General features: G+C 40.6%; 2 pseudogenes; both read left to right on the forward strand.

Moving 5' to 3' along the window:
- Window positions 1–3,583: 3,583 nt before the first annotated feature.
- Window positions 3,584–4,667, forward strand: LOC147638478 (NAC domain-containing protein 96 pseudogene; annotated as a pseudogene).
- A 27,555-nt stretch (window positions 4,668–32,222) lies between these two features.
- Window positions 32,223–33,031, forward strand: LOC147638479 (NAC domain-containing protein 96 pseudogene; annotated as a pseudogene).
- Window positions 33,032–72,089: the final 39,058 nt, after the last annotated feature.

The raw sequence follows: 72,089 nt of genomic DNA on the forward strand, positions 1-72,089 counted from the left end.
TGGGTGGTTCTTCTTACTTTATTTTACTAATTACAATTATAGTAGAAAGATATAGGTATATTTTCTCAAGGATATGGCTAACAATTTTGGTAAATGAGACACACAAGATTGATAGGGGTGGAGAATTCAATTCAAGAGAATATACATCCGGATTAAGCATCAACTACATTACTATACTCTAGTGTTATAGACGCAAGAACTAGATACTGGTTAAATTGTCTCAAAAATATGCTCAAAGTAAAACGGTTGGGTCAAGGTAATTAACATTGTAATGCACATTCTTAGTAGCATTTACACAAGCAGTTAAGGGGATTAGGCCTACTATGGTAAGAAATTTTCACTTGCATATTGTAGGATTTTTTGAGTATTTATGTTATGCATGTGCCTGACTTAAAAAAAAGACAGTGGAATCCAAAAAGCTACAAGTGTATCTTTCTAGGGTATAGTGGTTTTCCCTCTATAATCTCAAGATAAGGAATATCATGGTGAGCCAAGATGTGGTGTTCTTTGAACAACCCCATCACATGGAGGAGGATAGAGGAGGAGGCTCCATCCACTTTATCAATAGTGAGGAGATCATTTACCAACAAACACAACGTCCAAGTGATGTTGATATCCACAAGCTTTCTCTCAAGCAAAAGGGCTATCCACACCCGGTTCCACAAAAATCTGAAAATGAAGAAGACAGACCTATTGAACCACAAAAGGCATAACAAATGTCAAATTGGGTCTAGCAACTCTTGAATGGCAAGAAATCCTTGACCATTATAGATGAGCCAACCAATTTATACTGTGGTCACAAAAGGCAAAACAAATGTCAAAGTGGGTTTAGCAACTCTTGAATGGCAAGAAATCCTTGACCATTATAGATGAACCAGCCAATTTATACTCTGGTCAAAGAGGATAAAGGAGAAAAGAGGGCTCAAGCTAACATTTTCAAATAAACACTCATGGTTGAAACTACGAAATTTCACGATCGTGAGTTTGGAGGAGATACAAGCAGACCCAAATTGGATGGGAGCCATGTAGGCAAAGTATCACTCCATCATTAACAATCCTACTTAGGACCTTATGGAGCATCTACAGAAATACAGGGTCATACATAAAGCAAGTGTATAAGGCTAAGTATAGATCTGATGGATCATTAGAGAGTACAAGGCATAACTCAAGGTGAAGTGTCTCATGAAGATAGTTTACATCCAAATTTGGGTCTATTTTTCAACCAAAGCTTACCTTAGTAATAATTAAAACTACTACAATGAATGTCATACACATTGCCAATACAAACTCAACACCTGGCCAAAGCCAAAATAGGGCCTAAATTAAAGCTATAACAGATGAAAATACTCTACGAATCTTCCATTTACCAATACTCAACCGAGCGATAATGTTGCAACGTTCCATCATCATCACCTATGCTCACTAAGACATTCCAATGTATTAGTTATAACAATCTATTAAAGTTACATTGATAAATCCAAATACAAATGCTTGAACAAATATAAATACACCAATCACACTAGCGTCACACTAGCATTAGTAGTATTAACATGGATATCATCCACAATACTAATCTCAGACTAATCTAACATGGTGCAGTAAGAATAGAGATCAATAAAATTAGGTCACAAATATTAACAATGGAAGATTTCACCCACGATACTTGCTAATTAGCATGGTAAAACAATTTAGCTAGGCATGCCTAACTAAACTAAATATGTATCCATTACAGATATTAGATGAGCCTTCCATCATGATAACACACGTGTCAGGAACAACTCATTGCATCCCTCTTGCTTGGGTTGTAACTGACATCAGTTGCATGTTTATTGATATGAACTGATACGGTGGAGAAATACTCAAAAGAATAACTCAGGCATCCATAGAGCACCCTCTAACTTTGAATATCTAATCATGATCATCATCAAGTGAGTAAAATGGTCTACAACTAAATCTATTCTAGGGTTGTCAAAACTAGTACATAAGAGCACTATTATTATGAATATTCTCACTATCTATACTATCCCATACTATAGTAGTGATAACTTCAAAATTTTCCCAAAATATGTTTGCATTTATGAGATCTTCTGTGCATGATTAGCCATCAAGGTTCACACAAGACCATAATCATGCGCTTACCTTACTGTCTGGAAGAAAACATATAAAGTTATAGCATGATGGGCTTCAAGTATTATCAATACTAACAAAGTGAGTTTTAATTTGATGGTACCACCCACAATTGAGAGATTTATGTTCGATTGTGCAACTCTTTGCATAACCTATTAAGTTTATTTTTAAAATAGGGGCCACAAATCTTGGCATGCTTACTCAATGCGCACCTCCTCCTAAGGGTTCTAATTGAGGAACTAAAACTTCGCATCCATCTACATCACTAGCCACCCTTTAATGGGGCCAACTAATACATAAGTGCGACAATTACATGATTAGGGTTAAGTAGGAGTTCTTTTTAGAAATAAAATAAGTAAAATAGACGGGCTAGTTCTCAATGTAGTAATATGATTATGGTGTAAGGGTGCAAGTTGTAATGTATGTGTGTAGAGTTCTTTTTAGAAATAAGATAGCTAAAATAGACCCTACTTGTCAATGTAGTAATATGATTATGGTGTAAGGATGCATGTTGTAATGTATGTGCATGCCTTGCATGTGCCCTCATGTGTTTGAGAGATATTCATGTGAGTATTTACCTCATTATTGCATGTGTAATGAGCTTCAGATGGGAATTATAGAATAAGGCCATAGCAATGTCTCAAGGTAACTTGTCATGTTAAACCATATAAACAAGAAATATATGAAGTCAAAAATGTAAGGCACAATTGCATTGGCCTTGTGATAAGGGATTTTTATGGCTACTTATTGGCCATGTATCTTGGATGATATGCATAGCGTGAGCAATTGCACATATAATGCTATTAAAGAGGGAGAGCTTCAAATGGGAGATACAAAATAAGGCTATCAAAATGTTAAAAGGTAACATGTGAGATTGAACCATCTCTATATTTATTATATAAAGGAAGAGTTTCACGAAGCTGCCACATGACAAGAATTTGGAGGTTCCGGATGCAATTTTGGAAGTTCGAGGAGAGGTAGGCTCCTATTACTCTAGGAATTTGAAAAAGATCAAGCTGGGAATTGGGGGAGCATAGGTCATCCCACTAGTAAACCATAAAAACATCTCCTAGCACTCGTTTTGTGAAGGGATTTTTGTGGTTATTTTTGGGCCTTGGGTCCTTGTAATGATGTATTGAAAATTACATTTTTCTCTAAAAAAAGAGGAAATTGGAATGGCAATATTGCTCTTGTTGGAGTAAAATATTCTCTCAAGGTACTAAAAAGGTGTACCTATTTTTTAGTAGTGTCACGTGGATTATGTTACAATTACTTCGATTCAATAGCTTAATCGTTACTCCTCTCAAAACGAGGAGATCATGTTAGGAGAAAGTGCCAAAGAAAGCCATGCTTGCGTCTCACGCTGCTTGGTGGTATGGCTTTTCTCTTAGCGTGTGTGCCAAGGGACCGACCACACTGCAGTGGAAAGCAAGCTGGCCTTGGCGGGGTAGGAGGAAGAGTTAGTTCTACGGATTCTACACGCTTGCTACACGCAATATGATCAAATCATCAACTCAAATAGAGTGTACAGCTATTATGTATAGTACTCCATCTTCCTCCATCGGCCATGGCTGCTGCCAATCTGAGGATGGTGCTCCCGCCTGGCTTTCGATTCCACCCCACAGACGAAGAGCTGGTTGCTTTCTACTTGCATAGAAAAGCTTCGGGACTCAAGATCCCTTCCAACATCATTGCAGAAATCGATCTCTACAAGCACGACCCCTGGGAGCTCCCCAATTTCTCATGCATCTCTGGTAGAGACTCTCAATGGTTCTTCTTCAACTTCTCTGATAAGAAGTACCCCAGGGGCTCCCGCACAAACAGAGCCTCCACATCTGGCTATTGGAAGGCCACCGGCAGAGATAGGAAAGTCGTTGCTAAAGCTGACATGGTGGGCATGAAGAAAACCCTGGTTTTTTACAAAGGCCGGGCGCCCAGTGGAGAAAGAACTGATTGGGTCATGCATGAATACCATCTGGTTACGGAGCCCGAATCATCAGATGCAAAGAATGCGCTCTGCAAGCACCCCATGGTGGTTTGCAGAGTGATGAAGAAGAAGAAAAGCAGATCATCAAGAGCTTCTCGCACATTAGATACTGAGAGTGAGGAGGTTTCTCCTGTAATGGAAGACGGGAGCGAGGCTTGCAAGCAAGATGATGATGACTTGGCTGCAACAAACGTGCACGAGGATAGTCTACGTGCCCACATCCAACAAGAAGAAGGATAAGTGCTAATTTCAAGCACAATTTTTATCCCCAGTTTTTGTATTGTTTTTAGGCATTGGAAAGGCTCTGTTTTTGAAGGTAGTCTAACACCAATACCAAGAGTGCGGTTGCCTCATCGTGGGAAGTCACGCCAAAGCTCCATCCTTGAAGGACTTACTTGGGTGTACTCTAGGCTAGATATTTTTTATCATTTTAAAGAAGTAATGTACATAATAAAAGCTAAGTGCATGGTGTTTTACCCATTTGTTGATAATGGTTCATGCCCTAATTCTATGTATGACATCATCCATGTCCATCATTATGCGAGGCTTCAAAAGAAACATGTTTGGATCATTCGAAACCCTCTCCGTATTCACACATCAATCTCGTTTTCTTGCAGTTTAAAACATTTGAAAGCGTACGAGTCACGTGCGGTAAAATTGCTCTTAAAAGAGCACAACCTAGTCTCAAATCCTCTCATTTATGCTAGGTTAATTTGATATTTTTAACATAAAGTTCAAGCTGAAACATACCCAACTTCTTTTACATGAACCACTGAGGTGCCACTTCACCTTGTGGAGATTATTTGATGAACACACATAACTCATAAGTTTTTCAATCTTCCACAAAATGTTATGGGCAAACATAGCTTTATTTAAAGTAGACCACAGGGCATCCTTCCATGCAAAAAGAGATCACTCTCTCCACCAAGGGGATATCACTTAATCAAATGTATGTATAACAGCTAAGAAGGGTTTTTTTCGGCATATACATAGTGGATATGTAGAAATCCTATGTATGTGGTAAATTAGGGTATTTATAAAAGGATATTTGCTCATCAAGGGAGTATAGAAACTCCAAACTTCTTGCATGCACATAAATGGCATTTTGTGCTTTTACTAGGTGAAATCCACCATTTCCAGCCACTTGATCATTTTATACTTTTATACTAGGTGAATCCACCATGCTTTCCACCCACTAGCATCATGTTTATGCAAAAGGACGCTAAGAGAAAGATTACAACTCCTCTTTTATGCATGGTTATTGTAACACAAAATTTTTAATCTAAGGAGTCAAGTGGCTCACTATGACCATTCCTTGGCATAACATAGAATACAAATTATATCTTCATATGATTCACACTTTTTAGCATAATGCAATGATAATAGGAAGGCCATGGTATTAAAAATAGATATGAGGAAGGGCATGGTATATATAGGATGTTATCATTAACCTTGTTTTATATGTTTGAGCAACTTTTAGACCAACCCAATACTAGGGGGAAAAATGGCATTATAGTGTGTTTTTTTCCATGAACTATAGTGTGTTTTTACTTGCCAAAGTTCAAGAAAAGCCACTAAGAACCTCTATAACCCCTTATTGAAATTCTTTTTATATGTATTACTTATAAAATCAAATTTTATCATACATTTTTGCAATGAAAACATGTTGAATCAAGGAATTATCTTTATTTTGATTGGTTGAGAAAAAACAAATTCTCTAAAGCACCATAGTGCATCTTGTGAGATAACGTGGAGTCTATTGCTTTGCATCACTAGTTACCATGTTGTATTTGAAATATAGGACATAGTAGAAGGAGAAAGCATAGGTCAATATTGTGCATTTAGGAGAATTAAGTGCATATCAAAGAGGTTATGAATTAAGGACATTATGTGCATGGGATTGGAAGGTGCTAAGGTGGTGGCCTTGCATATTGCTTGCATATAGTGCCACTAAGAAGTGAATGGCCTCCAAGGAGGAGGGGATTGATTGTGAGTTGAGGATTCTGATAAAGCATGGGATCCAAGAATATGAGATAGACATGAGGATACTTAACAACAAGAGACCTATGTGGGTTGTTTACTTATCTTGTAAGAGCTAAGAGAAATTGTGGGCTACCATTTTTTGAGGTATATGTGTACTGTGTGTGTACACTTCAACACAGATCTCTCCAACTTAAGTGCTTTATTCAACTCTCTTTGTTGAAGAAAGTTTTCTTTGACATTTACTTGATACCCCTTTTCTTGGGGAGTTACGATTATTACTATAGGTGAGTCATGGGGTAGCAAACTTTGTGCATGGTTGTGGCCATAGCCACCGTAAGAGTTGGGTAGCCTGTATGGCTTGATGGATTTTGCATTAGCGGATGAGAATTTGGCATGAGGTGTTAAGAAACATGGATACTATGTGCATGTGCATGGCTATGGTGATTAGTACTAATCCTACATTAATTCGGTACTAATCCTACAGTAATCTAAGGTGGGTGATGCCTAAGCATAAACATGATGATTAATTGCTAATCTAATAAGCTTAGAATCAAGCACAATTAGGTTACAGTATTGAGACTTGTACTCATAAAGATGCTTGAGAGCTTGCTTCATTTTTCATTGCTTTAAATGACCCCTTTTTTATATGGGTGAGGTTCAACTTTGATTTACTAGCTCATATAGGATAATTTAGCTTTGCTCATGTGGCTTTTTGCTGGATAATGCCTTTGGCTTACTCAACTCACTCCCTACCTCTTCCTTGTGCGCAATGGCACCACACTTCTCAACACCCCCCCTTGGTGCCATTTTCTTAGGCTACTGCAAGGTGGTCAGTTGCGAGGTTTACAAATACTTCACACCCCCTTAATGTAGGTGGTAGATGGATTGACATTTGGGTTTGGACATGGAACATCTCCCCTCCTGGGTGCTTGATTAACTAATCTCAGGTGGTCAGGAGTGTTTACATTTGCATCACTTTCCCTAGGTGCTCTCTGGCTACTCTTAGGTGGTAAAGTGTGCTTACACACACATAGATTTTTTTACTCATTTGGTGGCTTACAACATATGAATTCATTTGATAGCTCCTTTGGTGTCGACTTGATGCTTCTTGTTGCCTAATGCTTTGTACTTGATCTCCTTATCTACCTTTGATGCATTATGTGTGGATGCCATACTTTGGAATGTGGTCATCTCATGCATTTGTGAATTTAGACATGCTTAGGATGATGTTTTGTGCAACCATGCTATGCTTTGTGAGGAGATTTGCCTAGATGTGTGTCCCTTCCTGTCGATGAACTTCCCATTAATGCTTAATGCCATGTGAGAGGGTCTTACCATGAGCTTATAACAAGTCTTTATGGCAAATTCTATACTCTCTTATAAATCTTAGTGATATGATGCAAAAGAAGAATAAGGATGCTTGATGTGGATGATGAATAATGCATAGTTTTTTGTTTTGATGCGAAAAATGTCAAAATAGTGAAGAATTTAGTGTGGGATATCTGAAAGTGATGAAAATTGTGCAATTCAAGAGGGTGAGTGTGATTTTGAATGTAAAAGATGATTCCCCAAAAGTAATACAACCCTAATTTTATGATTTTAACTTTGATTGGGATCAATTTGACTAAGAACATCTTAATTATAGTGATTAAGTGAGAAAATTGATGATTAACATGGCTGAAATTTGGAGGTTTCAATTGAGCTTGTGGAAAGCAATATATGATGGGTATTTTGCATAAATTTCTTGCCCTTGATGAGAGCAGGTGACACACCAAAGATCTCCAACTCAAATCAGCCCTAAAAGCTTAGATAAGCTGCTCCAGATCAGGTAGATAGTTTTCTATTGATTATGGCTCAACTAGAGAATGATTTGAGCTAATATTTGAGTTGTGGGTTCCTTCAATGGTGATTAATAATAGAAAACTATTATTCTTAGGTTAAATAACCCTCTTAGGTTATTTAACCTAAGAGGGTTTGACTCAATTGTATGTGGTCGGGGAGAATGGAGGAAAAAACCATTCGACATAAATCGGTAGAAAATGGGTAGTTGCATGGGAGATTCACTGATTCCTATGAGTTGTGGAGGCACCTAGGGTTGAGAAATGCTCTCCTAAAATGATTTGGATAATGGTGGGAAGGATTGAGAGAATGGAGCTGAGCAAGTTAGGGTCACAAGAAGGGAAAGAGGATAAGCTTCAGATTAGTGACTGAGATGTTGATTAGTGAAGTCTTTAGACTAATCTGGATTGAAGTTAGCAATGTGGGGATAGGGGAGGCTCTAATACCATGTTAAGAATCATGGGTACTAAATGCATGTGCATGAATATGGTCATTAATACTGATCTTATATTAATATGAATGATTAAGCTAATCTAAGGCGGGTGACACGTAAGCATAAACATGATGATTAACTTCTAAACTAATTAATCTTAGACTCAAGCACAATTAGGTTACAAGGTTGAGACTTATACTCATAAAGATACTTGAGAGATTCCTTCATTTTTCATTGGTTGAAATGACCCATTTTTATATGGGCGAGTTACAACTTTGCTTTGCTAGCTCATATGGGATAATTCAGCTTTGCTTATGTGGCTGCTGGACAATGTCTTTGGCTTACTCAACTCACTCCCTGCCTCTTCCTTGTGCACAATGGCACCACACTTCTCAACATGAGGCAGTGTGGATCATTGTGCGGTTGTGGTTGAAGAGGAGGCCATGGAAGGTTCTTTTTTATTTTAGGAAGGTTCAAGCGATGGGTTATACTGGGCAACTTGCGCCTATGGTCCCCCAATCCAAAAATGTACTTGGACAATGGATGTTATGTCTGTCACATGAGATCCAATGCAAGTGCATGAAATGAATAGTGCCTATGTATCTATAACTTGTTGAGCTCATTGTGGATATACTGCAAGTGATGTGCATGTGCAGTGGATGCAAAGTAAAAGGTGGCAAGTGTAGACGCTTCTTACGGTGAAAACTACATGTTTTCTTCTTTGACAATTATTTGGTTGCTTTCTTTGACTCCTACACATGGTTTTAGGTAGGAAATTGGTTATTAATGTGTAATGAGGCTTGTCACAATAAGGCAAGTGAGACGTTGGCTTGTCCATGAGAATAGAAGAATTTAGGACACCCCATATACATTGGTAAACCATGAACAATGAATGATGGGTGGCTTGTCGGACATGGCTAAATGGATCCGAGTACTTTTAAGCCTCTTTTTAAAGTGTTGGTGGCTATTCAGTGCTCCTTAAGCCTCTTTTTGAATATATAATGGGTATTCAGCATGCTTGCTTGAAGCATGGTGATGTCGACGCACAGAAAGAAGGGAATCATTTCACAGCTTCCACGGCTTGGGGGTGAAATTTTAGATTACCAAACAATGCCGACCTTGGGCATATGGTGTTTCCTTGAACCTTTGGGCATGTTTATGTTACTTGATTAGCATAGATGTAGGAAAGTTTTATGCCTTGGGGAGAGAGATGCAGAGTATGGTTGATTGAATTATCGCTTTGTGTGAAGATCTCTATGTGGGTGCATGGATTCGCTGGCTTCATAGACCACAATTAGGATTCCCATTTCATTGGGCAAGATGGAAGATTATCTAATGGGAAACTTTATGAAGTCTAGGCACACCATCTGTAGAGATGGAAGCCTAATAGCCCTTGTGAGCGTGCAGATGTAAGAATTGTGATTCATGGATAGAAAGAGGGTTGGACTAAGCAAGGGTGAGACTCAATGAAGAAGACAAGACAAGACAACTCGATTGAATGCAACCATGCAAACTGTGGGCATAAGGCATGGGGCATGGATGCTACATAAAAAATGGGATCAGATGTTAAAGTGGCCTAATAAGGTGAGATTGAGACCATTGGGTGTAATCGAAGGAAGGCATGGGTGCATGGATGGGTGTTGAATGGGTGCATTGGGTGTAATTGAAGGAAGGCATGGGTGCATGGATGGGTACATTGATGGGTGTTGGATGGGTGCATTGGGTGTAATCGAAGGAAGGGATGGATGCATGGATGGGTGTTGGTGGATGGACCACAAGGTAGGAAGTGCCTTGTTGATAAGGTGTAATTGAGACCATTGGGTGCGATCGAAGGGAGGCATGGGTACATGGATGGGTGCTCGATGGATCACAAGGTAGGAAGGACTATCTAGGTCTGTATATCTAAGTGCCAATGGCGAAACGATGTAAGGAGGATTGAAATTGGATTGAATGCACACTAGAATTGTGTAAAAGGGGCCTTTCTGCAATTTTGGAAGCTCTTGCTTTGGCACCCAGCTCAACCTGAAGCAAAGCCATCCCCCCCACCTGGACTTGGATTCTTCTTCAGAACAAAGTGTAACACATGTGTTTTCATGATCACTACAAAGGTTTGCTTGAGCTTCTTCATGCAGCCCAAGATTCGAGCTTTCTGCAAGCATAGACGTTCTTGCTTGAGGAGAGAAATTGCCAGGCACACAAGGCGCACAGGCACAAGGTCAAAGGCGACTGTGATGTGAAGGAGGCACAGGGCATTGGTGCCACGCATGCGATAAGAGGAGGAGCTGCGAATACAGATGGGTTGTCCCCTACGAGCATGCAAAGCAAAGGGGGAGATGGGTTATCCCTAGCACGGCAGCATAACTTGCATAGGGGCAGGCAGCAGCAGTGGCATTTTTGGGGTTTTTTGTTTTTTGTTTTTAATTAATTGATTGATTAAATATTTTTTGATTAGAAAAATAAAATAAAGGGGATTTTTTGGTTAAAATTTTTAAAAAAGGGGAAGGGTGGGATTTTTTTAGAAAAATAAAAACAAAAGGGGGGGAGGAATTTAAAAGGAGGGCGGTGAGTGAAAACTAAAGGAAGGGGGGGTAATTAAGGGAGGGGGGTGGGTGAAAACTAAAGGAAGGGGGGATAATTAAGGGAGGGTGGGTGAAAACTAAAGGAAGGGGGGATAATTAAGGGAGGGGGTGGGTGAAAACTAAAGGGGGAAAAATTAAAGGAGGAAGGGCGCGGGGGGTGGGGGGGGAATTTAAAAGGGGGGGGATTAGGTGAAAGCTAAAGAAAGGGAGGGAAATTCAAAGGGGGGTGTGTTACTCTGAGTGGTTTGAAGTGCATGAGTGTGTGTGCATGAATAAAGCTAGAATGTGCACACATGGGAGATGTGTACATGTGTGCATGTGCAAAGGTATACACGAGCAATGAGGTGTACACATGCATGGGATACACGTGCGCACGAGGGTGTGAAGGTGTGTAATGTACATGGGAGATGTGTACGTGTGCATGTGCAAAGGTATACACGAGCAATGAGGTGTACACATGCATGGGATACACGTGCGCACGAGGGTGTGAAGGTGTGTAATGTGCAAGAATGCAAGGTGTGAGGTTACAAGTGAAAATGTGTATGTAAATGCGATGCGTGAGTGAGTGCACATATAGGTGAAAATGTATGTGCACATGTAGGGTGTGTGTGCGTGCATGAGGGGGTAGGGGTGGTGCATATGGGGTGTGGTGCACACACGAGTGTAAAGGTCTGTGCACGTGTGTAAATGCACAATGCAAATGTGTAAATAGGTGTGTGTGCTTGCATGTGTTATTGTTTGTGCACCTGCATGTGCACATTTACACACATACGGTGTGTAATGTGCACTTGCACGAGGTGTAATGTGCAAAGGTGTGTGCACGAGTGAGTGTGCTTGCATGTGTTATTGTTTGTGCACCTGCATGTGCACATTTACACACATACGGTGTGTAATGTGCACTTGCACGAGGTGTAATGTGCAAAGGTGTGCACGAGTGAGTGTGTGTGCACGTGTGTAAGTGTAAGTGTAAGTGTGTGTGCAAATGTAAATGTGTAAATTGATGCATGATAAGCAAATTAGTGTGCACATATAGGTGAGCAAGTGGATATACATGTGCAAAATGTGTGTGCATGTCATGCACATGTGGAAGGTTTGTGTATGTGCATGCAGGTGGGTGCATGTGCATGTGCAAGGGAGAGCATGCTAGGTGTGCAAAGATGCATGGTGTGTGCACTTACGAGTGAAAATGTTTGTGCACTTGCAATGGGGGTGGGGTGCACGAGTGGGTGTAAAGGTGTGTGCACATGCGTGTGCATGCATGAGGCAAATGTGTAAATGGGTGTGTGTGCATGCACATGCGACTATGTGTACATGTGCATATGCTAATATGCATGTGCACATGCAAGGTGAAATGTGCAAAGGTGTGTGCATGTTCATGGGTGTAAGTGCATATGCAAATGTGTAAATTGGTGCATTGATGGAGTAGATGGGTGTGTACATGTATATATCTGGGATGCATATGCATGTGTGGGGTGCATGTGCAGGTGAGCAAGTGTGTGCATGAGCGTGTGCATTGATTCACTTGTGAATATACGTGCAAACATACGTGTACACGTGCACATGCATGCGCTTGCAAATATGCATGTGTTAAATTGTTTTTTGAACTTTCTAGTTATGATTACTGCTTTGTGTGCCTTGGGAAGATAGGAGCAAGCTTAATCTTAGGACTCTTAGAACTCTAAATATTTGCTAGTTAGCACTCTTAAATGGTTGTTGTTCATGCAATCAGCATGCTGGTAGCTTTATCCATGTGATGGTGTGTGCTTGGACCCTCGCATGCCTATTGCATGCAATAGTCCTAGTGCTGCTCTCCAAGAGAAAGGCTATAAAGCTTCATTGATGTGAGGCTAGTACTTTGACAAATATCCACCCGAGATGATGAAACGGCAAGATGATCTCTCTCGGTCCTCCCCACTTTTCGTCTACTTTTTTGTCACAACTCCTGTTGTGTGGCTTTCTTGGCTCCAGCAAGACATAGATAGATCATTAGTTGCTTGTCACATAGCCTTTAATGGCATGTGTGAGTTTCCCGTAGCGACAACAGAGCTCGAATGGACATGGAGTCCACACGATGAAGCGCGTGTGATGAGTGTGTCCGAGGTTCAGGGGTGTAGCTCTCGGGTTAGAGTATTGTATAAGCAGTTGGGCTAGTGTGGGCAAACATGCCACTATATAAGCTCGGCAGTGTGGACACTTATCTACATTCCTCTATGGTTGGGTGGTGACCAAGAGCTCGGAGCCCTCTTGGTCTATGGTGGTGTCTATGGAGTTGTAACACTACTGCTCGAAAGCTGGGTAATGCATCATCATGTAGGTCCTTTGTCAAAACTTTCATTGGAATTGATGGTCTTCACGAAGCCTCTTACATTGTATTGACCCTCAAATTTTGCATTTTCACTTTGATTTGCTCATTGCACTTATACATAATCACTACACTTGTGTCGTGCACTTATTTTAGCTATCTTATTTGTTAAAAGAACTCTACACACATACACCCTTAGCGCCTATACATAGTAGGATCCTCCAAGATCTCTCCTGAATCTGCACTCAACTTGCCATTCTGATCCAATGGCACAGAAATAGGCTTACAGCCTGTCATACCATACTTGGACAACATGTCCCAAGCCATACTATCTCTGCAGTAATCCAATACCATGTGATGACCTAATCACCTCAATGCCCAAGAAATATCTAAGCTCCCCCAGATCCTTCATCTCAAACTTCTGTCTTAGCAAGATCTTTACATCAAAGATCTCTGCATCATGGTCCCCCGTAATGATCAAGTCATCTACATAGATGACAACAAGCACAACTCCTCTATCACCATGTCTCACATACAGCGAGAAATCTGCATTGGCTACATGAAAGCCAATAGTGACAAGATATTCAGAAATCTTGTCAGACCATGCTCTTGGTGCTTGCTTTAAGCCATACAAGGCTTTCTTCAACCTGCAAACATGCTCGGGGTGACCCACATCCTCATAACCAGGTGGCTGCAACATATACACCTCTTCATGCAAATCCCCATGCAAGAATGCATTCTTTACATCCATTTGATGTAAAGACCATTGCTTTGACGCAGCCGCTGCTATCACAACTCTCACCATTGCCATCTTGGCAACTGGGCTGAAAGTTTCCTCATAATCAATCCCATATGTCTGCGTATATCCTTTGGCTACCAATCTAGCCTTGTACCTGTTTATGCTTCCATCACTGTTATGTTTAACTTTGTACACCCACTTGCATCCAATGGCTTTCTTGCCTTCAGGCAATTGCACTAAATCCCAAGTCTCATTTCCATATAGTGCATCCATCTCCTCGTCCATAGCTTTCTCCCAACACACATTTCCAACAACCTCATCAATGCATGTGGGCTCAACAACCTGCACAACCTTTGCCATATATGCATAGTGATGTGCCACATAACCATCATAAGTAAACCTCTGCACAGGGTTCTTCACTCTACCAGATCTTCGTAGCTTTTCATTCATGGCTTCCATAGCCTTCTTTACACCAGGTGTTCTCATAGTAGCTGGGATCCCAAGCTCCTCATCAAGGCTCATATCTGAGCCACTAGACTCTCCATCAACATGAGAATGCCCTGCAGAAATGTCAGGCATACCAAGGAGCTCAACCACTTTCTCTTTTCCTTTACGTGATGTAGTAATCACATTTGCAGGGCTGGTATTATGACGCAGCCTGCCACTCCATGGTCTATCAACAGACCCACTAGATGAGGACTCTCCTGGTCCACTCAAAGACTGTGATTGCTGACCTGCATTCTGTGCAACCACACTTCCACTCAAATCAGCCCCAACAGCTTCTTTTGCAGCAGCATACCAGCTGCTCATCTCATCAAAGACAACATCCCTACTTACCCTCAACTCACGTGTAGCAGGGTTATAACACCTGTATCCCTTTTGCTCAAGGGAATATCCAATAAACACACATTTTTTAGCTTTCGGATCCAGCTTAGTTCTCAGCTCATCTGGCACATGCACATATGCAATGCATCCAAAGACTTTCAGATGATGAGACAAATCTGGTTTTCTGCCAGTAAACCTCTCCTCTGGAGTTACATCATGTATGGCTGCAGTTGGAGTCCTGTTCATGATGTATACTGCTGTAGAAACAGCCTCAGCCCAATAGCTATGCGGCATATTTTTCTCTTCCATCAATGCTCGCGCAATTTTAGCAATGTGTCTGTTTTTCTGCTCAGCAACTCCATTTTGCTGTGGAGTGTATCTGCATGTGAACTGTCTCCGAATACCATTCTTCTTCAAAAATTCAGAGAACTCATTGGAGAAGTACTCTCCCCCTCCATCTGACCTTAGGCACTTTACATATTTCTCTGTTTGCTTTTCAACCAAAACTCTGAAATTCTGAAAGTGAGTGAACACCTCACTCTTCTCCTTCATGAAATATACCCACACTTTCCTTGTGTGGTCATCAATGAAAGTCACATAATACCTGCAGCCTCCCATAGATATGGTCTTCGTAGGACCCCATACATCTGAATGCACAACATCTAGTGCATTTCTACTCACATATCTGTTACGTGGAAACACATGCTCTGTTTGCTTCCCAAATTGGCATGCTTCACATATTCTCTGCATACCTTCCACTTTAAATTTTGGCAGCCCTGTCACAATTCCTTTTGTCTGCATAGACTTCAATCTCTGCACATTTACATGTCCAATCCTTTTATGCCAAATGTTTGTGTCTGCAACAATTCCTGAACCATTTGCAAACATCGCAGCACTCATTTCAAACATGTCTACATTCAACGTAAACATTCTGCCCACTCTGTTGCCTTTTGCAACCAACCTGCACTTGTCTTTGAAGTCTTCGACATAACAACCATCAGGGTTAAACCGAACCTGCAAACCCTGCTCAATCATCTGGCCAACTGAAACCAGATTCTTTGTTATGTTCGGTACATGAAGTACATTTGCAAGGTACTTCACTTTGCCATCATGCATGGACAATGGCACATCTCCAACATGGGCAATTGGATGAGCAGTGTCATCCCCTGTTTCCACAAAACCTGGTCTTTTCGGGTTTTTCATCTCCTTGAACCACTCCCCATGACTCGTCATGTGGTTCGAAACGCCTGAATCCACATACCATACATTATCTTTTTGTGCTGCATCAACATTTTCAGACATGGCATTCACGACATGCTGCATAACAAACAACCTTTCATTATCCTCATTATTTTTGCTTGAGGATGCATAGTTGTTTTGCTGCACTTTCCCATTTTGCATGTCAGCCTGCTTTTTATAACATTCTGCCTCCTGCACATGTCCAGGCTTACCACAGTAATAGCATTCACGTGCATCATTATACTGCCTTTGCCAATTTCCACGGCCTCTTTGACTCCCCCTGCCTCTGAATTTGCCTCTTCCACCTGCATGTTGTTGTTGTTGTTGATTCTGGGACTGTTGTTGTTGCTGCTGCTGGCCATAATTCTGATTACCTGTTCGGCCACCTCCTTGATCGCGTCCACGGCCTCCTCTACCTCGTCCTCTTCCTGAACTCATGTAGAAGGCCTGTTGCTCTGAACTGTTTTTGCTTTGTGAAGATTGTTGGTCTTCACCCAAGCTCTTCTCTTCGATAATCAGCATAGACACCAAATCTGTAAAGTTGGGAATGTTTTCCCGAGTCTGAATAGACGTCTTGAACGACTTGTATTGTGGCCTGAGACCACGTAGACAGACCTCCACCTTATCATCATCATCTACTGACACACCAATAGATGCAAGGGATTCCACAATACCCTTTATCTTCAACGCATAGTCATTCACAGACATGCTCTTTTTCTCCACAGTATGAAGTTCATTCTTTAACTATATCTTACGTGCCTTGGTATTTGTTTCATAGAGCTTTACCAAGGTGTCCCACGCCTCCTTGGGGGACTTGGCATCCTGAATGTGCCCAATCATGGTGAAGTGTATACTAATGGAGAGCCAATACATAACCTTCCTGGCTCCTTGGTTCCAGTCTTTAAACTCTTTCACATCTGCAGCAGTCGGTATCTCCGGTGCCTCTTCATGCTCACCTTCTATGTAGTCCCAATAGCCTTTTCCCATCAGGAAATTTGTCAACCTGAACCTCCAAGCATGGAAGTTATTCTTATCCAGCTTCTCAGCCACAATCTGTGTTATGCCATCATTAGACATCTTGCCAAACACACAATTTTACCAGAAACTGCACTCTGGTTTTTCCTGCACAAATGCTGTATTTTCTGCAGCGGTACTGTAGTACTCTCAAATGTCACAACCAGTGACTTCAATGTGCATACATACACCCAATGGCAACTGTAGACCTCTTTGCAGCACCCACAGTGTCTGCATAGTCAATCTGTCTTCCTGCAGTTCTTAAAACAGAGTTCTGCAGAGAATCGATGACTTACCCGCACTGCTCGAAATCGCTTGCTTTCTGAAAACGGAGGTCCAGACGCATCCGAGACGTGTTTCCGGCCCGAAAATCGTAGTCCGATAGGACTGTATAGTTGCCCTATAGCTTTACTCCCGTGAAGAAAGCTCCTCAATCAGAGATCATTTGCCGGTGCCTCTCGTAGAGCTCCCGACAAGGGTCACCAACACAATGGGGAAGAGTAGTTGAAGCTCTTACCCTCATACCGCTTCCTGTGGTTCTCTTACTTGCAGCTCAGCCCTTAGCACGAACCAGGCTCTGATACCATGAAAAGATGTAGGGGGGAAGAGAGCTTGAGCTCTTGCAAGCACACACACACACTCACAAAACCCTGATAGAGAACACACAAGGTGAGAGGCTGAAAATCTTCTTCTTCTCTACTCAACACTCAACACTCCATATACAAGAATAAGAGTACACATAATATGAAAGGTACTCAACCAATACATACACGGGTTCTCTATAGTGTGAACCCGACTAAATGAGCTGGCGCTATAACTATGCCAGTGTCTAGAATGGCTGTCACACAGCCTGTCATCCCACTGGCCGCATATCACCCAAGATCTCACCAACCATGCCAATGCTGTAAGTGTGGGGTCTATCCCCCAGGCGGGTCATCAGTGGCCACCACCTCACTAGACGAGCTCGATATCTCAACACTAAAAATTATGGCATACTATTGTACATAGCTTCATGTGCTTCGGGGGATAGGACAAACAAATTTTTGTTAACTAGGTGTGGGTCCATTGGAAATTTGATTACTCGTACAAGATGCGTCGCTATCAAGGCCTCCGACTTGTCATCCCACAACTCATAGGTTTGCTCGTCTTTAGGTGCATAGAATAACCCTTTCACAATAAAACAACCTCATGCAATGGCATTCCCCCATCCGTCCTTTGTAGGTCTCTTGTAGAGCTCTTTCTCCTTTGTGCATTTCAAGATGTAGAAGTCTGCATTCTTTGGATTTCCTTTTTTAACTGTCACCGAAAAATTGTCTCCTACAAGGACATCACTAAGGTTATCATGGTGCCCTTCGTAGGTGGCCTCCTCAATATTTGCGATGTTAAAATCAATGTCAACATTGTTTTCTTCAGTGCCATCTACCAATGGTTCAAGGGCAATGTAGTCCTAGCTATGAATATGAGACTGATTGCCGCATCTACGCCATAAGTTTTCCATACAATTACTACAATAACATGATAATCAATGCACTCTCAATGCTGTTGGATCGTGCTGAGAGTGTGCAAAGACTGTCTGTAGGGATCTTGTGTTTGTTACAACCTTAACATTCCATGCCTCATCTCTATCTATATCACCCAACTTTATCTCCCAAAAGACTCTACTAACGTACTGAGCTTGTGATGCATACGTGGACTCGGCTCTAGTGGGTGAGCATTTCTTGCAAAAACTTTACGACATTAGCTGCACATTGGAGCTTAGCACCATTAGGCTTGAGTTGTTCATGAGTTAGTGATCTCTTCACTATAGCCCTTGCATAGTCATGCTCTCCCTTTACATGACTAGAGCCAAAGAAATTCCAAGTAATTTTTAACCCAATGATAGTAGTGTACCTAGAAACAAAGTATTGAATTGAGATGAAGCACCATCATACCAAACCCAATTATGTTGTAGGGGAATACCAAAGGGTAATTTACCCAACTATAATGTAGCATCAAACAATGTTGCGCAAAATGGATATCACGCTTCTTATCATCAGAGATATAAAAGTGTATCGTTTTGTGGATGTCACCTACAATGCGAAAGTATGTAACATGCACAAATATGGACACTTGGCTTGAATACCAGTGCATTGATTGTATCTCATTTTCCTCCTTAAAAGAGCAATTCTCAGCAAAGTCTACAACAGATATTATCACATCTTCAGGAAAATTGATAAACTTTTCGAGCCGATCGTTGAACATTTGATTCAGTGCCTTGCATGACAAGCATTCTTTGTATTGCTCAGCTTGCCACCTGTACACATTATGTTTGATAAACTTTTCGAGCCGATCGTTGAACATTTGATTCAATGCCTTGCATGACATTTCCTTGTGTATTAACTCTTTCCTCTTCTTTGTACTACCATCATTAGCGATTCCACATTCTATGTCTTGAAAGATCTTCACAGTGACAAGCCGACCAACATATGCAGATTCAGCTAGACAAACTACTATGTTTCGAGGACCACAAATAGTGCAACTCCCATCAGACATCAAAGCATGCAACATAGTACCTTCAACTTGTTGGAATTAGGGTTGCAGGAATGCACACACAACTTCAAGAAGATGAGGAAGCTTGAGCACAACACAGTAGTGTATTATGAGTGCCAAAAATGAAAGATAACAAGCCCTAGAAGATAATGGGCGTATATACAATGCACGGGGGAAAAAACCTCCTAGTGAGGGAAAAAGTGCCCCGGCGGTCCTAAGTGTGTTCACACACATCACTACTATAATATGGTAACAAATCCCCCCTGGAGTGATGCGGTGAACAAGAGCTAGCACTCATGTATAGGGAAGTGTCTAGCTATGTGGACGAATCCACAAAAGGGAGTAAGCCCAAAGCTTTGCGAAAAGCTTCGAACTTCTCACGAGGCAGAGCCTTTGTGAAAAGGTCTGCAAGGTTATCCTGTGTTGGCACATAAGCCAAACTGATCTCTCCTGCAGAGAGTCTCTCCCTGACATAATGGTAGTGCACCTCAATGTGCTTCGTACGAGCATGGAACACTGGGTTCCGCGCAACTGCCAATGCGCTCTGACTGTCAGTGAAGATGGTGGTGGCAGATGGCTGCCCAACACCCAAATCAGCCATAAGGCGTCTGAGCCACACACACTCAACCGTAGCTGTGAAAGCTGCCCTGTACTCAGCTTCACAACTAGAAGTGGCCACAGTAGGCTGCTTCTTGCTCAACCATGATATGCATGAGCTTCCAAGCATGAAGCAAAAACCACTCGTGGACACGCGTGTGTCATAACAACCAGCCCAGTCAGAATCTGAAAAAGCATGTAAATCTGGCGGCAATGATCCCCCCTTGGGATAAAACAACCCAAGATGCCGAGTACCACTCAAATAGCGAAAGATACGCTTCACTGCCTGCCAATGCTTAATGCCTGGGCTATGCATAAATCTGCTCACCTGTGAGACTGCAAACTGAATGTCTGGCCTCGTAATGCATACATAAATGAGGCAACCAACAGCTGTCTGATAGAGTGTGACATCAAAGTGATCTCCAGCATCATGAAGACTCAACTTCAAACCTGTCTCCATTGGAGTAGCAATAGGCTTGCAGTCTTCAAGGCCAAATCTCCGCAACAATGTTTCAATATACTTTGTCTGACACAAAGCAATACCTCCATCACACTGCTTAAATTGTATCCCCAAATAATGATGCAAATGCCCCAAATCTGACATCTCAAAAGAGGCATTCAAATCAGCCTTAAAATCAGCAATATGACTCTCATTTGGTCCTGTGAGCAGCATGTCATCGACATAGAGAGCAATGATTAGATGTACACCATCCACACGTTTAACATACAAAGTGCTTTCTGTTGGACTATTCTGAAACCCATGTGCAGTCAAATATGTATGTATTTTTTCATACCAAGCTCGTGGAGCTTGCTTTAAACCATATAAAGCCCTTTTTAACCTGCACACTTTGTTTTCCTGCCCTCTTTGAACAAAACCACGAGGCTGCGATACATACACCTCCTCATGCAAATCTCCATTTAAGAACGCAGTCTTTATGTCCAGCTGATGTACATTCCAACCATTATGAGCTGCTAATGCACAGATGCTACGAACAGTGGTCATACGACATGTGGGAGCAAAAGTCTCATCAAAATCAATGCCCTTCTCTTGAGCATAACCTTTTGCAACAAGCCTAGCCTTATGGCGATCCACTGTGCCATCAGGCTTACGCTTCAATTTGTAAACCCACTTAGTGCCAATGGCCTTCTTGCCAGGGGGCAAGTCACATAAAGACCATGTACCATTCTTCATAATAGCATCGTATTCTGCTTGCATAGCAGCCATCCAATTTTCTGAACTTTGTGCCTCATCAAATGAAACAGGCTCACTTTCATCGCACATACTAGAAACAGCCAATGCATAACAATCTGACGCATAAGAGGCACCATGAGAGCCAGAACGAGTGCGACTAGACAAAGGGGCATCCAACTTGCTGTCATGCAAAGTCTGCACCAGCCATCTAGGCATATTCCTAGAGCCCTCAATCTCTTGTCTCTCATCCTCAAGTGCATCATGCACATCTGCATCAGATATAGGCTGATCTGTGCCATCATTTAAAACCTGCATAGGCTGAAAAACTGCCTCATGAGGTATTGCACTTGACTGTGCACCACTGAAAAGAGGCAACAATGTATCATAGACATCACGTGAGCTGATATCTGTCTCCTTAGTACATGAAACCAAGGGCTGAACTGCATCTTCCACAAATACAACATCACGGCTAACCAAAATGCGCTTTGTCTGTGGATGATACAAACGATAGCCTTTGCTCTCAGCACTATATCCAACAAAAATACATTTGACAGCTTTGTCATCCAATTTTCTGCGATGTTGCACAGGCACTAATGCATATGCCAGGCAACCAAAAACACGTAAATGGCCAACAGATGGCTTGCGGCTATGCCAAGCCTCATATGGAGTGACAACCTGTAATGCTTTGGTGGGACACCTGTTTAGTACATAAGTGGCACACATGACAGCCTCAAGCCAAAAACTATGTGGTAGACTTTGACTCTTAACCATACATCTTGCCATTTCCATGAGAGACCTGTTTTTTCTCTCAGCCACACCATTTTGCTGTGGTGTATACGGCACTGTACATTGGTGTTTTATCCCACGCTCAGCCAGAAATGCATTAAATTCTGAAGACATATACTCCCCCCCTCGATCTGAACGGAGGGTGCCCATCTTACTTTCTGACACATTTTCAGCCATAACCAAAAACTGTTTGAAGCACAAAAACACTTCGGACTTTGCCTTCAAAGGATATACCCATGCATGCCTGGTAAAATCATCAATGAAAGTCACGAAGTAAAGGTAGTTTCCAAATGATGGAGTTTGCATGGGACCACAAACATCACTGTGAACAAGCTGCAATCTGCGTTCAGCTCTCACTGATCCATCTTTGGGAAAGGAAGCACGCTGCATTTTACCCAATATGCAGCCCTCACAAACATGCTTGACAGGTGCCTCAAGCTTAGGCAAAGAAGACACCATTTCAGATTTCTGCAGGCGCAGCAAACTTGCAAAATTCAGATGACCAAAACGTGCATGCCACAGTTTTGCATCTGAAATAGCCTGCGTATCCATAATAGCACATGCTGAATCCTCTACACATTTGCCATCCATATTGAGCTTATACAGCCCTCGACATAGTGAACCAGATGCTACAATGATGTCACCACAAGAGAGATCATGAACAGTACATCTGTCATCCACAAATTTTACAACCAAACCTGTTTTGGCAAATGCGGAGACTGACAGCAGATTCTTTTTGATCCCTGGCACATACAATGCATCAAAAAGTGTAAAGGTGTTGCCATTTGCAACATTCAGCACAATCTGTCCAACTCCTTCAACGGGATAAGAGGAGTTATTGGCACAAGTGACAGTATTCCCTGTGGGAGCAGACTCAAGGAAAGTGAATAAACTGCGCTGCGAGGTGATATGCTTAGTGGCACCACTGTCAAAGTACCATACATCTGAATCTACTGCAGACATACATGTGTCATGCAAAGATGGGTCATAACTGCACTGCGCATTGAATGCCCATTCTGTATCTAGCACAACATTAGCAGATTCATTGTTAGAAGGAGAGGCATCTGCAACAACAGCCATACCAGCCTCTTTCTTCTTAGCCTCTTTCGCAGCCAGCTTAGGACACGCTTTGATGACATGATCATTTCCCTTACAGTACTTGCAAAATGTCTTCTGTTTGTCACCCTTCTTCTCATCTTTGTCTTCCTTCTTTGGTTGCGCAGCATTTGCAGATTTCTGCTTACTAGAAGAAAAGCCAGCTTTACCTTTCCCGCTTCTCTGACTAGCAACGAAAGCTTGATCTGTGACACGCATAATATTCCTGTTTTGCCTTGACTGGTCTTCTTGCAGCAAAACAGAAACTAACTCCTCAAATGATAAGGCATTGGGATTGCCTTTCATCATCAAGCGAAGAGTGGAAGCAAAACCCTGATAAGAATCTGGTAGACCATTCAAAACAGTCTGCACAAGTGAACTGTCTGACAGGATTTCATCTGCAGAAATGAGCTGCTCTTTGAAATCCTTGATCTTTGTCAAAAAGCTATCCATAGAATCACCTTCGTTCATATGCTCACTCTCCAACTGTTTTCGGAGATAAGCAACACGAGCCTCATTTCTTGCCTGATACAATGTGGCAAGTACATCCCAAGCATCCTTAGAAGTCCTGCAGGAGCGAATATGTGGGATAATGGTACGTTTGACAGACAGCGCAATCAAGGCATGAGCCTGCGCATCTCTACCATCCCAACGAATCTGCTCTGCTGAAAGTGGTGGTTCTCGAACAGCTGCTACAGCACTTGTGCCTGCACCATCATCAACAGTACCTGTTTCTGATGTGTTTGCAGCATTCCCAGCCACAATAGGACGTGCATCAATACCCTGCACAATGTTCCATAACCCCTTTGCTACCAATACATGTCGCATCATATATGCCCACAATGGATAGTTGGTGCCATCCAACTTATCCTCAGCAGCCAACATGCGGAATACATCATTGTTGTCAGCCATGGCCAATGACTGTACTACTAGATGTAAATGCTGTCTGTAAGAGGTAAACCTGTATAAAATCGACCTGTGCTATATAGCACAGCCCAAAACAGACGAATGGGCACCTGTCCTGCAGATTTTAATCTTGACAGAAAATCTGCACAGTAGGACGATTTTGCCTGCGCAGTACTTGGAATGCAAAAACGGAGGGCGAAATGACTTCAGATCAAAATTCTGAAACGAACAAGCCCAACGGCATATACTAACCTGCAGACGCTCGTGAAACCTCGTCGCAATCAGAGGAGATGAAGCGGCAGGTGCCGGTGATGCTGCCCGGGAGGAGGAAGCCTGCTCTGATACCAATTGTTGGAATTAGGGTTGCAGGAATGCACACACAACTTCAAGAAGATGAGGAAGCTTGAGCACAACACAGTAGTGTATTATGAGTGCCAAAAATGAAAGATAACAAGCCCTAGAAGATAATGGGCGTATATACAATGCACGGGGGAAAAAACCTCCTAGTGAGGGAAAAAGTGCCCCGGCGGTCCTAAGTGTGTTCACACACATCACTACTATAATATGGTAACACAACTTTGGGACATAGGATGGACTCCCATATGCTTGTGATCCTCTTGTAGGACTTCTCTACAGCCTTGTACCCACCTGGCTGAGAACCCACATACAAATGACACAATCACATTGACATGCTTTGCCATGCAACCCAAAAATAGATCCTCTAATCTGGTTCAAGGCATCTTTTAAGAATGACATTTGAACATGCACCATGCAGCAACAAGTGTATCGATCCTTAAGCTTGTGTGCACAAAGTATGGCTTTAATTTCTTGAAAGCTCATTGATGAACTGGTGCCTGTGGATCCATCTCCTTAAACAACAAATATAGTTCAACCTACAATACAAAACCATCATAGCAAGTTAAACATTTGGTTTGAAACTGGTTTGTACTTGATAAAAGAAGGAAACAACGCACATACATGATGATATAATCACAGAACAGTAGAGAATTTGGTATTTGTTTGTACACTGGTTGATCTAATCTAGTATCTGAATCTATACTAAAGGAATATGTAATGTATAAAAGCACACTAAATCAGCACTGGTGTTGGAGAATGGGTTGTTGTTGTTACCTGAGATTGATCGAGAAGGTGTGTCGGATGCTTAACATAACATTTTCTACCAAGGCGCTTGCGACATACATCCTTTTTATTGGGTGAAACACGAGTATGGATTAACCAAAAATTGAAAACAAGCTCTTTCACCTCATCAGTAATTATGCCTACTGCATGGGCTTGTCGATGGCATGAAGATAATGGCAAAATACCATCAGCAAAGGTTTTAAAACACTCTCTAACTGCATAGAAATTATGCCTGTGTATGTTCAACTGCCTTAAAGCATCTACAATGTTAAGAGAGGATGTATTTGTGCTAACGCCATTCATAAGAATAATTGAAATAGGCATTTTAAGAAATAGCTCCTTAGAGATTCTAGGCACTTTTACTACTTCAAGTGTATTTCATATGCCCTCTATTAGACTTGTATGGTTCCATAGTGGAAAACTGTTAGAAATTTCCTTCATGGAGCAATGTCTGAGAACCTGAGATAATATATCAAACCTTGTCTTCTCGTCTAGACCCTTGGTCTGCTGATTAAAGTATTGAACAACGTGGTTGCATATTTTTTTGAAGCTTCTGTTCGTTTTTTGAAGCTTCTGTTCGTTTGCACCATGACTTGCATTACGCTCTTGTTCTTCTTGTAGCTTAGACTTCATCCTTGCATATTGTTCCTACTTCCTCTGTGCATGATAATCCTTGATTGCATTGGTAGAAAACTTTACACATGACTCACAACCCTCTACACAGCCCTCTACACAACCCTCTACACAGCCCAAACTTCTACATCTGCTTCTAAATGCTTGGGAATCTATGATGGGTGAAAGGTCCATACGTATGTGTGTGTGTCTGTGAAACAACAATAAGGGGGGCTACAATAGGCACAGAGAGCGAGTGAGAGAGAGAGAGAGAGAGAGAGAGAGAGAGAGAGAGAGAGAGAGAGAGAGAGAGAGAGGTAAACAACAAGGCGATAATGATGCAGGTTTAGGGTACAAAGGAGATGGAAAGAGACAGAGTGGGTAAGCAAAAGAGAGAGAGCTTGAGGAGAGAGCTTGAGAGAGAGAGAGAGAGAGAGAGAGAGAGAGAGAGAGAGAGAGAGATGTGGGAGAGGTGGTGAAATGAGTGCACCACGAGCTGCTTGTAATAACTATTTTTTATTTTTAGGCTTTTCAAATGTACAAAATGTGGGAGAAAATGAGGAAAATGACTTTTTCAAATGTCTATAAACCAGTTTAAAAGCCATGTCCAGTACATAGGTTTTAAGTCCACCTTACCATGCATCCACCCTTGTAAGTTTTGTGTGGTTCCCACATAAGACACCAAAGATGCAGTCATCCTTGGAGGGCGTTGGGTCAAGAACACCACATGTACAATCAACTCAGCTTACAACACAGCTACCCTCAAGATTCCCAAGGGTAAGGTAATGATGATCCTCTGGGATGGGGAGTGCACCGCATCCGATCCTCTGCCAGTACCAATTTCTTCCATAAAGAATCCTCTCTCACCCCCAACAACAACTGGTAACTCTTCCACCACCCCCAAACTACCACCAGAACTAAACCCACCAAGAATATGGATTGGACTTGTGGGGCTGAGAATGGTCTACAACGATGGCAAGCCCACATATATCCTATGGTCCACACCAATCTCATTCTTGGAGGCATGGAACACTCTTGGAAAACCCACACTTACACAAGACAACACTTACATTCAAATTTCACATGAAATGCATCTAATGATTGTTAGGTATTTCATTCCTAAAATATCTATAGGAAATAACTAGTTGGAGTGCAGATTTCATGTCATAGATGCACGGGCCAGATTATAATTGGAAAAAAGTGGATTGATGCCACTCATTGCCGAATCAATTGACGAGAATAAATGGCCACCATGATAGTTAATGGCAACAAAGCCACATTCCTCTTGTGTCCTTAAGAGGAAATCATACACACAACCTCACCCTCAACTGCCCGAGTTCCAAATTCCGCTCCCATCCTCATCAAAAACCGATAGTCTCACTTTACCACACTTCATGCCTCACCAAATCCGGTCAAAAGGGCATTGTCGACACTATCCAACCTTGACAAATCAAGCCTCGTCGTTTGGCCGAGAATCACCCTCAACTCTACATCCTCAACCACCCCCACCACAAACACCCTGGTCTCTTACCATTATCATGACAATCAATGGTGGGTGTTGTTATGGCTCACCCTAACCCCCCTCGAAACACATCTAACAAAGGATTACTAGTGAACCACAACTATCATGAGGATCTTTCGAATGGCCAAGCTCATAACGCTTGAGGTCTCCAAGCTCTATAACTCCTTGAGGTCTCCAAGCTCTATAACTCTTTGAGAAGCACTTCCACTTCATCTCCCCCACGAGCGTTGTCATACCGCCGCATTGCACTACACGTACCCACCGTCCCTCATCTCACCTCACATCACTCACACACACCAGCACTTCTTCTCAGCAGCCTGTGGTCTTCCATCACTAGTTTGACCCCTGAGACCCTCTCTTACATCTGTCGGCTGCTCTGTTTCAGGGCAGCAGCATTTGTTGTGTTGCATTTTCAACCCTACAGGTATTTCTTGGAGTTGTTGGTGTTCTGATTTGAGGATTGGTGGCATCTGATTTGAGGATTGGTGGCATCTGGTACCTGTGGTGGACACTTCTTCTGAGATTGTGCATTTTTTCTTCTGACATTGAGCCTAAGATTTTGTGATGGCTGCCCCAACTACACTTCATATGTTCTCTGAGTCTGCAAAGTTGGATGGCTCCAACTACACTGTGAAAGGTGAAGGTGAAATTAGCCTTGCGTGGAGTGGATCTCTAGGATTTGCTTGTTACACCTACCAATGCCACCCCTCCCACCCCAAGAACAACAAAGCCAATAATGATGGGTGCCTACCAACGTGCTCCAAGCGCAAGGCTTCCAATGAGTGAAGGCAACACACACATGTGGCTCCTAAAGCCCAAATCAAAAGCATCTCCTCTGCGACAACCTACACGTAGCTCAAAGCCTCGTTGACAAAAAACCAAGAAGCCTTGTCAACCACCACAGGCCCTCATCACTCGGCAAACGATGGGTGCCCAAATATCTCTTAGAAGCCCAAGGCTTCAATGACGGCAACTCCATCATTTAGATCCCACAGCATAACCCTCAACACTTGGCCCAAACCACACAAGCTAGGCCACTCCTTATCCCATCAACACAGATGATTTGTCAACCAAGGAGCAAGCAAATCCCCTCTTCATCAACTAAATCCTACGAACTTACCCACACACCAATCTCGGGCACTCAAAATCTTGATTCGCCCAGTCCTTTCAACCAAAAAAGCCTCATCCACAAGGCTCCACCCCACCTGGCAGTGCCACAAATGTCAGAGCTGATCCAACCACTCGAAGATAACCTCAAGAGTAAGCTCACAAATCTAGCCAAATGGGCTAATAGTAGAAAATCCTCTTTTGGGGTATTGACCAATAAACACATGTATGTCCTCACCTGCCTAAGGACCCCAATTTTGTTTTAAAAAGGATCTCTAGGTGATTAGGAGCACCGCACACCTTTTGCCATCGCCCATGCACAACACCTGCATGCACAACACCTGCAATTCTCGCTAGGCTCTATCATTTGCAAACACACCACACCAAGATTCATCATCAGGGATTTCACTGACGTAAACGAGAACATGTGAACATGTTAATAACATATGTTAATAACACAAAAAATCTTGTGATCACATGTTATATTCACAAAGCTTTCACAAGGGCCTAAAAAATTTATCTTTGTCGGGCATAAAAAATCTTCTTAGGCGGCCACTGACCTGCTATTATGTGAAGATGGTAACATGAGAACATGTGAATAGCTTATTCCCATGCGTAGCCAAGCTTTTAAGGGGTTCCCAAATGGCAAGTGACCTATTATTTTGTGAACGGTAACATGAGAACATGTGAATAACTTGTTCACATGTGTTATTATCACAAAAAATCTTGTGATCACGTGAATATTAAATCCCTATTCATCATCGACAACCATCCAGGTACATCTTATGATGGGGGAACCATGGAGGGCGCAAGCATGGTCAATGGTATGACCCATTGCTTGGAATTCTTAATCACCCCCGCTTCACTCAAATCATTGTGCTTCATGCCTAAATCAATCCTACCCATAACTTCCTATTATGCTATCTTACCTTTGGACCCCAATAATCCAAAGTAGCTTCTACTTCCGTACTCAAAAGCTACTACTCCTATGGATCCTCAACGGCAACTACCACTCTCATCAACCAAGGATTCTAGTCCCATGAGCTACAATGACAGAAGAAGACAAACCACTAAAAGAAAAAGAAAGAAACCGAACCACCATAAATCAACACCCACAGGAGCCAAGATGCCCATTAAGGTGTCTTGATGATGATGCTAGACCTACATGTACATCGCCATCGCAATACAGCATCTCAGAGCGCAAGCAGTTTCCATGTGAGTTACCTCCTTGTCCCTCCGGAATTCCTCCTCGCCATCACTTGCTTACTAATACCATTGTTTTACTAACCCCTCATTCACACCACCACCACCTACCACTTGGATACTGGTCATTAAGTATTACGTGCTAGTCTACTTATTCAAGGCACTCTAACTCCTCTCATGAGGATGTTAACGCTGCAAAGGCAACAAAAAATAAATAAATAACAAACAAAATAAAGAGTACCACTAGGCACATACAAGAAAGAAATTTCATAAGAGCCCATACGACTAGATAGATACTTAATCGCTAGTATTCCACTAACTTCTTTCCATATTACTACCCCCCCACGCCCTCTCATTTCTAGAGAGACAAGAGAACCAACCAAGTGTGATACTTCCCAGCGTGCCTCGACAACCTCTTACCGATCACAAGAATGCGATCGAGTTTAGGAAGAGGAGTAACCACATATGGTTAATACATTCCTACGACAACTATGTCCCCACACTTATGTAATGGGCACCCGCACTATATTGTAAATCCCATCCTTTGATGATGAGGGAAATGCCCTAAAGATGCTCCCAAGTCTTGAGCTTTGAAGGACAGATAAGAGGATCTCGGTCAGTTGGCCGAACCATAGAGAAAAGCCTTGTAACTATTTTTTGGGCACCTAAGGTTACTTACTCCTGGAAGACCTAGTGGGAAAAGGCTTGGAACTATAAAAGCCAATTTCTCTTGTTTGCAACTCATTCTCCCATTTGTGCAATAGAAGTGGAGTGTTCTCTCTCTCTCTCTCTCTCTCTCTCTCTCTCTCTCTCTCTTACAACTCTAATCTAGCATGTGTGGTGTGCTTAGGGTTAGGGTTTGGGAGTGATTTGTGCTAATCACTTGTTCTCTGTTGCTTCTTCTCTCCCTCTTGCTTGAGTGATGAGGCTATCATTTTGTGATCGTCTTTTGGAGAGATCCCACGGGATCTTCGCGAGAGAGGTTACACCACATGTTGGATTAGCAATCTTATGGCGGTAGAGCTCTTGAGCATGGCCCGAGCTCGACAAATCGGTAACTTTCCACAACACATTAGGGTGAGCTTAACAAAATTGGTTGGCTCATCTACAATGGTTAAGAATTTCTTGCCATACAAGAGTTGCTAGACCCACTTTCACATTTATTATGCCTTCTGAGGTTCAATAGGTCTGTCTTCTTCATTTTCAGATTTATGTGGAATGGGTGTGGGTAGCCCTTTTGCCTGAGAGACAAAGCTTGTGGATCAACATCACTTGGATGTTGTGTCTGTCGGTAAATGATCTCCTCACCTATTGATAAAGTGGATGGAGCCTCCTCCTCCATTTGATGGAGATGTTCAAAGAACACCACACCTTGGCTCACCATGATATTCCTTACCTTGAGATTATAGAGGGCAAACCTTTGACTCCATACTATACCCTAGAAAGATACACTTGTAGCCTTTTGGATTCCACTTGGTCTTGTTTTTAAGTCACGCAAATGCATAAAATACATACTCAAAAAATCCTACAATATGCAAGTGAAAATTTCTTAACATAGTATGCCTAATCCCCTTAACTTCTTGTGTAAATCCGATTGAGAATGTGCATTATAATGTTAATTACCTCGACCCACCAACCCTTTTACTTTGAGCATATTCTGAGACATCTTAACCATTATCTAGTTCTTGTGTCTATAACACCATTTTGCTCTAGAGTATAGTAATGTAGGTGAAGTGAATTCTCCACCCCTATCAATCTTGCGTCTCATTTACCAAAATCATTAGCCATATCCTTGAGAAATATACCCATATTTTTCTACTATAAATAAAGTAGGAAGAACCACCCAGAGCAATGGTTGTGGCATTTTTTCAGAAAGGTCGGCAAGGACTAGTTGAAGATGATACTTTACTCCGAAGTTAGTATTAGGAAAAATGTAGACTCAAAAAGGGCTTTATAAGAAAGTATTAAAAAAGAATGGTCTAGCCACCAATGAGTCAAGATCACTTACTTTATTGTTTTTTTGTTTAAGTTGAATAAACATGGCTTTAGTAGCCGTTCACAACTATCTCAACGGCCGTTTGGTTTTAATAAAGCGATCGAGTCTATCTGTGTTTGTGCATTGTTGTTTTCACACGATGCATTGTTGTTTTCGCACGATGCAGCTAACAGGACCCATTACCTAAGATAGTGGGACACGTAGAAATTTCAAGTAGTCTTTCCAAGGTTTAAAGCTCTCTCTTCAAAATTCCCGAGCAATCTAATTGACATCGACGCAATTCAACGTTTTGTGAACTTTATAAAGGACACTCAGACTTTAGTTTTTAACTTCGAAGAAGTTGAGGGCATTAGCTTTGCTTTGCTTTGCTTGTTGGTCACGTTTTTGGCGTGAGGCGGTAGACGCGTGCGCAACACGCTTGCCAGACGCGAATATAAGAGCTGTTGATCCTTTGATTGTCTACGCTAGCTATGGAAGTTCTCCCGCCTGGCTTTCGATTCCACCCCACAGACGAAGAGCTGGTTGCGTTCTACTTGCGTAGAAAAGCTTCGGGACTCCACATCCCTTCCAACGTCGTTGCAGAAATCGATCTTTACAAGCACGACCCCTGGGAGCTTCCCAATTTCTCATGCATTTCCAGCAGAGACTCCCAATGGTTCTTCTTCAACCTTTCTGATAAGAAGTACCCCAAAGGCTCCCGCACAAACAGAGCCACCCCATCTGGCTATTGGAAGGCCACCGGCAGAGATAGGAAAGTCGTCGTTAAAGCAGACATTGTGGGCTTTAAGAAAACCTTGGTTTTTTACAAAGGCCGAGCTCCCAGTGGAGATAGAACTGACTGGGTTATGCATGAATACCATCTGGTTAAGGAGCCCGAATCATCAGATGCAAAGAGTGAGCTCTGCAAGCACCCAGCTATGGTGCTTTGTAGAATCATGATGAAGAAGAAGAAGAAGAAGAAGAGAAGGAGTTCAAAAACTTCATCTACATCACACGATGAGAGCCAGCAAGATTATGACTCACCCACATCACACGTAGAACGGGTCACGAACAACTTGAACCACGAACAAAGTTCTAAGTAAGTAAATATTGTATATGTGTTCAGAACTATTTTCATTGAGCCTTAAGTCCTTTCCACCATGGGTTGAACAAGAAAGCTTTTCATAATAATTTTTAGAGGAATTGTAAACATAACTAAATCTTGAATTTTTAGAGGAGTAGTAGGGTGACTCTTGGTTCCAAATCTCCTCTAACTCTTTTAGAATTCCAAATTATTGCCACATGGCAACTTTGTAAAACTCTTCCTTTATATAATATATAGAAAAGTATTTGAAAAAGTTCTAGGCCAATCTAAACCTACAATTTTGGGCCACCTCTCTCTCTCTCTCTCTCTTTCTCTCTCTCTCTCTCTTTCTCTCTCTCTTTCTCTCTCTCTCTTTCTCTTTCTCTCTCTCTCTCACGCTCCTCATCCTCTGGGCAACCTCTCTCTCTCTCTGTGTGCCCCTCTCTCTCTTCCTTGTCCTTCTCCTCCTCTCTCACTTATATGCACGTAATTATGTACAAGTTTGATCTAAATTACCCTTCGATTGTTGTATTTAAGTTATCCATTTGATCTATATTTTACTAACTAACATATTTTACACTATAATGCCTACTTTTTGGTTACATATTTGTTAACTAGATCTAGGCAAGGTAGTGTTTTACTATGGCAAGTATTATGTACCACATGTATCCAAAGTGATTTCTTGAATGTTAAAAATATATCCTTCTTCTTCACATGTACCAATTTTCTTTTGTGTTCACCAACTATCCATAGTGATCATATCCACTATACTTTGACTATTTGGAGGGTTAAATTGAGAGAAAATGAGTAGTGTTAATGGTGCATCCCTTGAAAGACTATTTAGATATCCTTCATGTGAAAAAACAAGTACAAGATTTACCTACTACACCATATTACAGCTTTATAATTCCATATGTCTTGTTATTCGCTCCATGTGAATCTTGAGTTACAAGTAAGCATCATGATCTCCCCATGTTGTGAAGGCAACCGCACTTATAGGTCACTAAGATTTTAGTAGCATCATGGGCACATCTCACCTTCATTCTAGGGGAGACCATATCAAAAACTTAAAAAAAGGAAAAATGTGTTAGCTATAATAGTAGAGAGTTTGGAAAAGTGCAACATGCTAGAAAAAAATAGTTTTCCTATTAAGGAAATCATACACATTAACTAATTTTAAATCTAAAATTTTCAGAAGTTCACAAGATTGCCATTATTTTCAGAGCCAACCAAAAGTATAATGTATTTTTTTCAATCTCGAGTGACCATGAAAAAATACACTAATTTAGGATGTGTTTTTCTAGTAGTGAAGTGCACTGGTCGTCATTGTGTCTTTAGTGGTCTTGGTTGGCTCCTAAGCTCCTCACCACATCCGAGCTCAATGAGAAACCTTCCAAAGGGCATAGATCCAAAGTCTATAGCATGAATTTCAAAATTTCAAAGGGATTCATTTTTTAAAGCAAATTTTCACTATTTTTGGTGGGGAATCTGGTTTTAGTGCTAGCCAGCGTGAATGGTTCTCTTTATCAATTTTATATCATTTACTAGTTTTATAACTAAAAATGTAAAAGTTTCATCGATTTTCTTAAAGACAACGTCAAGTTTGAATTGGTTTTTGAGTTTCAATTAGTGCCCTACCTTGATTGGGATACTTGCCTACATATCATCAACTTATGCCATTCTTTCTTTTACCTCCACTAACTATTAACTACAAATAGTTGTCAACATATATGCCTAAACCTCTCCGTATTCTTTTAACCATGTAGTCAAGGTCTTACATGTAGTCAAGATATGGTTTGAGGAAGAAGAGGTTTGATGACCTAGGGTGTATTAAAAAAATGGTGGGAGAAGCCTCATAAAAATATAAAGGAAATTCTTGTTGAAAATTATCGTTTAGACTTCAACTCCTAGTGAAAAGGAATCATGAAAGGCTTTGATCTCACCACTCAAAGGTCCACTACAAGACATGTCTTTACGGTAGGTATTTCTTCCTAGCAAATAGATTTGGTGACTCCCTTAGGAGCTAAGCATCAGCACAATCCCCAATGGTGATGCATTTTTCTAGCTAAAAACCCCAAGTATTCAGAGAAGACTAAACATGTGGATTTTTGTTATCAATTCATAATACGGGACTTGGTGGCAAATGAACATATGCACCTGGAGCATACTTCTACAGATGATATGTGGGTAGACTATATGACAAGCAGTTTCCAAAGTCAAGCATGAGGAATGCTACAAATATACATAGGATTAAAATAAAGTAACTTTTAAGGGGGGGTGTTAAAAGCTAGACCTTATTACTCTTAGGTTTATAAATAAAACTTACTTTATTACTTTTCACTTTAGGTTTTCTTTCAGTTGAATAAACCTTAGCCTAGCCTTAAGTAGCCCTCCTCACAACTATCTAGGTTTGTTTCGTAATACAGAACACTTCTGTATCGAGTTTATTTGTTTAAGAAGTTACCCCCCAAAGGCTCCCGCACCAACATGAGAGCCTCGCTATTCGAAGGGAACCGGCAGAGATAGGAAAGTCGTCCTTAAGGCAGACATGGTGGACACCTTGGTTTTTTACAAAGGCCGAGCTCCCAGTGGAGAAAGGACTGACTCGGTTATGCATGAATTATACCATCTGCTTAAGGAGCCCGAATCATCGGATGCAAAGAGAGAGCCGCGCACCCAGCTATGGTGGTTTGGAGAATTAGCTCATTATTATTTTATTACACACATTTTTTTTTTGAAACAAGCTCTCTATATACTTGTCCTAGCTTGTGCACATTTTTATTTAACTTAGAAGGTTAGATTTATCAAGCTTACACTTGAACATTCAAAATTTAATACTTTTGTAAAGTTTTATATATTTCAACCCTAACTTCAATTTATGGACACTTTATTTTGAGCATAAGAGAGTGCTATGCAAGGAAAAGCACACTTTTGTATTTTTCGAGGCTATGGCTTATTCTTGGAATGAAATTACATAAATACCCATGTGTAGGATAGGCCACACACATGAAGGGTAAAGTTTGGATATCCATTACTGTGTCGCTTTCATGAGCAAAGCATTTTTACAAGTTATTTATTCAATTCTTGAATATGTTGAGCTTATGATTTTTGATGCATTATTTGGGTTGAATAATATATTTCTTGCAAGTCTCTATTTTCTCTATTTTCTTAGAAGTGGAACCATGTCATTAATTTACCACCATTTATTTGTAAAGAAGGAATTTCACATCCTTTAGCTAGAAAGAAATGTTATTTAGTGTACTTTTTTAAGAAATATTGAATGAAATATTTTTATATACAAGGATAAACTTTTACATTATTTGGTTATCGTCCTTACATACAATAGGTTTTTGGTTATCGTCCTTACATACAATAGGTTTTTGGTTGTTTTCGTATAATAAGATCAACATTATCTTTAGTTTAGTTATTTGAGCACTAGTGTAATCTCACTAACTTCCTCTTTGTTTGTAAAAATAAAGAAAAATATCTTTTTGAGCATTGGTGTAGTCTCACTAATTTTCTCGGGGGGTGCACTACTAAGAAACCCTATGTATCACATGCGTTCAAGGGATATTTAAAAAACCTCCTACCTGTGAATTTTTCATGAATAAAATGATCCCTTTTTCTTTATGGACTTACTGTTTTTTTTTCAAAATCGATTAAAAAATCCCTTCTATAAACGTGTTCCTATAAATTTACCCTTAAATTTTGAATTCAAAAACCCTTCTGATGAACTCACATGCCATACTTTTAGGTGACTCCGAGCTAATTTCCTCTTTGTATGTAAAAATAAAGGAAATACACATCACAAAATGAATGCGTTTCAAATTCTTTCATTTTAATATAGTAGAAAGTATAGTCAAGGACAAAGTTGAGAGAAATATGAACCCTGAAGGCCAGTCAATTGTAAAGCAATTGTCAACTAATATATATAAAATGATATTGCTTAGAATTTTTGAGAAAATTTGCTAAGATAATGATGAAAACGCTCTTGTTGCTCATAATCTTTCTTTAAGATTATTATTGATGGAATGTTTGTAGTTGGGAAATTGTGTATTGTAAATTTTGACACGTCAAAAATTTAGCAACCTCAATGAGACATAATGTTAATGCCATAGTCAACCATTAACAACATGAGCGAGGGGGGGTGAGTAGGGTGGCAAGAGGTTACTATGTTAGAACCCCTACAACACATGAAGGGCTACTCTATCCATGGATTTTTACCATTTAAAAACATCCTTCTATAAATATTAGATGTGCCCCTTATGTAGGGGATTTTTTCACTTTTTGAATTGAGAATCTCCTTAGGAATGTACATATTTTGTACAAAAAAAAAAACCTTTCTACTTGACTCACGTGATATCTTACATATTTTTCTAGTGAACCATCTAAAACACCAATGTTGGAATAAAGCGGGGGGAAGCGAAACGTGTGACGTATTAGCGCATGCATGAGTAGTAAGGTAGTGGCACATTAACTCCACATGAGCATTCGCATGCCCCCTGTACATCGAGGAGTGGTCGACAACTCGGGCCTTGCATGGTAGAGCCAATTAGTGGTTGGTGTCAAGGAGAGGAAGAGGGAGCGAATGGATGAGGGGATGACATTGAGGCGAAGAGCTCCAAGAGGAAATGTGTGCCGGATTGGCTGAATGAGAGACTTTGTGCACACATGAAAAATAAGGTATGTTTGAAGCTCAATCAGGATTTCATTAGAAGCCACATAGGTCTGTTTTCGATGTGCACTATATTCATCTTCTATCTGGGTAAGGATCCGTCCAAGGGTGAATTAGGAAGATGGCTTCAGGAGATCTTCCCAATGGCTGCAAGTTGTTGTTTGACCAATGGTTATTCTTTTAAATTGCCATCTCTCATGCAAGCTTTCATTCTCAGAGCAAAATAAAAGTTATGCATATAGCTCACAATGTTATATCTGGATGTGAAATGATATAGAATTGAGAAAATACATCTCTCTTCTTTCTAGGTGTCCAAGATTGCTAAACTCCAATGGCTTTTGTTAAGATAAAATATTGGTTTAAAAAATATATTTATACATAATTAGACACATACTAAATCAAGCTAAACAGCACTTATGCCTATTGGTAGGGAAAGAAAATAACGGAACTAACTTCATAGTCAAAGTAAGTAAACCATGTCTTCATCTCAATATTTATGTGTGTAGATAATCTAAGCAAAGGGGATATTAAAGGATCCAAAATATATACACACATTTGGTCATCTTCCTTAAGCTTGGATAGTTTTAACAATCTACAAATATAACAAAAACAAGGTCAACATAATTTCCAAATCAAAGATAGTACACAAATGAAAGTGTCAATAGCAAGAGCTAGCTGGAGAACATACCTCAAAGATGCCAAGATTACAGTGTCATTAGCTTTTGCAGCATTTTTATTGCTTGAATTCTATCTCTTTTGAATCTAAAAGATGAAGTGCCTAACACATTAGCTACTTTGATGTTGAAAGGAACACTAAGTCTCTACAACTTGGTTCTTATATTGACTTGAGTGGCAGTTGCTTGGGCATTTTGCTCAAGAACATCCTCCTTCTCTTGCTCCATCTTTGTTACCTGCTCCTTGTTCTTTTGATGTTACACAACATGAGCATGAAGCATTGTTTCTCTATTATGTGTGATTTCTATGACTTTGACTTCATCTTTAAGCTTTCTTGCAGGAGGAATAACTAGGATGTCCTGCATCTTCCTATTTGCAAAGTTAATACGGTGTGTAGAAGCTTATCATATTTGTATCTCTCCTGAGTGTGTTCATATCCTTGTCCATAATTGTAACCCTATGATCATGTGTAGTAAGAACAAAAGTTTCTTGGAACCACTCAATCATAAAGTCCTCTACTGCCTCCTATAAGCACAAAAGTGTAATTGTAATCCATCTAAAGTGTACTCCTCTTTGTTCACAGATCTCTCTAACCACCCTCTGAAACAATGCCTTTGGGATGGCTAAACCAATAGAATTTTGCTATTTTTGATGTCTTTGAATACACCTAGATGCTAGTTTACCCGTCTCCCTGCCTTTCCTCATCTTTGTTGGTTCTATGGGGGGTGCCACCTCAAAAAAGACGATGTACAAAAACACAAGACAAAATTTTATTCATGATAGAGGTGCCTTTTATAGGCTTTACATAGGTACCCTTGGTTGACACATCATAGGGACACTTGTTACATGCATATTTCCCTTTTTTACAAAGTGGACACATATATGAGCACACATGTCAATGCTTGTTACAAGATTTGTGAGAGAATGCCACAACATCATCAACTTTTTGACTCATCAACTTTTTCAAGAGGGGATTCATATGCCGCTTTGTCCAAGTACGGGCACATAGCCACAATCCCCCCTCGGCAACTACTTGGTAGATATATATATATGTATTTTTAATAAAGGCTTGTACACAGAGCCTTGTAAATTACAAAAGTGCTTGTACTAGGAGCCTTGTACCTTAGGCTTGTTCTGGGAGCCTTATACATTAGGCTTGTTCCAAGAGCCTATCAGGCTTGTACTAGGAGCCTTGTACCTTAGGCTTGTTTTGGGAGCCTTACACATTACGCTTGTTCCAGGAGCCTATTAGGCTTGTGCTAGGAGCCCATTGTACTGCAAAATTTTTAAAAAAAGAGCTTGTAGTAGGAGCTCTTGGTTACATGTCAAAAATAAAAGACCTACACGCATAGGAGAATTCGTCATCTTGGTTGTTGTTTTCATCCTCTTTGTATAGCATTGATTTGTTGTATAGCTTGTTTGTCCACATAGGGCACACTTCTTTTCCTTCTTCACTCTGATGTCCTCATAATGCAGACACTGGAAGCACGTAAGGAAGACTTCCCCTTCAAACTTGATCCCACTCTTCGATTCCATGATAGTGCGTTTGCGGAACAAGAGCACGCTTGCGAGTAGCTTGCGGCGGAAGACTTGCACAAAGCAAACTCTGAGCTAGACCGGTTCCCTTGTAGATGCGGTGCGGGAATAACCTCTAGTGAGGAAGAGATAACCACAAAAGAAAGTGGAACACCCTCTAATAAGAGGATAATTGAAAGTTTTTTTTTTTAATAAAGAAAAACATTTCCTTACAGCAGCAGCCGATTTTGTGTGTGTGTGTGTGTGTGGGGGGGGGGGGGGGGGGGGGGGGGCTTGTGGTGGACTGTAGGTAGATTTCGGGGTGCCTCTGTACGTGGCACCCCGTGGGCCCGTCAATGGCCGGTGAGACGGGCCCATTTGTAGACATATGTCCATAAGGTGTTATGGACATATGTTTATATTACAAGTGTGCGCGCGGTGTAGTGGATAGGAGCTTTGCCTTCCTTGGTAGGGACCTGGGTTCGAATCACAGCATACGCACGACGTACGGGCGTGTGTTTATAACTCTTTTGTACCACTATCTGCACCGAGGCGGTCACCGACTGCTCATGCTAGGGCCCGCAGGGTGCCACATACACAGGTACCCCGAAATCTACCTAGAACCCAGTAGTGGAGAGGAGGAGACACGTGTTTTTTTGTGGAAATAATAAATCTCTCTTCAACCTAATATTGCTAAAGCCATTCCTAATACTGCTAGGTCCTAAGATCTTTATACTTTGATACCAAATGTTGGTTCTATGGGGGTGCCACTTCAAAGAAGACATGATGTACAAAAACACAAGACAAAATTTTATTAAAATAGAGGTGCCTTTTATAGGCTTTACATAGGTGCCCTTGGTTGACACATCATAGGGACACTTGTTACATGCATATTTCCCTTTTTTACAAAGTGGACACATATATGAGCACACATGTCAATGCTTGTTACAAGATTTGTGAGAGAATGCCACAACATCATCAACTTTTTTAAGAGAGGATTCATATCCTTCCTCATCTTAGTATAAGTCTTACCCTTCCCAACATTTCCCACTGTAGCCATTTTTGTTAGTAGGAGACCTTTTCCCTAAACTTTGGTAGTTGACTTTGTCCTTGCCATGATAGTTTGTGCCTACACTTTTGATGGTACTTGACCCTATTAAATATTTTTTCACCTTTTGGTTTAAGGGCTAAACGACACATCACTATGGAGAATTAGATTGGACTAGGCCTCAGTGTCCATGCCACAACATAGGCATCCTGGTCATAAATAAGAAAATAAATAGAATGATTCTCACTAAGAAAAATAAACTGAATTATTCCCACTAGTTGGGTCATACCACAACACGCGTATCATGGCTAGTTGCTTGCCCACTTGAAACCAGGTTTTTCCAAAAAAAATAGCTACAAAACTACGAGATTTGGGGCTCTCGATATCATCATCCAAAGTTTTAGAGGAAAAAAAGGTTCCAAAGATAGAACCCTCCCTTCATCAGAACTTGCAAAGCGAAAGGTGAGGTTGGTGATTGAAGTTTTCTCATATTAAAGCACATGGTATTGAAAAAGAAGTTGCTCATGCTCCACCCTCGTGTTATTCCTTCAGGTGATGAATGTGCTCTATTTTGCAAGACCCCTATCCGGTAGTTCTTAATTTAGACACTAGATGATAGCCAAATATGGCCAGGAGATAGCTTATGTAGACTTGACACAATGCTAAGTAAGATGCATGCTTGTGCAGACTATGTGACCGTATTAGTGAGTACTGGATAGTAAACCAAGGACACATTGTTCTTGGCACTGTGCCAAGTAGGATGTATGCTTATGTAAACTATGTGACCATATTAGTGAGTGCTAGACATAGTAAACCAAGGACACATTGTTCTTGGGTTGTGGGACCTGTTTGAGGGTCTAAACAGTCTTAGATGGCCATAAGAGTTGTACATAGTTCAAAAGGGATTGTGTTGTAGTCTAAATTGTCCTAATTGAATGATATAATCAGTAGACCAAAGTCATAGGTTGGCCGACATGGCCGACCTGCCAACACTAGGCATTATATATAGACTAGTTTGATAGCCTTTGTTTATCATCGAGTTCATTGTGTTCAAGTACTCTTGTAAGCAAGACATCCTCCTTCAAAGTTTACTCTCTCCACTTGTTTCAACAATTCAATGCTTTGTATTGTGAAGATCTTGCTTGCGCTATTGTGTTTCCTTACACATGGAATGCATTGTGCGTGATACATGTACACGTGCCAAATTTTGAAATTGTGCATGAGTGTGCTTTGTTTTTTATGTTGGGAATGCTTGTTATAATGAATGATAGGTATCATGTGATTTGCCTCTTGAGCAGTGTGAAGACAACCCAAAAATAACATAAACCAACCTAAATAACATAAACCAACCTAATTGTGTATGAAGCCCACAAATTAATTCCTTGCGTGAATGCTCTCTAGTAGAGGGTTACGTGTTAAGAGGCCAATTTTTATTAATTTGAAACCTTAATCAATGATTTTGAAAATGCAAATTGCTATTGTGTGTTGTCGCCCCGCTGCTTGTTCAAACTTTGAAGGCATTCCGCAGGCACCTTTTTCTTCAACGCTTATCTTGGCGCAGCTGCCACGCCTTTGTCATGGTCTTGGCTTTGATCCGCTGATCCACTCCTAAACTAACCTAACTTTTGCTTAATCAAGACGTTAATGAGGACCTAATCTATTGCTTAACTCAATAGAACCTATCTCTCGTACTAATTGTTGAAAATTGATGAGCAATTATTAAAAAGATTATGCTAACCTAATCTTAATGTATACACTAACTACTTAATTATCTATAATTTGGTAATCGTGAGAGACCATAGATAAGAAAAGTGTACTTTCTTTTATTGTGTATACATGAATATATAGACTTAAAAAAGGTATCTTTCTCCACAAGGTTCTCTCCTTGATATGCAAGACTCCTTGAGTGCTCCTACTTGGGACAATAGATCTATTTTTGTCTAGCTTTCACCTTATCTTAAAACCCATTCACACACTAAGGTCTAAATACCTTTACAAGAAAATATGTTCATGGTGAGGATTGGCTATAATATACCAGCATATGTGTTTATATATATTAACTAAAAAACTGTTCAGAAACTGCAATACAACCAAGTTAATGCTACACTATCCATATTTACAACTCCTTCTTAACTTCATTTAGAATTTTACACAAAAATTCCCGTCTCTCTTCCTCCATCAAAAAGGAGGATTGTTCCCAAGATACCGTGTATCCCAAAAGTATGCTAGCCTCCATCATAGCTTTTGTAGTGCATCCATGAGGGGACAATTTTTCTAACATTCCCTCTTTCTTGGACCATATTTTAACAATAGGTCTGGTTCCCATAGGGTTTTCTATAAAAGCAACAAAAGTATGATCAACCTGCTTTTCTTTGCGGTACCACCTTAGGGTTTTTGGTCCAAACTTGGGGGGCCTTTTCTTCCCTTCCTAACATCTCACCTTGCAACATCCAAATCAGTATTAGGAGTTTATTCCTAGTATGTTTGAAGCGCACCAAGCTCTAGGGCAAGATTCAGATAATATTCCTTTACAAATTCTGAATCAACATATCTAGCTCAGAGCATCTTATCTTATTCACATTGCACACAGACTAGCACATATACACACACTTATGCATCAAGTCTGACTCTTGCAAACTAGTATATATAGCCTTCATAATTACAATGGCATTCCTGCTAGACCAAATTTCCAACAAAATGCACGCTCTAATGATATTAAAAACTAGTCCAATATGTTCATCACTAACTGACCATTTGCCCAAGATCCAGCCCCCCCAGCATGTTTGCATACCCAAGTTCTTCTCTATCCATTTGGACATTTTGTACCAAGTATCCCTAATTGCTGCGCATTCCCAATACACATGTTTACCATCTTCAAGTGATGACCTGCACACCTGGGACAAATGCCACTAGATATATTTCTCCTTTGAAGTTTGGAACCAATAGGTAATGCCCACATGCATACCTTCCCACAAGAAAACTTAGAATTTCTTAGGGATCTAGCAATCCCAAAGAAGATTCCATCTCTTTTTCCAACTGGAAGGGTTCCAATTTACATTCCAAATTTTATTGCAATACAACATATTTGCATCCCCATTTCTCATTAGTGAGTATAATTCTCTGGTCTTGCCATCCTTTAGCTTGACACCATTAAGCCAAGCCCAATCTTTGATCCAAATTGAAACATCAGTAGCAATAGAACATAACTCCCTTTGAAGCAAATCTAGTACCTGGGCAATAGAACATAACTCCCTTTGAAGCAAATCTAGTACCTGGGCAATCCCTTTCCCTTCTAGATAATTGATATTCCAAAGATAACTGATCCACATCCTTCCACCCTACCATATCCCTATCCCGACAGTCAACCAAATACCTAATATCTTTATTGTTGAGACTCTTTGCAGCAAAAATGTCTAGTAAGGCCAAAGGGGGTTTAAATTTATGAGTTCACCAGATACCCAAACTAAGCATAGCGTTACCTGTCACTCTGCCACCTCCATCCCAGATCATGAGACCCAAATTATCCTTCCAAAATCAAATTCAGTGGGAATAACACTTTTATAAAAATCCTTTTATGCATAAATTCAATTTTAAAAAAAATAACACTTTTGAAATAAAAATAAATCCTTTACGCATCTTTCTATGCATAAATTCAATTTTAAGGAAAATAACACTTTTGAAATAAAAATAAATCCTTTATGCATCTTTCTATGCATAAAATCAATTTTAATGAGAATAAAACTTTTGAAATAAAAACAAATCTTTTATGCATCTTTCTATGCATAAAATCAATTTTAATAAAAACAATACTTTTATAAAAAAAATATTTCCAATATGCATCTTTCTATGCATAGAAATTAAATCTAATGAAAATAACACGTTTATAATAAAAAAATTTCCGATATGCATCTTTCTATGCATAGAATTTAAATCTAATGAAAATAACACTTTTATAATAAAAAAACTTCCAATATGCATCTTTTTATGCATAGAATTTAAATCTAATGAAAATAACACTTTTATAATAAAAAAATCTCCAATATGCATCTTTCTATGCATAGAATTTAAATCTAATGAAAATAAAACTTTTATAATAAAAAAAATTCCAATATGCATCTTTCTATGCATAGAATTTAAATCTAATGAAAATAACACTTTTATAATAAAAAAATCTCCAATATGCATCTTTCTATGCATATTATTTAAATCTAATGAAAATAACACTTTTATAATAAAAAAAATTTCCAATATGCATCTTTCTATGCATAGAATTTAAATCTAATGAAAATAACACTTTTATAATAAAAAAAATTCCAATATGCATCTTTCTATGCATAGAATTTAATTTCAATAATTATATCAATGATATCCATGCATATTCATAGATGAATATTTACATGGAGTAAATAAAAATATTTCTTTTAGGATGCACAAACGGTGGGAATTACTCTTTTAGAATAACATAAAGATAAACTTTATTTTCCAAAAAATTTAAGAAAATTTTACCATAACCTCCTTTGTATGGCTGACCATTTCTCAATTTTTACATTTTAATATCACTTTAAAATTAATCCCAATTTGAAATAAAGTACTCTAATCTATTCAATTTTAACTTTTTAAAGAGTAAACAATAAGAAAAGCTTAAATCAATTTATTTGTTACTCATATTAGGATAAAGAAGGGCTGAATTCTTAAGGAAGAGAAGGGGGTAGCCTTTTCATCAAGGCATATCATGAAGATTCACTAAAAAAGCAAAGAAATCAGAAAACCATAGATTAGAAATTAAAAAGTAGAGTTTTTAGCTTACATGCAGTTTTGTGAGCTTTCCTTTGGCTTGAAGGATTGAGGGTTCTACTCTTGTTTGGATCAAAGTGGCCACCAATTCATTTGGAGAGAATTTAGTCAAAAACTATTGAATTATCAAGTAAATTCAATGTATTTGACTCTGGGAAGGAGTAGAGTAACAGTGCATAAACACTATTAAGCCTTTACAAAAGGGAAAGGCTTCTATTTATAGGAAAAAGTGAGCCTCAAACCAAGCAAACTGATTCTAGAATTTTCCAAATCAGTTTGGTCAATTTTTGACCATTTTTGGGTCAGTTCAGCTTACTTTTTGGAACTAGACTTGAAATAGGAGAGAGGAGAGATGAAATATCTCATTTTATTGATTTAAAATGGGAACCAATGATGAGAAAAAAGGCACCTCCTTCAGAAAAACATAAATTCAGATTTGAAAAAGAAGCCAATTTTTTCCAATTTCACCTTTCTCATACCAAACCACTACTAGTTTCTCTCAACTTTATCAAGGAAGAGGTAGCTCCACTCTAGATAGCAATAGTGGGGGTAGCACACCAGTCCCAAGGGAAACCTCAAGGCCCAACCCTAGCCTATGACCTGAAGTAGGACACCCACACCTATTCCCATGAAGAGATATGGTTTGATGCATAATCTACTATTGAAACTATATAGTCATGGAGTGTCCGATATGCTGAGGCCTAAAAAATAATAATAGTATGCTCACTACCAATGCCATGGAGACCATGATACAACCCATTGTTAGTATGAGGGGAAATCGGGACCAAAACCTATTATCTCAGTACCAAAGAAACTTTTAGACCTACCTCCCATACCATATTCTTCTTAATCACCGATGCATAATCTAGTGTCCTTTTATCAAAACCCTATACTGAGAGGTATGTATAGACCACCATAAATGCCATACCACCTCTGGTATCACTAGCCAAGTCGGTTCCTCTCAGAATTGTACATTTACAACAACAATACTTGGTAACATTGCTAGTAGACTCTAAGAGTCTCCAGAATAGGAGACCTATGAGTCATACTATGAGTAATATAATTCATATGAATATCTAGAGCAACCCCTATCCATTGACTATGCATCCTTCCTCAAAGATATGGTGCAACAAAGAGTGAGAGATGTCAATAACATGGCACACAAGCTACCTCTTAAATGTTTCCATTAAAAGGGACTAGACCATGCTACTGAGTGTCCTCATAGAGGTGCAATTGCACCGAGTATCCCAACTCCATCCTTGAATTGAGAGACAAAATCCTGTGTCATTTTGAGGCACATGTTACAAGTGTGGCTTTGATCATGTTTTCAAGGATTGTCCCAACAGAATGACAATCACTAGTGGCTAGGGCATTAGCCACTTTGGCAAACCTTAACTTGTTAAGTGTACAATGTGGACTTGTTCATATAGTCCCCCTTGATGCTATCACAAGGCTCTAGACCAAGTCAAGGGTAGTTGTTAAAGGAAACAAAGAATAAAAAATCTTAAGCTTTAACCTTGAAGCTAGTAGCCAAAGATCTCGACAAAGGTTACAGTAGCTCTGAAAAGGATAAAGGACCAAAACTAGAGGTCCAAAAGAAGAAACCTTGAAGATCACATAGAAGCACAATGCACAATCAATTGTTAAGGGAAACAATGTCGTGACCATTAAAAGTGGTTAGGACAATAGCTTCAAAGCTGCATCCCTCGCCAGAGATAACCCAGATCTTCCCAAAGAGAAGAAACCCATTGATTATAAAAGCCTTCCAAAGAAACTCAAAGGGTATTCCAACCCCATGTTGGAGGATTAGAGTGAATGAAACAAGCCTAAGAACTTGTAAGGAAGGTGGAGGGGCTGAACTAGTGCTAGTGCTAGAGCAAGTGGTCTGAAAGTACAAATACTAACCCTACCTGAGTATGCATATCTAAGAGCTAATCATAGACCCAATAAGGGAATGTCATAGCATGTCAAATGGTGGAGTTGAATCCATGACCATTCTTACGAATCCACAAAAAGAACTAGTTCCAAAGAGCCTTTACCTTTAGAACCAATCCAACTAGATTTTGGATTCCTAGATGTAGTGAAGGTGGACTCGAAGGTGGACTCAGTGGGGAGGTGAAAGTTGGCCTTCCATGGGACATCATAGTTACCATAGTATTTTTTCAGATGTGATAGGTGACAAATTTATTTCGACCCAATGAGAGGCACTGCCTCCTAGGAAAGGATCATTGCACATCCCCTACACTTTGACTGGAGAGACTTGTCAGACTAGATGACTAGGAATCTAAGAGTGCACAGACTTGATGAACTTGAAGAGGAGGAGGATGATGGGCTGTGCCACACTGAGGATGATGAGCTATGCCACAATGAGCACTCTTCTACCTAAGGATAAAAGAACAGTTAGAAGTTCCCATGAACAAGTTGGGATACCATTTCAAAAGCGATAAAATGAATGCCATGTTACCCAAGATAAGAGAACAGCCAAAAGTTCCCATGAACAAGTTGGGAAACCATTTCAAAAGCAATAAAATGAATGCCATGCTACCCAAGATAAAAGAAAAACCAAAATTTTCCATGAACAAATTGGGAGACTATTTCAAAAGTGATAAAATGAATGCCATGTTACCTATTATTTATAAAAGAACAATGGTCTTTGGCAATCTTGGATGCTGATGCTGGTGTCAACATAATCAAGGATTATTGGGAGGCATGGGAGAGCCCACCGCACTCATAGGCATGAGCCTCATGGTTACGTATCCTTCACGATGCAAAGATTAGGACCTTTGGGCTAAGCTTCCACCATACATTTGTGGTGATAGATTTTTAGAGAAGCGTGTCATACAACATGATCCTTGGAATGCCTTATACAAGAGACTCAAGGCTGGTTCACGGATTAAGAAACTAATCACATTTATATACACAAGGGTAACCAATCCTTGAAAATAAACTTAAAAATAGGGAATAATCATCCCATGGATTTTTAGAGAAGCAGGTCATACAACATGATCCTTGGAAGGCCTTACATGAGAGACTCAAGGTTGGTTCAAGATCGAGAAACCAATCACATTTATATACACAAGGTTAGCCAAGCCTTGAAAATAAAGTTAAAAATAGGGAAGACTCATTTCATGGGTTGAGGCATTCTTGTTAATGACTCTTACACAACCACTTATACCATGCCAATTGATATCTGTAACGCCTATAACAAGATATTGGATAGTGAAGATGAGAACCAAGAATATGAGTACCTCCTCCCAAAGCTTGTTGTCGACTCCAAGGACTTGATTCATGTTCTAGCAAACCATAGACAATCTTCCACAAAGAAAACAATGCAAAAAATAACTTTCTAGAATCTACTCTCATACAAGATTGGCAATGACATTTATTTTGATTGGCAATGATGGAATCCTAGCTTAATGTAGTGAAAACAATGAAATGAGCACTACTCACTTGCCAGTGTCTACTCTCATACAAGAGTAGCAATGATTTGGATTTTGATGGCAATGATATAATCCTAGCTCAATGTAGTGAAAACAATGTAAAAAATGAGCTAAAAATGGCTAAAAATGCCTAAATGCAAGAAATTTTTACCTAAATTGACTAATGCAGCTAGGTAGAGTAGATTTGGAGATGAGAGAGGCTTCCCTACCTTGAATACAACCTAGATCCAATTTTGGCCTAAATGGACCTCATATTGAGATAACTACCTCTTAATTACTTTGATTAAGGTCTTAATTAAGTGATTATCATGGTTGCAAATGGAAGGCTTCAATTAAAAGAAATTTTGATGGGGCATAAGAAAATCAAAAGAAATTTTGATGGGGCTTTTGGCATGGGGGGGCACTTGGCCTTGATGAGGTTGAAAGCTCCAAGACATAACTTTGCCTCAGATTATCATGAATTTGATGAGAAGATAATAGTGGGTTTTTTCACTACCATGTGTGATCTGGTGGTAGATGATATGTGAAGAGATTTGAGTTTGCAGGGTCCTTGACCAATGATCTAACTACCCCTAAGAGGGGATTTCCTTAATGGATAATATGTGTAGAGGTTTGAGTTGTAGGGTCCTTGACCAATGCCGCCCCTAGCCTAATGTGCACCATAGAAGGAGAACGGTGCATTTCTATTGGCACTTGTTTTCTACAAAATTTTGGTAACTGCACACAAATTGGGGGAAATGGCTTGAGCTAGAGGGCCACCTAGGTAGGGTTTGGAAAGATATCCCCAAGATGGCTTAGTCAATGGTGGTGACAACGAGGAGATCTTAGAACTCCAATGTTGTAACCACCTCTTATACACACTATATTAGAGGATAAGGTTCTACTAATCATAATTAGTGCTAATGATATTGAAAAATGAGTAGTTAAGTGTGTATAGAGATGGGTTGGGACTAGGTGGGCTATGGGGAGAGGGATAGCTCTGATACCATGTTAAAAAACCATGACTACCTCAAGAAAGGAGAGCTATGGTGGTTGTGAGAATGCTAAGGTGGGTCAAGCCTAAGATGAGTACCTCAAGCAAGGAGAGCTATGTTGTGAGAGCTATGGTGGTTTTGAGAATGCTAAGGTGGGTGAAGCCTAAGATTACTCATGATGATGAGTGTGTTGTGCTAATGAAACTTTAGAATCAAGTTCAATTAGGTTATAAGATTGAGACATACTCATAGAAAGACGTGATAGCCTAGATGATTTGATTGCGTGAAAATGAACCCTTTTATATAAGGTTGAGTACAAATAACCTTTTCTTGCTTATGTGGGATTATGCTTGCTTGTTGCCATGTTGGCTGATTGCTAGGTGCTGAATACTCACTCCCTCTACACTAAGACTTGCGCTCCATGGCACCATAATTCTCAACAAATTGGCTTTGCTTGCTCATGTGGGAATATGGTTGCTTGCCATGTGGCTGATTGCTAGGTGATATAAATACTCACTACCTACCAAGACTTATGCTCCATGTGGCACCATATTTCTCAATAAGTATAATCCCAATGAGCGCAAGTATCGCTTGTGGGACATAGTAGGCCTCACAATCTTGTTATCCTTAGAAGTTTGAGTTTTAATAAGTTCTCTTTTGCAAGTAAATTCACAACAATAGAGAGACTTATCCGATTGGGAATTAAGGAAATTCACAAAATTAGAGACACCTATCCGATTGTTTGGATGAATGGGAATTTAAGGGCCAACACACTTGAACCTGAACTTAGCCATGCACCACTGAGCATCCTCCCTCCTCAACCAACTAGAGGACATCCAAAAGTGCTCATGAAAAAACTAAGGGACTATTTTGAAAGTGACAAAATGAATGATGTGTTACCTGCCTATATAAGGGCATTGTAGATAATCACCAAGCATTGGTGGGAGTCTTGGGGTAGCCCACAACTTGTAGGCATAAGCCTTGTAATGAAGCTTGTTGATGTGTGAACATAGCCAAACAATCCATAGGCATTCTGTAGGATGCTAAAATGAAGAGCTTTAGACTAAGTTTCACCACACATTTTTGGTGATGGATTTTTTAGAGAAGAGGGTTATACATGATGATCCTTGGAATGCCTTGCATGAGAGAAGAAAAGGTGGTCTATGATTAGGAAACGGATCACATTTATGTACACAAATCCTTAAAGATAAACCTAAAGATTGGGAAGACTCGATCCATGGGTTGAGGCATTCTCAGCTAAACGAGTTTGATATAACTATTTGGACCACTTCAGCCAACATGTAATGTTGCAACATATTGAAGATGTAAACCAAGGATACAAGTCTCTCCAAGACTTGATGACTCTGAGGATTGGGTCCATGTCTTATACACCATGGACACTCTTCCACAAAAACTTGCAATAAGGTTTGCACCACTAGACGAGATAAAAACAACTTCCATGTTCATGCCTAGGGTACAATATCCCTTTGGGAGCTAGCAACAATTGTAAATTAGGAGTAGATAGTGATGTATCTAGTGAGGACTCCTCCGTGGAAGGATTAAATTCTATGTTGCCCACATTCACTAAGCTAGGAAGGAGAAAATTGCATAGAAAGCCTATAATATCCCTTTGAGGTATCTAGATAGTGATGTGTGAAGACTCCTCCGTAGAAAGATTAAATTCTATGTTGCCCATAGTCACTAGGCTAAGAAGGAGAAAATTACATAGAAAGCCTAAGAAGTGTGTTCTCTCCACATGGAGATGGACCTTCACTACTGGCTTTGCTATCTCGAGGCTGTAGATTCACATGAAACCTACACTTGATAGTGGGAGGCTAACCTAAATAAGGTCATTGTTTAGACCAAGACTATAAAAGTGATGAGGGGTCCACGAGCTCTGAGCAAGACAAGATCTTTTGAGGTGTAAGATGTAAGCTCAATAAGGTCAAGGCTAAGGTAGAGAAGGAAGCTAAACTAAAAAATCTTGTCGAGAGGAAGATCTAAGGAAAGTGCTTTAAGTCCTATAACATTACGAATAGAGTGGTACTCAAAGAAACATGGGCGAAGAGTCACATGCCTCATATGATGGCCCCATCGAAGTCAAGGAAGTAAATCATACTGGTCTAGGTGAAAAACCTAAGCCCATATTCATTGCCAAACCTCACCCCTACGCAAGAAGGAGAATTGATAGCTTTGCTTAAGGAATTTGAGGATGTGTTCACATAAAGGGAATTCTTGTGGAAGTGGTGAAACACACCATCCCTCTCCATGAAGGAAATTCCTCTAGAGTGGTGAAACACACAATCCCTCTCTATAAAGGTGCAAACATGAGAAATAGAATTTTGTGGGTCAAAGATTAAAAAATGACAAGCTTGGAACTAGGTGTCCCCCTTGCGCTCATTTTGCACCTGTGCCTTCCTCTGAATCCTCTTTGCCAACCCCCCTCGCAGTGCCCCTTCTCCGCTTCTTTTTTGCCCGCATCCCCCCCTGTGTTGCGCCTAAAACCCCCCAGCAGTGCCCCCTCCTGCTACTCACTTCTCTTGTGCCCCTCCCCTGTTAAGATATCGAGCTCGTCTAGTGAGGCGGTGGACAGTGATGATCCGCCTGGGGGATAGGCCCCACACTTACACCACTGGCATGGTTGGTGAGATCTTGGGTGATATGCGGCCAATGGGATGACAGGCTGTGTGACAACCATTCTAGAAATTGGCATAGTTATAGCGCCAGCTCATTTAGTTGGGTTCATACTATAGAGAACCCTCGTATATGTATTGGTTGAGTACCTTTCATATTATGTGTACTCTTATCTTGTATATGGGTGTTGAGTGTTGAGTGAAGAAGAAGAAGATTTTCAGCCTCTCACCTTGTGTGTTCTCTTTTAGGGTTTTGGGAGTGTGTGTGTGCTTGCAAGAGCTCAAGCTCTCTTCCCCCCTGCATCTTTTCATGGTATCAGAGCCTGGTTCGTGCTAAGGGCTGAGCTGCAAGCAAAAGAACCACAGGAAGCAGTACAAAGCACGCGATTTCGAGCACTACGGGTAAGTCATCGATTCTCTGCAAAAAAAATCTGTTTTAAGAACTACAGGAAGACAGATTGGCTGTGCAGACACTGTGGATGCTACAAAGAGGTCAACAGTTACCATTGGGTGTATGTATATATATTGAAGTCACTGGTTGTGACATTCGAGAGTATTACAGTACCGCTGCAGAAATATAGCAGTTTGTGCAGGACAAACCAGAGTGCTGTTTCTGGTAAAATTATGTGTCTGGCAAGATGTTAAATGATGGCATAACACAGATTGTGGCTAAGAAGCTTGATAAGAATAACTTCCATGCTTGGAGGTTCAGGTTAACGAATTTCCTGATGGGAAAGGGCTATTGGGACTAGGTGAGCATGAAGAGGCACCAGAGATACCGGACATATTTCTGACTACTGCAGATGTGGAAGAGTTTAAAGACTGGAACCAAGGAGCTAGGAAAGTTATGTATTGGCTCCATTAGTATACAGGACACCATGATTGGGCACATTCAGGATGCCAAGTCCCCCAAGGAGGCGTGGGACACCTTGGTAAAACTCTATGAAACAAATACCAAGGCACGTAAGATACAGTTGAAGAATGAACTTCATACTGTGGAGAAAAAGAGCATGTCTATGAATGACTATGCATTGAAGATAAAGGGTATTGTGGAATCCCTTGCATCTATTGGTGTGTCAGTAGATGATGATGATAAGGTGGAAGTCTATCTACGTGGTCTTGGGCCACAATACAAGGCATTCAAGACGTCTATTCAGACTCGCGAAAACATTCCCAACTTTACAGATTTGGTGTCTATGTTGATTATAGAAGAGAAGAGCTTGGGTGAAGACCAACAGTCTTCACAAAACAAAAATAGTTCAGAGCAACAGCCCTTCTACACAAGTTCAGGAAGAGGACAAGGTAGAGGAGGCCGTGGACACGGTCAAGGATGTGGCCGAACAGGTAATCAGAATTATGGCCAGCAGGCAGCAGCAGCAACAGTCCTCGAATACACAACAACAACATCAACAACACATAGGTGGAAGAGGCAAATTCAGAGGCAGGGGGAGTCAAAGAGGATGTGGAAATTGGCAAAGAATGGGAAAGTGCAGCAGAACAACTATGCATCCTCAAGCAGAAACAATGAGGATAATGAAAGGTTGTTTGTTATGCAGCATGTCGTGAATGCCATGTCTGAAAATGTTGAAGCAGCACAAAAATATGATGTATGGTATGTGGATTCAGGTGCTTCGAACCACATGACAAGTCATGGGGAGTGGTTCAAGAAGATGAAAAACCTTGAACGACCAGGTTTTGTGGAAACAAGGGATGACACTGCTCATCCAATTGCCCATGTTGGAGATGTGCCATTGTCTATGCAGGATGGCAAAGTGAAGTACCTTGTAGATGTACTTCACGTTCTGAACATAACAAAGAATCTAGTTTCAGCTGGCTAGATGATTGAGCAGGGTTTGCAGGTTCGGTTTAACCCTGATGGTTGTTATGTTGAAGACTTTAAAGACAAGTGCAGGTTGGTTGCAAAAGGCAACAGAGTGGGCAGAATGTTTACGTTGAATGTAGACATGCCTGAAATGAGTGCTGCGATGTTTGCAAATGGTTCAGGAATTGTTGCAGACAGAGACATTTGGCATAAAAGAATTGGACATGTGAATGTGCAGAGAATGAAGTCTATGCAGACTAAAGGAATTGTGACAGGGCTGCCAAAATTTAAAGTGGAAGGTATACAGAGAATATGTGAAGCATGCTAATTTGGAAAGCAAACAAAGCATGTATTTCCATGTAACAGATATGTGAGCAGAAATGCACTAGATGTGTGCATTCAGATGTATGGGGTCCTACGAAGACCATGTCTATGGGAGGCTGCAGGTATTATGTGATATTCATTGATGACCACACAAGGAAAGTGTGGGTATATTTCATGAAGGAGAAGAGTGAGGTGTTCACTCACTTTCAGAATTTCAGAGTTTTGGTTGAAAAGCAAACAGGGAAATATGTAAAGTGCCTAAGGTCAGATGGAGGGGGAGAGTACTTCTCCAATAAGTTCTCTGAATTTTTGAAAAAGAATGGTATTCGGAGACAGTTTACATGTAGATACACTCCACAGCAAAATGGAGTTACTGAGCGAAAAAATAGGCACATTGCTAAGATTGCACGAGCATTGATGGAAGAGAAGAATATGCCGCATAGCTATTGGGCTGAGGCTGTTTCTACAGCAGTATACATCATGAACAGGACTCCAACTGCAGCCATACATGATGTAACTCCAGAGGAGAGGTTTACTGGCAGAAAACTTGATTTGTCTCATCTGAAAGTTTTTGGATGCATTGCATATGTGCATGTGCCAAATGAGCTGAGAACTAAGTTGGATCCAAAAGCTAAAAAATGTGTGTTTATTGGATATTCCCTTGAGCAAAAGGGATACAGGTGTTATAACCCTGCAACACGTGAGTTGAGGGTAAGCAGGGATGTTGTCTTTGATGAGATGAGCAGCTGAAAAAGAAGCTGTTGGGGCTAATGTGAGTGGAAGTGTGATTGCACAGAATGCAGGTCAGCAATCACAGTCTTTGAGTGGACCAGGAGAGTCCTCATCTAGTGGGTCTGTTGATAGACCATGGAGTGGCAGGCTGCGTCATAATACCAGTCCAGCAAATGTGATTAGTACATCATGTAAAGGAAAAAAGAAAGTGGTTGAACCCCTTGGTATGCCTGACGTTTCTGCAGGGCATTCTCATGTTGATGGAGAGTCTAGTGGCTCAGATATGAGCCTTGATGAGGAGCTTGGGATCCCAGCTATGAGAACACCTGGTGTAAAGAAGGCTATGGAATCCATGAATGAAAAGCTGCGAAGATCTGGGAGAGTGAAAAACCCTGTGCAGAGGTTTACCTATGATGGTTATGTGGCACATCACTATGCATATATGGCAAAGGTTGTGCAGGTTGTAGAGCCCACATGCATTGATGAGGCTGTTGGAAATGTGTGTTGGGAGAAAGCTATGGATGAGGAGATGGATGCACTATATGGAAATGAAACTTGGGATTTAGTGCAATTGCCTGAAGGCAAGAAAGCCATTGGATGCAAGTGGGTGTACAAAGTAAAACATAACAGTGATGGAAGCATAAACAGGTACAAGGCTAGATTGGTAGCCAAAGGATATGCGCAGACATATGGCATTGATTATGAGGAAACTTTCAGCCCAGTTGCCAAGATGACAACAGTGAGAGTTGTGATAGCAGTGGCTGCGTCAAAGCAATGGTCTTTACATCAGATGGCTGTAAAGAATGCATTCTTGCATGGGGATTTGCAAGAAGAGATGTATATGTTGCAGCCACCTGGTTATGAGGATGTGAGTCATCCCGAGCATGTTTGCAGGTTGAAGAAAGCCTTGTATGGCTTAAAACAAGCACCAAAAGCATGGTCTGACAAGATTTTTGAATATCTTGTCACTATTGGCTTTCATGTAGCCAATGCAGATTTCTCGCTGTATGTGAGACATGGTGATAGAGGGGTTGTGCTTGTTGTCGTCTATGTAGATGACTTGATCATTACGGGGGACCATGATGCAAAGATATTTGATGTAAAGATCTTGCTTAGACAAAAGTTCGAGATGAAGGATATAGGGGAGGTCATATATTTCTTGGGCATTGAGGTGATTAGGTCACCACATGGTATTGGATTACTGTAGAGACAGTATGGCTTGGACATGTTGTCCAAGTATGGTATGACACGCTGTAAGCCTAATACCGTGCCATTGAATCAGAATGGCAAGTTGAGTGCAGATTCAGGAGAGATCTTGGAGGATCCTACTATGCATAGGCGCATAGTAGGAAGCTTGATCTACATGACGATCACTAGACCAGATTTGAGCTATGCTGTTGGGTTGGTGAGTCAGTTTATGTAGGTTCCACGAAAACCGCATTTGGATGTATTGAGACGCATACTAAGGTATGTGAGGTCTACTTTGCATTGTGGACTATTCTATGAGACTCGGACAGAGATATGTGTACATGGGTACACAGATGCTGGTTGGGCTGGTAGTATCTCAGATAGAAGATCTACCAGTGGCTTCATGTTTTCTTTGGGGAGTGCTGCTGTGACTTGGACCAGCAAGAAACAGCCTACGGTTGCTCTATCCAGTACAGAGGCCAGTACAGAGGAGTTGCTATGGCAGCATGTGAGGTAGCTTGGTTAAGAAAGCTACTTGCAGATTTGGGTCTATTAGTGGATAGACAAGTTATCATTTTCTATGACAACATTAGCAGTATACAGTTGGCCAGGAACCGATTTCAGGCTCTACTGCATGCAGCTTGGATACAAGAATTGGTGAGATTGGCAGCTTTTTGCAAGAGGAAGCTCATAGTAGATTGGAGGAATTTTGTGAGTAGGAGAGGAGTTTGAGTAGGGGTCTTGCTTCTCTTCCGTTGCTTTAGGAGAGTTTCCTCGATAGCCCTTGGATTGAGAGTTAGCTTGAGCAGAGGTCATATCCATTGAGGAGAGGAGGGCGGCGGAGTACAGGTATCATGCCAGAGCTTCCCTTTGGACCTAGGCTTGCAATAGAGTCATGGGGGACTTCTTTGAGATAGCACGTCCCCATAGGAGGAGAGATGGTATTTGCAAGTTGTGTGGCCACAATGCAGCCATTATTTTTGACCCCCCCATGTGGGAGCCATCGCCACTTTTTTTTTATCTCTCCTCACGGGTGCCCCATTATCCCCAAGTGATGGTGAACATGCGTGAGAGGGTTTGCTGGCACATGAGAGGTGGTTCCCCTTGCTCTTTGGTCCTTCTTATTGACTCCCTTCACTACAGAGGAGTTGGTGAAGGCATTGATGGCTCTTTGTGGGGGGGCAAATGCCCGGGGGGGTGGATAGGCTTCCAATTTTTTCCTTTCTTCACCATAGTGGGGGACCTCATGGAAGGCGGCCTTCAGGCTCCCTTCATTGAGATTATGACCATAGATGCCTTGCTAGAGAGGCTTTCAAAGGGTTTGATACACTTGATTCCTAAGGAGGGTGGTGATAGATTGGATATCCGACAGCGGAGACCCACACCCTTCTTGGGACCACCTACAAGATCTTGGTCATGGCCATCAGCAAGATACTTCAACCTTTCCTACTTGACTTGATCCATGACAATCAGGCAGGTTTTGTTCAAGATCAAAGCATTCTAGACATCTTCACCTTTTGGGAGGTAATAGCTTCATCCAAGATATGGTAACAAGACCTCATAATGCTACTCCTAGACTTTGAGAAAGCTTATGATAGGGTTGATTGGAGCTTTATAGAGGGCACGATGAGCCGGATGGGGTTCTCTGTCAACTGGATCTGTGGTGTTTCAGGCTTTTACTCAGCTTTCATAGTCAAGTTCTCATTTAGGGACCTCATGGTGGTGGTGACAGATTCCCCCTCTCCCATTCGGTGAGGTAGGCCTATCCTCTAGCACCTTACCTTTTCCTATTTGTTCGCAGGGCCATGAGTAGTTTTATCTCATCTCAGGAAGATGGGGCTCCAGGGATTTTGTCTCCCCCTCTGTACTCAGAAGGAGCTGCTGGACTCAGAGTTTACAAATGACATAGTAGCTTACCTATTAGGAGATGTGGGGAATCTCCAAAGATTCGAGGCCGCCGATTGAGATCTTGTGTTGCGCATCATGAGCGTAGATCAATTGGCATAAGTTGTGTGGTTTCTGGGTATGCTTTGCACCTGCCTGGACTTGGTGCCCAATTGAGGCTTTCTAGTTTGCTATCTTGGATGTCATGTGGGCATCGATATCTCTCTAGAGTAGTAGCTTTCCCCTCTTCTTTTGAGCATTTAGAAGAAGCTTTTATACCTGAGTTCTAGCTGTTAGAGTGGTGGTGGAAAATCAGGTCCTTCTTGCCACCATGTTGTACAATACTTCTTAATGGGCCTTCTCCTCCTGAGCCTATATTGGTCAGGTACAGTGGTTGAGCCACCGACTCTGGGCCTTACTAACGTCTCCACCGTCCGACTACACAAGCACAAGAACGGGGTAGCATCAAGACAGGGAGAAGTTGTACCTGTACCTTAATTTAACCAAAATAACAATCCATTTACTCAACTAAACCATAGGACTAGAATCCATGTTACCTTCTTAAGAAAACAATCCTTTTCACAAAGATTTTAGCATTTTAGCTTGAGATTGGTGCGATAAGACATTCTTTATTAAGGCATATGCTGTTGTTTAAAAGAATACAAACTTTAACTAGTAAATCAATCAAATAGATCATTATTAACAAATTAATAGAGAAGCCGGGGCCATACCACCTCAACCCCTAAGAATGATATATGATTGAAAAACAATATATATATATATACCTTATAGAAATTTATCGTTTATTGTTGTCTTTTCTCATTAATAAGAGTTTCAGAACTTGATATATGAGAATAGAGAGTCTTCTAATACATTCTCTTATGATTGAAATCATCTGATCTTCCCCAAGATTTATCTCCTCTTACTCGTACTCTGACTTTTCTCTCTTTCAAAGGTCTATGGCAAAGTAGCATTCTCTGCAGGGCTACGGCATACCATTCTTTCTTTAAAAGAAAAGCTATGGAGTAGTCACTCTCTTCCTCATAAAGTTCATAGCAATCTAGATTTCTTTTCCAAGAGATTAGATAAGAATGAAGGGATATACGCATCTCAAGGTCTAGAATCACCTTGTGGCTACTAGCTGCATTCTTACAGTTTCCCTATGTAGAGACCTTGATAGAATCAACAAATTGTTTTAGCCATAACTCTTTGATAAAAACTCAGAATATGGTTGTATAACCAGTCAAAAGGATCGGAAGGCATCTAGTTTATAAGCTAGCATGGGTAGAATAGGCAAAAACGTGTGTATATAGCCGCAAACGTGTCATCTTTAGACATGCATTGCTTTTCCACATTTTTAGTATGCATGGACTCTAAATATGTAAAAGTACTCTAAATACAAACTCATATCACCTAAATTCAAATTTCTATTTTTGGAGATACTTATCTCTTAATAGAACTATTCTTGTCTTCATATTTCTTTTAGGATTTTTGTTGCTAATATTTTTATTTTAACACTTTCCTAATGTTTCTAGTCATTGTCTCACTCTTCTCTAAGTGCACTCTCTTTCTTTCTTGAAATATATATTAAAAGAGACACATACATGGCTTGGGAGAGGGCCCTTATAGTTAGCCCCTAGAGTCCAAGAGAGAGGCTTGGCAGGGATCCAAGGTAGAGACATGCTCATCATCGACATTAACTCTGCCATTCCTCAAGAGTGGCTGACACCTATCCCAAACCTGACCCCCCCCATTGTGGCGTATTTAGTAGGCATGATATTCTTTTGGTAGTCCATCGAGTGGATAAGGAAACTGGTTTTCTCACTTTTTCTATTGGTCCCCATGGCAGATTAGAGAGATCCAAACCCCCCTTGGTGGAGGATTTTAGTGGGCTGCACCTTATAGCAGTAGGTGAGGGTGATTGGATTTTGGTCATGTGAGTGGCACTTAGACCCCTTGTTAGCCAAGGTGGCGAGGGAGAGTTTCTAGAAGCTATGGATATGGGAGAGCCAACCTCTCATGTGCCTCCAATGGGACCTGGGAGAGTGGACTTGGCATGATCCTACTAATCAAGAGGAGACTCTAGATGCACCCCCTTTTTTTATATATACAACAACACAGCTAGGACACATGATTCAGCAGATGCTAGAGATTAATGGCACCCTAGTAGCAATAGTACATTGGCAATCACAGGGCCTCTCCCAGCGTTTTCTCTCATATTTTTGGAAGAGGCTCTGGGATAGTTTTCAGCCTCGAAAGATCACCTTCTTTCTTTGGCTGATGACACATAGGTGCTTGGCCATTGGCGGTCTACCAACGGCTTGTAGGAGGTGCGGCCACCCTCAAGAATCTCAGTGACATTGTCTTTGGGTTTTCTCAAAGGCTCAATAGGTTTGGTAGCGGATTCTCTACATCTTCATGAAGATGAATATGGCATTGACTCGGATCATTACATGGGGCACCATCTCACTTGGGCCACAGAGGCTAAGGTTGTCACAACTTATGAGGAGGATGGTGGGGGGGCTAGCCCTTCAGGTTTCTGACCTTTGCATTTTTACAGTACCACTAGAGACTGAGCTCATGGAGATGGGAGATTTGCAGTAGCATTGCAGCTTGGCATATATGGTAGCAAGCTAGATGCAGCAAAGCCATCAAGGGTTCCCACACTCTGTCTGCGGAGTCCATAAGGAGAATTTGGCTCGATATCTTCCATACCACAGAAAGTGGGGGAAGTTGTAGGGTGGCTCTAACCGCATGCAGAAATGGCAAGAAGATTTCTTGAGGCTCTGGCGGCCTGGCCCTTTTCTCACTAATAGAGGTGATGACCCCACTTGGCATTATAGACCACCTTGGGATGCCCTTGTACCATAGAAAGATTACAAGGACTAACCAAGGTCATGGGGCTTTGCCCAAGTGCACTTGGGAGCATAAAACATCTCAACTGAGAATCTTCCATAACATAGGGCAAAGTGTGGCAGTCGCCACTTTGCTCATATTCTTGTAGGAGATGATTTTGTCGCGGATCTACAATCCAAGGCTCCACTCCAATGCCAACACTACACTCTAAAGGAAGCTCAACCCTCCTCTCACTCAATCTCCCTCTCTTACATGCACTCACACATACACAATGAGCATGTAATAGCTTTAATTGAAGTAGGAAAGCAAGAAAGACACACAAGAAAGTAGAGAAGAAGATCACTCTTTTAGTTGCATAAGAGAATGAATGGTGATAATACAAATTGACCCTTATCTTGGCCTCCCCCTTCACACCTTGGCCAGCCATACTTAAAATATAGGTCCATGGCTTTCCAAGGCCACCTAAGCTCTTGTGCAAACACTTAATCTAGGCATGAAATCTCCATAATTAATCCTATGGCATGCCTTTCATAGACAAACAGTGATCGCACACGTAAAATATACAATATTAGCATTTTTTATGTCAATATCCAAATGAAGTGATGGTTTTCAACGGATGGCATTGACACTGGAGAGGTGTGTTAACATGCCCCCCCTTCTTGATATAGATTCCATCCTTGGAATATGTTGGTGAAGACAAGTCGACTATTGAAAGAAAGGTGATGATAGTCAAAGGCAAGGTGTTGGATACATGCATGAAATCAAATCAACCAGTAAAGAGTTCTTTGCAATAACAAGATGAAACATGGTTATGCATGCATGTTGTTTTTTCTTTTTCTTTTTAATGACTGGGTAAACTTCAAGTTGTGCTACGAAGAGGAAAGGTAAGGCCAATTTGACTCAGTGGTTAGTAATAAGCCTATTTATACCTAAACTAGTCTTAGTCATATGGCTACAGTTATGGTTTAGTCTTAAGAAACACAAAATTTTGTGAACAACGCTAAGTCGAAAGTTTATTTTTTATTTTTTTTGGTGTAGTAATTATATTATAAGGGATAAGGTACCAACTTGTGGAGACCATGGCAATGGTCAAGAGACCTCTGCCACCACAAGAGTATCTAAGGACCGCCAAGAATCTCCTAAGACGGTGATGGTTAGCCTCTCTTTTATTAGACCCAAGGTCCTACCCCATAAGAATCAAGACATCAGTCTCAAGGTACCATTACTAGTAACCTTGAGTTCTATTAGGATCCTATATAGTGAAAGTTATCTTCTTGGTCTTTTTTGTGTTTTTATTTTTCTATTTTTTTATTATTGATTTTTCTTCTTCTTCTTCTTTTTGGGTTTATTTTTTCATCTACAAACTGAGCTAGAGGTTACTAAAACCTGAGTGGGAGTACTTCACATACTCCATTGGCATAATTTAAGGCTAGTTAATAGGCAAGTAGGAACATTACTAAATCTAAGGAAGAATATGGCCTTAAAGTTTCCCTAAGTGGCACTGAGAAAGAAAATTTTACCCAATCATAAGGTCTTTTAGTTCTATGAATGCATGTAATGATGTGCAAGAACAGTTTCAAAGTTGAGAGTGAGTTAGGATACACCTAAGCAAGTGGAAAATGCGGTCCATATTGAGGTTGCACGTCCACTATTGCAATTTGTAAATCTGGACCTAGTCTACACGACTGCACTAACTTGTAAATCAAGCTCATCTAGCAAGCTCATTGTAAGATAACCATAGTTTGTAAGCATGCTCTGATTTGACGTCACTAGGTTGATTTTTTCCATAACTTGGGTTTGCTTCATATATATATGTGCCCTCTGGTATACTAGGCAACGGTTTGAGTACATCCACACTGTGATATTGCATGGGTACTATAGGTAAGTGAGCTAAGTATCTACCATGAGCTAAGCTATCTAGGATATCACCTACCATTACTCCAATAAATGACGGTGTAAATCCATAAGCTCTTGCCCTCCTCTCCTGCTCTACAAGCTATTCCTGTGCATATCTTGATAGGGTCCTCCCATTGGGTAATGTACACTCATGTGATCATGTTGTTGTAGTACCTCTCCTACCATGGAATATGATAGTCTTGTCTCATAGCGCCTAAAATAAGTTATACAATGCCAACATAAGTAGGATGTTGCGTACCACATGCGATGCTCATAGGTAAAGCATGGTGCAAGGGGATGTAACTATAGGTAGAACAAGTCCACAAAGGTGTATACACAACATCTCTCTCCTAATGGTGCATTAAAATAGCATGAGTGGGTCTAGAAAGGAGGAATACTTAGTTGCCCTCAATAGTACCATTCCTGGCAATTTGGCTCCAAGATAGGGTCAGTCATGTCAGTCCACAAAGAGTCCATGCTCACAGCCGATAGTCACAGCAGAGTCGTACTTCATTCTTTTGTTTTGACATGTGATCTTTCTCATTATCTTTAAAAAAAATGATAATAATGGTTAATTGGATATTTAGTAGGTGTATAGGTGCTATATTGTTGTATATGTTGGTGCAAGATATATTGTCATGGGGTAGCTTTTCCAATAGGCTTCCTCTTAATATGGACATGAACTTTATCAGAGGGAGAAAAACATGGAGGGTAAAATTAATGATATTAGCATAAGTTCTCCCTTCCCGCTTTTTATCATACCTTGACCTCGCAGAAGGTATTGTAGGTTTTTTGTAACCACCATCCCTTTGAGTTGTACTCCATCAATATTTGTTGGCTAGAAGCATCCTGTGTTACTTGCTCTAGCATGTCAATTTCCAATTTTAATAGTGGTAAAAGATCTCTCATAAGGCGGGATGGAGCTTATGGGTTCTTAGAGAGGTGTTGAAATTGATGTAAGAACTTGTTGAGTAGCAAGCTTTTGCTCAAGTATTGGGTTCTCTTGAAGTACTTTTAAAAAGGGAGGCTAAGTGGGTGTTGAAGAACTTCTAAAGGCCTCATGGAAACTGGAGGCTTTATTAGATTCTCATTTTCTTAAGGGAGATGCCATCTTTTAAACAACTTTTGGAATCCAAATCTTGTGGGATGTTGGCAATGGAGGTATATCAATTTGTTTTCCCTTGTTTGCTTTGATATTAGGGTTGGCAAAGATTGTTGATTGACCGATTGATGTGTCTGTGAGACTGTTGAGGTTATAGACATGTGCATCCTCTTTCCACCCAAATCCATGTGTTACCCTTGTACTAGAGCCTTGAGCTTTAAGAAAATGACTTGGAATCCATCGAGAGGTAACCTATGGTTTGGATTGATGTTTGCTGCGCCGGGCCTCCGAGGTTTTTTACTAGTAGGTTGGCGATTGAGAACTAATGGAGAGGCTTTAGGGACCCACTTGAGGGTAGGTTTTGTCTTTCTAAGCTCATTCCCTAGTGGTAGTTGGTTCAGTATAGAGGTAGATGCAGATGTGGAGCTTAAACATAAAGAACCTTGTGGTTGTGAAGTGGATGTCGATGAGGAGGGAATGACATAGGATCGTGTCAATGTTGAGGCTTTGTTATTGCAATGTTCAAATGCTTGTTGTTTGTTGGTCCAACACATTTGATATGGAGGAAGTGTTTGTGGAGTGTAAAAGTGTAGCGTCAGAATTTTTTGCCATGTGACACTCCTTGTGGTCTCCACTCAATTTCGCATCGAGCCACTCTCATCCAGGTCCATCTAAGAATGACATGTTCTTTTAAAGTTCATGACCGAAAAGCTAATAACCAAGTGCACGTTATCACCATAGATGATAGTTCTAAGCAAACCAAGTGGTTTGGTATTTTTGGCACTTATACCCTCTATTCTTATGTTTGACTTTTCAAGTTATGGTTTACCCAATTGATTCCATGTAGCAAAAGAGAGTAGATTGTGACTAGCACATGTCAAGCATAGCATTACAGAACACTTTACCATAGGAGCTAGGAAACTCAATGGGTGTTTTGAGAGCTAGGATGTGATCCTCCATGTTGTCGATTACCTCTCCAACATAAGCTTGTGCAGTAGATCTAACGTTTTCTTCTCAACATTATTGAAGTTTGGCTCGTCTTTCCCTTGCCTCCTCTTGTTTTGAGTAGCCCTTTCCTTGGCGGCTTTCTTTTCATATAAGAAGCACATAAGGATTCTTTGGTAAGAGGTCCATACCATTTTTTAAACTTACTACCATTAAGAAAACAAACAGTCTCAACTTTTCAAGAGTCTCAACCCTAAATGTTCCCTTTCTACTAATATTTTCAAGCTTTTTCTTTTCACTTTAGATCCTATACATAAGTATAATATCTTCTACCTCGATCTCCTTGTCCTTGAGATTTTGGTCAAACCACTTCTTCCTTTGTCCTTTTCTATCAGCATGTTTTGCACTACAATTTGTCTTTCCTCTATAAGTTGTTCTAAAACAAATAACTAGCCAGCCAATTCATTACCATCAAGCTTTTCACCTACAACTACCCTTAAGCTAGGGATCATGAACTCCCAAGGCATTACTACCTCAAGTTCATACATCATCTTAAATGGCGCGCAACCAATTGTAACTTTGTATGATGTGTGATAGGTCCATAAAGCTGTTGTGAGGTTAGACTCCTAGTCAGTGCGTCGAGCCTTAAAAGTCTTTGTCAATATCAAAATAAGAACCTTGTTGGTGATGTTCTCTACTTGGCCATTTTCCTGTGGGTAATATGGCATTGACTTATGAGTGAGCGATCATGAATGTGTGAGATTTGTGATTGCATCGTTGATCACTCACTAACTCAAATGGACATCCAAAGAGGGTAATGATGTTCTCATAGAGAAACTTAGTAGTTGCCATGGCATCCACTTTTCTTGAATCGGTAAAGATGTTCTCATAGAGAAACTTAGCAGTTGCCATGGCATCCACTTTTCTTGAATCTCTTGCTGCAGTCCATTTGGTTACATAATCTGTGGCAAAAATGATGAAGCATGTTTGTGTGCCACATGTAGCAAGACTAATAGGGCCAATGAAATCTAAACCCCATTGTTGACTCTGACAAGATATAGTGGCATCATATCCTTCTTCTATGGCTTTGCACAACGTTAGCACTTGTCACATATCTTGATAAATAGTGCACAATATTTGAAGAGAATGGGCACAAATACCCTAATTGGAGTATTTTTCTTGCTGTAACATCTCCTGCAAAGTGTCCACCAGCTACCCCTTGGTGTCCTTGTTTGCGAGATAATGGATAAGTATTCATCCTCCCTAGGGAAGCATCTTAATATGTCATCCTTACCAATAAGTTGGCAAGGTGCACTCTCTTCTAGCAACTTTCTTGCTAAATCTTTTCTCAGTTCCTTTCCTTTTGGAAAACCATTAGCTAAAAAATTAACAATTCTCTCACTCCATTAGCTAAAAAGTTAACGATTCTCTCACTCCATTCTAGAATAGCCTCAACCTTGATAACTCATCATTAACCCTGATTGGTTCTTTGCAATTAGGTATGCAGGATAGATGATCCACCATGACATGTTTCTTGACAACCATTGTAAAATTGAACTCAATAAGAATCAACAAAATCACCTTGTGATCTTTCTCGTGGAGCATGGTTTGTTTACTAGATACAACAAGGCTTCATGATCAACATAGAAAATAAATTTTTTAGCAAGAAAGTAATTCCAAACTTTCTTTACAGCATAAACCATTTCTAACCCTTCATGCTCAGTGGTGGTGTAATTGATTTCAGTTTCATCTAGTTGCCAACTTGCAAAACTAATAGGATAGTTCAATTTATGCTCCCTGGCTGTGCTAGGACACATCCAATTGTAGAATTAGAGGAATCAATGTGCACATGAAAGATGAGATCCCAATTAGGTGTTCGCAAGATTGGAGCACTGGCTTGCTTCAGTGCATCATAAGCTTGTTGACACTCCTTGGTCCATATAAATAAAATCAATAGCTTGTACAAAGGACGAGCTATTTCTACATAGAAAATAATAAGCCGATGGTAGTAGTCGACATGGCCCATGAATCTATGAACTCCCTTGGAGTTTGTTGGTGTGGGGGTTATTCCAAGCCTTGACCTTGGTTTTTCTCTCATAAGTGGAAATCTCATTTTTGGACACTATATGCTCAAGAATAACTCCGTGTTTCACCCAAAACTAGCATTTGTAAGGGTTTAAGGATATGCAATAAAATCAACACCTTTCAAACACCCTTTTTAGGCATGCTAGATGCTCTTTTTCCAAGACAATGTGAATGCACAAATCATCCAAGAACGCTTTAAGAAACTTTCTTAAGAAGTCCTTAAAGAACTATTCATATATAGACCATGCTTAGTGAAAAAGCCTATTTTGTCTTGGTCCTCGGGTGTGCGATTGAAATTTGATTATAGCATGAGTATCCATCCAAAAAGCTATAAGTCTCCTTGCCCACAACTCGTTCGAGCACATGTTCTAAATATGGCAAGGGGTAGTGATCCTTGTGCGTGGCAGCATTCACTTTCTTGAGATCAACACACACTCTAAGTTTTTCATTCTTCTTGGGCACAACTACAATGCGTGAGACCCATTTTGAGTGTTCAATCTCATAGATGAATCCACACTCAATGAGTTTATCAACCTCTTCCTTAACAATTCTTGTATATTTGGGATTAATTGGATAGGGCTGTTGTTTTTGACTCGTTTAGCTTTGGGGGTACCATGGGAATGGTGTATGTACCACTATGTGGGAACTCCCTTCATAGCATGGTATGTCCACACAAAGAAATCCCTATACTTCTTGAGAAGAGCTGCAAGTTCAGCCTCCTTGGACTTATTTAAGTCCTTGGCTATGTAGATAGGCTTAGGATCCTTTCCTCTAGCCAAGTCTACTTCCTTGACCTCTACAGGTCGATCATAGACTCCTCCACTCTCATTTGTGGGGTTACGTTTGGCATTATCAAACACTTACTTGCGTTCTCCTATGGTGTATGACTTGTAATGCTCAAGTGGTGTTGGGCACAAATCTGGGTCATTTTCCTTTCCTTATTTAGTTGTTTTAGCTATAGCCTTAGCCTCTCATTCCTTCTGTGCAAGTTCACGATTTTGTTTCCTTCTAGCTGAGTGACTCGGTTTTGGTTCATCATAGACTTCCACCTTAGCTATATCAATTTGGGGGGCTAGTCTATAATACTTGACCTTTTGTAACTCCTCTCACCAACAATCGATGTAAGTCAATTGCATCCACCATGTACTAGAGCTATTGGATGGTAGCTTGTAGCATTTTATGATGATTCACTACATAGCATTTACATCTTCGCCATCTTTAGAGATGCTCCTTGGCGTCTTGAAGGACTTAATTCCTTTCTTTAGATTGGGAATCCATATTAGATTTGAAGCTACTCCCTGCAATTTCTTTGGATGTTGTGGGCTCTACTTTTCTTGTGGTGAGACTGAGGAGTTGGTGTCACTTTCAGTCTCTGTTTTAGATCCCTCACCAATATTGATGCTTGAGCTTGAGTCATCCCATGTGGACTCAAGTTCACTATAACCAATCCTTTCGATATCAAAAGGTAAAGCACATATCATTTATAGGGGCATGACCTTAGGGAGCTCCTCACCACCATCAGAGGTGTAACCCATGTAGATCCTCTAGCTCCCCAGCTATCGATTGTAGCCATCATATGTATCCAAGTTAGATCATCTTCAGGCTCAATAGCTTGTTTTTTAGAATCTTAGTAGGGTGTGTTCTTCCCTACATTGGTCTCTTCTCTACAAGTATAGCAGTATTACAAAGGGGTTGAATGGATGGTAGTAGTATCAGATCTCTGGTCAAATAGTCCACCACTCCCCATTGGATGTCCAGTCCACCAGGTCTACTCTAAGGATTGAGTCATCAAATTTTAGGTAGACATGGTTTTTGGACTAATCACATGGACCATTTTAGCTTCACATATAAATGGTCTTCCTAATAACATTTCATAAGAATTAGGTTGCTTGGAAAAGTCCATCATAATGAGCGTATATCTCACTTGATGTTTCAACACCTTGATCTTAAGATTGCATAACATCTTCATTGGTTTGGTAATAGTACCATCAGCCATTTCAACCACAATGTCTAAGACTTCAAGCCTGGGTTTGGCCATTTTTCCCAACATTTTTTGGTGATTATATTGACTCCGACACCACCATCAAGGACTCCCATTACTGTGATGCCCTTGGCGGCTGGTAGTAATGGGTTAGACTCATCACCTTCAAAGTATTGATCCAATTTATTCAATAGAATTTTGACCACCATTGATTTGGTGTACTCATCCTCTACTTGGGTTCTTGGATCTTCTACTTGGTGTACTTAGTGAAATTCCATATTAGGGTTGAGTCTTGTGGGTTTCTACAAATGGTGGTAGTTCTATGCTGAGTTCTCCAATTAAAAGAGCTTCAAGGCTCTAAAAAGTTCAGGATCTTGTTTAGTCATCATGTTATTTGTTTAGAAGCCATGAACTCCAACAATTTAGGGATGTTCAAGGGAGTTCCCATCACCTCTCTATCATATGAGGGTGTTAGTGATATTGGAATTTCCACCTCTTGAAATGGTTTAGGGTTTTCATACTAAAAAATTCTCCTAAAGAGTTGAGAATCTATGCTTAGGATAGGTGAGTTCTCAGTGACTTCAAGAATGACACTAGGTATATCCAAGGTTTATGGGTTACGATTGGCTTTAGGTTATTTGGATGCATAGTATCAGAGATGTTTACTTGTTTTGGTCTTGGTACTAACTCATCCTAAGTATGTGCGGCCATATCCCTGAGCTCCATGAAGTTGTTCCAATTCTTTTGCAGGATCAGGATATGAACCAAGTTTCTCTTTGTTTGGTTTCTTGCAGGACTGGTATTATGATGTAGCCTGCCACTCCATGGTCTATCAACTGAACCACTAGATGAGGACTCTCTTGGTCCACTCAAAGATTGTGATTCCTAACTTGCATTCTGTGCAACCACATTTCCACTCACATCAGCCCCAACAACTTCTTTTTCAGCAGCATACTAGCTGCTCATCTCATCAAAAATAACATCCCTGCTTACTCTCAACTCACGTGTAGCAAGTTATAACACCTGTATCCGTTTTGCTCAAGGGAATACCCAATAAACACACATTTTTCAGCTTTTGGATCTAGCTTAGTTCTCAACTCATCTGGTACATGCACATATGCAATGCATCCAAAGACTTTCAGATGAGACAAATCAGGTTTTCTGCCAGTAAACCTCTCCTCTAGAGTTACATCATGTATGGATGTAGTTGGAGTCATGTTCATGATGTAAACTACTGTAGAAACAGCCTCAGCCCAATAAGCTTGTTGGAATTAGGGTTGCAGGAAAGCACACCAAAGCTTGGAGAAGAAGAAGCAAGAATGCACACAACACTCAATGTATTAGATTGTGTCAATGTACAAAAGATAAGTTAGCCCTAGAATGATGGGCATATATACAAGCTGGGGGAAAAAACCTCCTAAAGAGGGAAAAAGTGCCCCGGCGGTCCTAAGTGTGTTCACACACATCACTGCCTATATATATGGCAACAAATCCCCCCATGGGAGTGATGGTGTGAACGAGAGCTGGCACACCAAGCTTGGAGAAGAAGAAGCAAGAATGCACACAACACTCAATGTATTAGATTGTGTCAATGTACAAAAGATAAGTTAGTCCTAGAATGATGGGCGTATATACAAGCCGGGGGAAAAAACCTCCTAAAGAGGGAAAAAGTGCCCCGGCGGTCCTAAGTGTGTTCACACACATCACTGCCTATATATATGGCAACAAATCCCCCCTGGGAGTGATGGTGTGAACGAGAGCTGGCACTCATGTATAGGGCAGAAGGGTCCACAAAGGGGAGCAAACCAAAGCTTTGCAGAAAGCTTCGAACTTCTCACGAGGAAGCTCCTTTGTTGTGAAAAGATCGGCGAGGTTGTCCTGTGTTGGCACATAGACCAAGCTGATCTCTCCTGCTGCTACTGAGAGTCTCTCCCTAACATAGTGATAATGCACCTCAATGTGCTTTGTGCAAGCATGAAAAACTGGGTTTCTCGCAACTGCCAATGCGCTCTGACTGTCATTGTAGATAGAGGTGGCAGACTCCTATCCAACACCCAAGTTAGCCCATAAGCCGTCTGAGCCACACACTCAACCATAGCTGTGAAAGCTACCCTGTACTCAGTTTCACAACTAGAAGTGGCCACAGTAGGTTGCTTCTTGCTCAACCAAGATATGCATGAGCTACCGAGCATGAAACAAAAACCACTTGTGGACACTCTTGTGTCATAGCAACCAGCCCAATCTGAGTCCGAAAAAGCATGTAAATCTGGCGGCAATGATCCCCCCTTGGAATAAAACAATCCAAGATGTATGGTGCCACTCAAGTACCGAAAGATGCGTTTAACTACCTTCCAATGCTGAGACCCTGGGCTATGCATAAACCTGCTCACCTGTGAGACTGTCTTTTATGCATCTTTCTATGCATTAAAATAAATTTTAATGAAAATAACACTTTTGAAAGAAAAATAAATCCTTCATGCATCTTTCTATGCATAAAATCAATTTTAATGAGAATAATACTTTTGAAAGAAAAATAGATCCTTTATGCGTCTTTCCATGCATAAAATCAATTTTAATGAAAATAACACTTTTAAAATAAAAATAACACTTTTGAAAGAAAAATAAATCCTTTATGCATCTTTCTATGCATAAAATCAATTTTAATGAGAATAACACTTTTGTAAGAAAAATAAATCCTTTATGCA

Source organism: Cibotium barometz, chromosome 5 (genome assembly GCF_041138505.1).
Source record: "Cibotium barometz isolate CiBa-2024 chromosome 5, ASM4113850v1, whole genome shotgun sequence".
NCBI lineage: Eukaryota > Viridiplantae > Streptophyta > Polypodiopsida > Cyatheales > Cibotiaceae > Cibotium > Cibotium barometz.